Source organism: Rhinopithecus roxellana, chromosome 10, assembly GCF_007565055.1.
Source record: "Rhinopithecus roxellana isolate Shanxi Qingling chromosome 10, ASM756505v1, whole genome shotgun sequence".
In the NCBI taxonomy this organism is placed as follows: domain Eukaryota; kingdom Metazoa; phylum Chordata; class Mammalia; order Primates; family Cercopithecidae; genus Rhinopithecus; species Rhinopithecus roxellana.
The window spans coordinates 61083858-61142822 of record NC_044558.1 but is presented as its reverse complement, the minus strand read 5'-3'; the positions used below and the strand labels follow the sequence as shown (position 1 = coordinate 61142822).

General features: G+C 44.0%; 1 protein-coding gene across 4 annotated transcripts; it reads right to left on the bottom strand.

Moving 5' to 3' along the window:
• Positions 1 to 3329: 3329 nt before the first annotated feature.
• Positions 3330 to 39504, bottom strand: RACGAP1 (Rac GTPase activating protein 1). 4 transcript variants are annotated; one of them, XM_010385365.2, is made up of 17 exons: positions 39275 to 39504; positions 30902 to 30990; positions 20518 to 20720; positions 19358 to 19494; positions 18096 to 18165; positions 16414 to 16467; positions 15348 to 15428; positions 13764 to 13881; positions 13289 to 13419; positions 11191 to 11355; positions 8604 to 8699; positions 8321 to 8519; positions 6696 to 6801; positions 6390 to 6522; positions 6114 to 6249; positions 4842 to 4950; positions 3330 to 4509 (listed from the first exon to the last, which is right to left on the bottom strand). In XM_010385365.2, the coding sequence occupies exons 2-17, from the start codon at positions 30984 to 30986 to the stop codon at positions 4434 to 4436; spliced, it is 1899 nt and encodes a 632-aa protein (XP_010383667.1). In that variant the 5' UTR covers positions 30987 to 30990; positions 39275 to 39504; the 3' UTR covers positions 3330 to 4433. The 4 variants fall into 4 exon arrangements, with proteins under 4 accessions (XP_010383667.1, XP_030795530.1, XP_030795531.1 ...); XM_030939670.1 differs by having other exon boundaries at positions 39320 to 39504; XM_030939671.1 differs by having other exon boundaries at positions 30902 to 30986; positions 39345 to 39504.
• Between the last annotated feature and the right edge of the window lie 19461 nt (positions 39505 to 58965).

Below are 58965 nucleotides of genomic sequence, written 5' to 3'. Positions count from 1 at the left end.
GCCTCCTTCCCCATCCCACACAATTGCAGAGGACAAAGCTCCCACATGCTACAAGGTTATTCCTGGTGGCGTCAAGCTGTCTTCCACCTGACTTTGTGAACACAAACCATCAACAAATACAGCTCTGAGAACCAGTGTGTAATAAATTACTCAAGTTAGGGACCTCCTGGCCTGGCACCTTCACTTATTTACAAAATATCCCCACTACAGGGGGCATATAAACAAATTACCAAGTTCTTAGGTTAAGTGGCCATTCTCCAAACCCTGTTTACACTAAAAGCAGAACGGCTAACGTGTCCCCAACTCTGCATGCTTGAAAGCTTTTTCCATCAGTGGCTGAAACCTGAGTCATCACCCAGACTATCATCAAAGCACATTGATCAAGAACCTACTGTGTGAGCTGTGCCACCCTCACTTCTCACATCTCGGTGTCCACACCAGCTCTTGCCCTGCCCATGCTGAGAGCCTAAGAAAAGGTGATGCACGATTGAACTCCTTGGCCTGCCAGGCATAGCAGTGGGGCCTCTAAATGCTTTTCCAACAGGAAATCATGTGTAATGTACGTGTGTGTGTATGTATGTATCTATGTATTATTCCGTTCTCACACTGCTAATAAATACATACCCAAGACTGGGTAATTTATAAAGGAAAGAGGTTTAATTGACTCACAGTTCAGCATGGCTGGGGAGGTCTCAGGAAACTTACAATCATGGCAGAAGGGGAAGCAAACATGTCCTTCTTCACATGGCAGCAGCAAGAAGTACAGAGCAAAAGAGGGGAAGCTCCTTATAAAACCATCAGATCTCGTGAGAACTTGCTATCAAGAGAACACCACAAGGGTAAATGTCCCCATGATTCAGTTACCTCCCACTGGGTCCCTACCACGACATGTGGGGATTATGAGAACTACAATTCAAGATGAGATTTGGGTGGTGACACAAACAATATCAATCTATCTGAAGCTAGATAGGTGTCCAGGTAGACCCTACCATAACAAAACAAAAACAGCAAGCCTGATACCTTTGCTCCCTGTACTCACTCAGCTCTCTTTGTCATATTGTGCTGCCTAATAACTTAAGCATGCAAGAACTGGCTGGGCACAGTGGCTCATGCCTGTAATCCCAGCACTTTGTTGGGAGGCTGCAGCAGGAGGATCACTTAAGTCCAGGAATTTGAGACCAACCTGGGCAACATAGTGAGACCTTGTCTCTATAAAAAAATTAAAAATTAGCTGGGCATGGTGGGGCATGCCTGTTGTCCCAGCTACTTGGGAGGCATAAAATAAATAATAAAATAAAAAGAACACAAGACCACTTTCAATGCCACCGGTTCAGTTCATAACCAAAAATGAGTACTTTTTTCCCCTAGTAAATCAATTGTGCACCCTAAACGTCCTCTGAACAAAACTCACATTCCTTCTTCTATCTCTGCAACCAATGAATTCACCTTCTTAAGGAAGGCTAAGTTGTTAAACACCCAGTAATAAACTCAAATTGTTGCGGCTGAATCCAACCATGTAATGCTTGCCCAGTTAGATAAACATCAAACTCAGGAATCTTACATAGATCAGGGAGAATAGAGGTAAATGTCACAATTTAAAGATTCTGTTTATTAGCAAGTGTGACAGTAAAATTAAACTGCATTAAAAGAGAGGAACGTCAAAGGGTTAGGAGTAAGAGATGGAGTGATGCCTACTCCAAAGCACTGGACCCCCTTCCACAGCCCTCACACTGAGGAGGTATAATTTAATTAAGAAGACCCTGGAAAGTCAGACTGTTCCGCAGGAAGTACTGTTAAAGAAGTTGAAGGTGGGTATATATTTCCCTTTGCTATCATCAGAATTATTTTCATGGCTAAGGTCTCTTGGCCTAGCCCAAAAACTGAGCAAATGGTTGCCAACATTTGACACACAGGACCATTTCCTTTTTCGTTAATGGACCATTGGTTCCTGCATAGGGTAGCCTTGCCTTCACTAATGTTACACAATCCATTTACTTCCTCTACATTAGTGACTTGAAATGCACCTTGGGGAGATACTACAGAACAGCAAATATGGAACCAGGCCAACACTAGGATTGCAAAGACATAAGAGGTAGCATCTAGGGCAGAGTTTTAAAAAATAAGGCCTAGCCGGCATGTGTGAAAGGGGGTATGGGACCCATCCTCTGTCAATTTGCTGAGGCAGATGGGCCCTGCTATGAAGCTGCCCCCTCCTGGGAAAAAGCCAATAGGTTGCCTCCTCTCTCCACAGTTACATATTAAGCCTGCAACTGTTTACGTTCAATCTCAGATACATTCTGTTCACCAGCTTCAGAGTTCCAAGTGCAGGTGCCCTCAGTTAATCATTCCAGCTCACTCCAGAGTCACTTCCAGCAGTGAAGGATGTTCTAGGCAGTCAGCCAGCCAGAGGCAATTTTTTTTTTTATCTGCACCATTTTGGTCCCTAAAGACTTGTTTAAAAAGTTGTTGTTGTTATTTTTTAAGTACAGTCACACACTACATTACGTTTTGATTAACAATGCATCCCACATACAACAGTGGTCACATAAGATTATAATAACCATAGTTTTACTGTACCCTTTTTCTGTTTAGATACATAAATACTTACCATGCGTTACAACTGCCTATAGTGTTCAGAACAGTCACATGCTATACAGGTTTGTAGCCTAGGAGCAACAGGCTCTACCATATAGCCTAGGTGTGTAGTAGGTCACACCATCCAGGTTTGTGTAAGGACACTCAGGTTCACACAACAATGAAATCACCTAATGAAGCACCTCTCAGAATGTATCCCCGTCATTATGCAACTCATGACTGTGGGTTCTTTAAACAACACAACAGGCACAGGACAACTCTACAACTCCAGTTTGGACAAAGAAAGACTGATGAGAAATGAAGAAACAAACTCCCGGTGGTTGTAAGGCTAGGGTGCGTCCAGAGAGTGGGAAATGGGGAGTCAAGACACGTTGAAGGAAGTAATTTTTTCTTTTTTTTTTGAGACAGGGTCTCACACTCTGTCACCCAGGCTGGATGGAGTGCAGTGGCACGATCTCAGCTCACTGCAACCTCCACCTCCCAGGCTCAATTTTACCACATCAGCTTCCTGAGTAGCTGGGATCACAGGTGTGTGCCACCATGCCCGGCTAATTTTGTATTTTTTGTAGAGACAGGGTTTGGCCATATCTCAAACTCTTGACCTCAGGTGAGCCACCCATCTTGGCCTCCCAAAGTGCTAGGATTATAGGCATGAATCACCATGCCCAGCCCCAGAAATGATTTTCTAAAAGGCATTGAAAATTACCTTCCAAGACAAGAATACCAGCCTCATGTTCATTTTGAAAAAGCTATTTACTTTTTTTCCAAATATTATCCGAAATAGGTGTTTTACAGGTAAAGGTCAATATGAAATCAAACATTCTATAGAAAAAAATCATTTTTACAGATATTAAGAATAATTTTAACAGATGAAAAAGCTCACATCTATCTAGATGTGGCTATGTTCCATGGGAAAATTTCAGCATCCAAAGTGCAAAGAAAAAATGACTGTGGCTTTTCTTACCACATAAAATATTGACAATCTTCCCTTATAGCCTACTCTTTATTGTTAGCTAGGATGCCAAAGGACATATTGACCTTTAGAAGTTGGGCTCCACTGGACAAGGTTGGGGGTATGGGGGTCAAGCATCAGAATGAATTCAATTTTATAAGAAAAACTGGCTTTGACCCCAATGAACCCAAAGTTCAGCCAGTGGCACATTAGAGATAAATACAAGTTGTACTTTCACATTTACAAGGTGTGCCACTCAACACCATTAAAGATCTAATCATCCAAATTAAAGCTACACATATTCCCATCACTCGTTCTGTCCTCAATGTATCCCATTTTTATGAAAGCTCCATATTATAGCTCAGTTCATAATGCGGAATGAGAACTTCCGGTTCTTAGGAGGCATCCTAAATCCTCTCGTCTAATCCTTTATTGCCCTGCCCTCCCACTTCCCACCCTGAGACAAGCCAATCTTATCAGATAAGTAAGGTTTCTGTCATTGTCTCATGGAAATCAGTTCTAAACGAAACTAGAGAAAGATTGTTCATTCTATGAGCAGCATTTGGCTTTAAGCCAAAGGAACAATAACCCCCTTCCCCAAAAAGAATCATAACCAATTCCATACTAACCCTTCTACCCCTGGAAAGATGTCTCATCTAAAAGCTCCCAACAACGACCAGGACAAAGTGCTGGTATTATGTGACTTGAGGAGAAGGAAGGGAAGGTATACATATAGTTTTAATAAAATGATCAGGCACAATTAAACTTGAGTAAAAGCCTGGAGAATGCTAAAAGTAGTAATGAGTACAGGAGGCTGCAGAGCAGAGTACAGGTGTGTCCTTTCTTATAGTCAGTCAATGCTGGGAAGTAACAGGCAGATGTGACTTCACTTGAGCATTGGAGAAGCAAAAAAGTTGCCTTGTCGTCCTAGGTTAGTGGCAGACTTGCTTTTGCTCCCAAATCTACAATGAAAAGAGAATGAACTGGACAAGTATTCTATAAAAAATGGTTGAATAAACAACTATAATATTACTTGATATAACCCACTATAAGTAGGAAACCCTAGACAACTATTTTGCAAGGTACTCTTAGTCACCTACAATGAGAGCGGGGAAATAGTAAAGACTTTCAGAACCTTTTTAAAGAAGGAATCCTTATAGCTCCATGTTCCCTTTTATAAAGTCTAGTTGCTAGCTAAAATCTAATGCAATTTTTCTTTCAATAAGCTTCAATATAATAAGAAGTCTAAGAAAGCAGTTGTTTTTTATTTCCTAGGAAGGCCAATTCTGCATACCTGGGAGTGTTCTTGGTGAGGGTGGAACGGACTCTTTGTGACAGGGAACTAGACGAAGGAGTTTTGAGAAGCTGATGTTCAGGAGTGGTCACAGGTCCCAGTAAACTCACTTCAAAGTTCAGACATATTTTTAAGAGAGGTGGGAAAAAAGAAGGCATCTTTTTAGATGGCTAGTTTTAAGCTGATTACCCTCTGAAGCACTTAAGAGCTAAGGTTAGACATCTAGCAAAGTCCCAGAAATCATTTTTGTCATCATTCTGTAACACACTCGTGTATCTTTTGAACTCAACGAATAGCTGACACTTCCTGATTTAGGCCATTCTCTAACTCCACACTTCACAAATCTAACATCTAAACATCTGACTTTTAGCTATACTAGAAGAAACAATATGCTCCCTTAGAAGGAACTTGCAATAATGAAAGAATGGGTCTCCAATGACAGTGAGACTGGAGTGAAACCAGCCTATTCATATCAAATTGTTGGTTAGCAATAAAAATTGGAAAAGCCTATAAGAAATTTAAGAAATCAAGTTGGTAAAACATATCAAGATTCATAAAAATGTTTAAGCCATTTAATTCAGTGATTTCCACTCTTGGGAATTTATCATTAAGGGAAAAGAGGATACATACATATAATATTGACTATAGCATTACTTGTAATTATGAAAAATTATAAAATAATGTTAATACCTACTAGAACATTTAAGCAAATAAGATTATATATGAGAAAAAGTTCTCACAACATGCTAAGTGAAATAAGATTGGATTATATTTAAACTATTATTATATCTTTTTCTTTTGGAGATGGAGTCTCACTGTCACCAGGCTGGAGTGCAGTGGCACGATCTGAGCTCACTGCAAATTCCGCCCCCTGGGTTCTAGCGATTCTCGTGCCTCAGCAGCCCGGGTAACTGGGATTACAGGCACGTGCCACCACACCCAGCTAATTTTTGTATTTTTAGTAGAGATGGGGTTTCACCATGTTGGCCAGGATGGTCTCAATCCCTTGACCTTGTGATCCGCCTGCCTCGGCTTCCCAAAGTGCTGGGACTACAGGTGTGAGTCACCATGCCCAGCCTATTATATCTATATTTAAAAAACATATATCCATATGGATAAAGAAAGGAGAACATGGAAAAGCGATGGTAGAATTATACAAATTTTCCTTTAATGTTAGAATTTTCAAACAGCTCTAGCAAAGGCAGGAAGAGGGCACATGACTAAAACTAAAGAGGGAGCCAAGTCCCTGAAGAAGCACATCTTGGGCCTTACCTTTAATATCTGGTGTCTGTGGTGTTGAAAAGGCATTTGAGTTTTCAATGACATGTAGGGGGTCAATGTTCTCTTGCTCTACCATCATGAACTGACTCCAGTATTCCAGGGGCAAGGAAAGCAGGCGCTCAACCACCTAAAAGCCAGCAAATCTGTTAGCAAACTTCCAAAGCTCAGGGCTTCTCGACTTTCTTTTATGTTATCACATTACACAAGTTCACACACACACACACACACACACACACACACACACACACACACCCCGCACCTGCCTACCTTGGGTTGACGCTTGATGTCCTGTAACATTGTTACTGGGTCTGGATTGGGCACAGCATGGGCCACTATTGTAGGGCCAAAGACTTTAGCCAGATTGGCAACATCCATTTTAGTATGTGGACTCTGAGCCACTCTAAGCAAAAGAATATTAAATTAGAAGTCTTGCTCCTTGCTTAAATGCAGACCAAAATATAGATTCTATAAGAAAACAATTCATCCCTCATACTCCCAAACACTCAACTCACATTATCTTCCCCTTGGAAAAAAAATTCCCTAACTCCCAGAACAAGTTTCTGCGGTACTCACCTCTGCAAGTGAATCATGAGGAAAGCTAATGTGTCCCTGTTGGCCTGGGGCAGTTCACCAACAGCCTGGTACATGGCAGCTATGCTGTTGTCTTCATCTGTGATTTCTGTAATTGAAAAGAAAGCACCAAGAGGCCTAGACTTCTTTCCCTTGACAGTGGGCTTCCAAGTTATCGACCACAAAGTCTCATCTATACAGTAAGCTTCTGAAACTCCTGATTAGTTCATGACTACATCAGACTCTGGTTTCATTAACAAGCAGGATACTGGCCAACAGCTCAATATTAGAAGTCAGAACTTTTAAAAAATCTGCCTTTGAAGTTAGGGAAAGCAGTTGGCAACCGATGTGCTAGGAAGACAGGCATACAATTGCAGTGACTACAATTACCAAGAAGGTATTCATTCATAAAACATATTTAAGGGCCTACGATGTGCCAGGTACAAGTGCCGAGGATAAAGGAGAAGTAAAGCCCTTACCTTATGTAACCTACATTCTATTGGTGGAGTCAGTCAAAAAGCAAATACCTATCAGGTAGAGTGATACATAAATGAAGAAACAAGGCAGGCAAGAAGCTGGAAAGAAATGAGAGCCGTTAATCTAGACAAGGTTGTCAGAAAAGTGTTTCTGGGGACGAGGTATATGAAGAGAAATATGAAAGAAATAAAGGAGCAAACCATACAGTATCTAATGTAAGAGCATTCAGGTTGAGACAACAAATGTGAAGGCCTTACAGTAGGGAGTAAGGTTGGTATAGTCTAAGAACTGAAAAAGCTCCAGCCTAACTGGAGAGGAAGGAAAGAAAGGAAGAGCATTGTCCACAATAACATAATGAGAAAGGAAGAGGACAGGCAAAGGTGACACGCATACAGTTACCCATCCATCAAACTACTTGAGCACCTACTATGTTTCAGGCACTGTACTAGGCAGGAGCTAATAAAAAGAGTAAGGTGGCCAGGCGTGGTGGCTCATGACTGTAATCCCATCACTTTGGGAGACCGAGGTGGGTGGATCACCTGAGGTCAGGAGTTTGAAACCAGCCTGGCTAACATGGTGAAATCCCATTTCCACTAAAAATACAAAAAATTACCTGGGCGTGGTGGTGCATGCCTGTAATCTCAGCTACTCAGGAGGTTGAGGCAGGAGAATCTCTTGAACCCAGGAGGCGGAGGTTACAGTGAGCTGAGATAGTACCACTGCACTCCAGCCAGGGCAGCAGAGACACCGTCTTAAACAAACAAACAAACAAACAAAAGAGGCCCGGCATGGTGGCTCACGCCTGTAATCCCAGCACTTTGGGAGGCTGAGGCGGGCGAATCACGGGGTCAGGAGATTGAGACCATCCTGGCTAACAGGGTGAAACCCCGTCTCTACTAAAAAATACAAAAAATTAGCCGGGCGTGATACCACACGCCTGTAATCCCAGCTACTCAGGAGGCTGAGGCAGGAGAATCGCTTGAACCTGGGAGACAGAGGCTGCAGTGAGCCAAGATCACGCCCACTGACCTCAGCCTGAGCGACAAAGTGAGACTCTGTCTAAAAAAATAAAAAATAAATAAATAAATAAAAAGAGTAAGAAAACTACTGCCGTGAGGGAATTCATATTCAAATGTTACATCTGCCCTTACCTGCTGCTTCCATAAAGGCTTTGTTTAGGCGAAAGGTCAGAAGAGGTTCTTTGAGGTTTCGAAAAAAGTCTTTTAGAAGGCTACAGACAGCATGGATATCATCCACTTTGCTGAGGAGGGGTACAGTTTTCACTCTGAGGAATTTCTCTTTCAGCTCTTTTACTGTGCGGTCACAGCCGGAGATCCTATACAGGCCTGTCTATTATCAAGATGACATTTTTATTTAAAAACTTCCTAATTAACACAAATAACAAATTCACCATCTCCTACGGTTGACTCTTACCTCAGTCAGACCTCTTTGTTCAATCTCATTTACACAATGCACAACAATGGAGGGGATCATTGGAGAAGTCTGGGACACAAAGTCTGCCAGCATTCCCTGGAAAAAAAGAGTTTTAAATTATTATTTACACCATGTAGACCAACAGATGAAGACGACACACGAAGAACCACCTCCAATCTTATTCTCAGACTGGGACATCATGTCTACTTTTAAATTCCTATTCCCAAAGCATATATTAAAACAGAAACTATCAATTATTTTTCCTACCTCCATGCCAGGACTGATTTATTATCATACATAACACACTTTTTTTTTCTCTTTCATATATACCACACTTTTATGTGAACAAGGAATAAGACCACCAGCTATAACTAACTCCTTCTCATCCACTCAAGGACAGCAGAAAAAAGCAATAATGAAGTTACAGGTATAGCCTTTAATATGAAATAATTTATTACTCTAAACGGATTTTTTTTTCTAACAGAAGAAATCTGGAATAAGAGAAAAATAATCTTTTATACTTTCATTATTCTCAGTAAAAAAAATTACTTAACACATCTTATCACAGTTGATCATGACACAAACCTACCTGTAGGGGAGAACTCCATGGTTCTATATTAGAATACAGAACATGTGTAAAAAAAATGTACAGGTGGCCAGGTGCGGTAGCTCACACCTGTAATCCCAGCACTGTAGGAGGCCGAGGTGGGCAGATTACCTGAGGTCAGGAGTTTGAGACCAGCCTGACCAACATGGAGAAACCCTGTCTCTACTAAAAATACAAAATTAGCCAGGCGTGGTGGCACATGCCTGTAATCCCAGCTACTCAGGAGGCTGAGGCAGAAGAATCGCTTGAACCCAGGAGGTGGAGGTTGCGGTGAGCTGAGATTGCGCCATTGCACTCCAGCCTGGGCAACAAGAGTAAAACATCCTCTCAAAAAAAAAAAAAAAAGTACAGGCATGGATGAGAACTTGTAAGATTAGGGGAAAATAACATTTCATTTGCTGAAAAGTAGGTAGGAAGGTAGTCATTTTGATTCTTGCTAATGTTGCTTACATAATAAAATTTTTTTTTTTCGAGATAGGGTCTTGCTCTAATCCCGAGGCTGGAGTGCAGTGGTGTAATCACGGCTCACTGCAGTTTCAACCTCCCCACCTTAAGCAATAGTCCAACCTAGCTTCCTGAAGTAGCTACAAACACGGGCGCACACCACTAATCTGGCTAACTTATTTATTTATTCTTTGTAGAGATGGAATCTTGCTTTGTTGTCCAGGCTGGTCTCAAACTCTTGGGCTCAAGTGATTTTCCTGCCTCAGCCTCCCAAAGTGCTGAGATTACAGGCATGAGCTACCATGCTCAGCAATAACTAATTTCTTAATGGATTTAATCAGTTTGGATTAAACTGGTTAAATATTTGGAAATAAGCAACTTAATCTTGATACCCTATGATGAAGTATGTCTAACATAAAAGCAAGAATAAAAAGATAATTTTATCACAGACAAAATTATATGATAGCTGAGATTTGCTTCCAAGTAATTCATTGGACAGAGTTAGGAAGAGGCAACGATAGTATCGATAAATCAAGAACAGACATAAAGGCTGGGTGCCGTGGCTCACACCTAGAATCCCAACACTTTAGGAGGCCAAGGCAGGTGGATCACTTGAAGTCAGGAGTTCAAGACCAGCCTGGCCAACATGGCAAAACCCCATCTCTACTAAAAATACAAAAAAATTAGTTGAGCATGGTAGCACACGCCTGCAGTCCCAGCAACTTGGGAGGCTGAGGCATGAGAATCACTTGAGCCCAGGAGACAGAGGCTGCAGTGAGTCAAAGTTGCAATACTGCACTCCAGCCTGGGCAACATGGAAACTCTGTCTCAAAAAAAAGAGACATTAAAAAAAGAATGGACATGGCCGGGCACAGTGGCTCATGCCTGTAGTCCCAGCACTTTGAGAGGCTGAGGTGGGCGGATCACTTGAAGTCAGGAGCTTGAGACCAGCCTGGCCAACATGGTGAAACCCCGTCTCTACTAAAAATACAACCAAAAAAAAATTAGCCGGGCATGGTGGTGGTACATGCCTGTAATTCTAGCTACTTGGGAGGCTGAGGCAAGAGAATCACTTGAGCCCAGGGGGGCAGAGGTTGCAGTGAGCTGAGATCGTGCCAGTGCACTCCAGCCTAGGCAGCAGAGGAAAAAAAAAAAAAAAGAGAGAGAATGGACACAAGTTAGTAGTCATGGAAGTTAAGTGATAAGAACCAGGGGTTAGTTACACTAATCTCTTTAGTTTGATATATGTCTGAAATTTTCCAAAATGGGATGAAGGGGAGGAAGGAAGGGAGAAGAGGAGGAAAGGAGAAGCAGGGAAGAGGAAAAAGGAAAAAGGGGGAGGGCAAAGAAGTTTGGTTTAGAAAGGTATTAGACAAACCCAAATAGGACTCTTCAAGTAAATATCTTACAATTCTATTCATTATTTGTGGAAAGAAACATATTTGAGATCATTAATTTTAGAACAAAAACTGATACTAAGCCTTTGAAAGGCGAATCAAGAGGCTATAAAACAATGACGGCTCGTATAAGTCATACCTCTCCAATCTTGACAGGTGTTCCTATCAGGGTAGGAATGCAGGGAAGGGGACAGCGGTCCCGACATTCTGGATGAGATACCACACGACAGTCTCGGCACTTCAGAGATAATTTGCCAAATTTTATCCGCTTTCCACATGGAACACAGGATTCAGGTTTAATAACCTGGGATAAAACAGAGCAGAAGAAACAGAGTGATATGAATTAGAAAATTATCATCATAATCAACTTTTTTTTTTTTTTTGAGACTGAGTCTCACTCTGTCACCTGGGCTGGAGTGCAGTGGTGCAATCTCAGCTCACTGCAACCCCCGCCTCCCGGGTTCAAGTGATTCTCCTGTGTCAGCCATTCAAGTAACTGGGATTACAGGTGCCCACCACTACGCCCAGCTGATTTTTTGTATTTTTAGTAGAGACGGGGTTTCACCATGTTGGCCAGGCTGGTCTTGAACTCCTGACCTTGTGATTCACCCACCTCGGCCTCCCAAAGTGCTGGGATTACAGGTGTGAGCCACTGGGCCTGGCCTTTTTCTGTCTTTTTTTGAGATGGAGTTTCACTCTTGTTGCCCAGGCTAGAGTGCAATGGCGTGATGGAGGTTGGCTCACTGCAACCTCCACCTCCCGGGTTCAAGCGATTCTCCTGCCTCAGCCTCCTAGGCAGATGGGATTACAGGCATGCGCCACCACGCCCGGTTAATTTTTATATTGTTAGTAGAGACGTGGTTTCTCCACGTTGGTCAGGCTGGTCTTGAACTCCCGACCTCAGGTGATCCACTTGCCTCAGTCTCCCTAAGTGCTGGGATTACAGACGTGAGCCACTGCTCCCAGCCATAATCAACTAACATTTATTGAGCACTTAGTATGTGCCAAAAATTTTTCTAAGCCCTTTACACATATTTACATATGTAATTCTCACAGTAATCCCGTAAGATAGGTTTTGTTTTCTTCATTTTAAGATGAGGAAACAGAAGCAAAAAGAGTTTAAGTAACTCATTTAAGGTCATCCAGCTGGAAGGCAGCAGTGTGAGGTAGTGAAAAGAACTCGCTTAGAAAGAGCAGAAAACCTGGTTGTTGGATGTTGGCAAGGCATGGTAGCTCATGCCTATAATCCCAGCACTTTGGGAGGCTAAGGCGGGAGGATCACCTATGGTCAGGAGTTCCAGACCAGCCTGGCCAACATGGTGAAATCCCATCTCTACTAAAAGTACAAACATTTGGCCGGGCATGGTGGCGGGCGCCTGTAATCCCAGCTACTTGGGAGGCTGAGGCAGGAGGATCATTTTAACCCAGGAGGCAGAGGTTGCAGTGAGCCGAAATCACGTCACTGCACTCCAGCCTGGGCAACAGAGTGATACTCCATCTCAAATGAAAAAAAAGAAAAAAAGAAAACCTGGATGTTAAATGTGTCACTTACTATCATGTGGTTCAAAAATGTCAACTCCTCTGAACCTCAGTTAATTTGCTTGGATTTTTATAAGGAAATCAAATGGTACAAAAGCAAAACATTTTGAAAATCTTAGGTGATATATTCAAGAAAAAATGTAAACGTGTCACTAAAAAGTACTAACAATGGGCCAGGCACGGTAGCTCATGCCTCTAATCCCAGCACTTGGGGAGCTGAGGCAGGGGGAGCACTTGAGCCCAGGAGTTCGAGACAAGCCTAGGCAACATAGCAAGACCAGGTCTCTACAAAAAATTTAAAAATTAGTCGGGCATGGTGGCACACATCTGTATCCCAACTACTCAGGAGGCTGAGGCAGGAGGACTGCTTGAGATTGGGAGGTTAAGGCTACAGTGAGCTATGATCATACCACTGCACTCCAGCCTGGGTGATAGAGTAAGACTCTATCTCAAAAAAAAAAGTACTAACAATTGCTTCAGAAAAGGTTGGTCTCTTTAATTTAGTATTACTCACAGAATGGAAAGTAACTTACCTCTGTAACCAATGTTACTTCTGGAGAGTAAAATTGGAATGAGGAAGAAAATTTGACATTTAACTTTATAACACTAAAGTATTTAACTTTATTCCTGGTATTTATTACTTTCACAATTAAAAAATTAAAACATGCCTAAAACAAAATGAACAATCACAGACTTACCGTCTTAGAAACAAAGTCATGCAGGCGCATCCCTCCATTACTCTGTGGCGTGCCCACACTGTCTGTCTCAGTTCTTGGCTCCAGCTGCCTGCTGTTCAGGGTGGAGTCACTGTTCCAAGGTTGTAAAGTACCTAGAAAACAAGCAACTTTTAAGCTTTGCTTCTTAAGTATTTTGTTGCTTCTAAATTTTAGCTCCAATTTTAATTGGGAGATAAACAGTAATCTGTCATCATAGCCAAAAGTGAGTACTAATGGCTATGTAAAAAAATAGTTTCAAGAAAAACTAAAGTTATGCAAGTGGGCTAGCAATTCAAAGGTAAAGCATGACACAAGCAGTTATCTGGTCCTCGGTATGCAGCAGTAAGAAACTACCCAATACATCCAATCCCTGCCTCAGGAGGGTTCTAAGAAATCAACGCTCCAAAATTTTACTAGTTGTTTTACACAGGCCAGTTTAGTCACAAATTCAATGGACCTGTTTTCCTTCGGCTCCTGGTCCAATATGGCACAGTCTCAATAGTGGACACAGCTTCGATGGGCCCACCATCATTGGGAACAGTCACTGTAGTTTTTGCAACTATGGATTCATTCCCCTGCAACAAAAGTAGTAATGAGAGAAAGACAAACAAAGCATCTAACTTACCTTCTACTATAGGGTATTTTGGAGCAGGTTAAAAATTCCTTAGTCTTAGTCAAGACTTAAGACCCCAGTCTGAAACTTTTTTTTTTTTTTTTTTTTTTTTTTTTAGAGTTTTTCACTCTGTTGCCCAGGCTGGAGCACAGTGGCATGATCTCGGCTCACTGCAACCTCCACCTCCCAGGTTCAAGGGATTCTCCTGCCTCAGCCTCCTGAGTAGCTGGGATTACAAGCCTGTGCCACCACACCTGACTGATTTCTTTTTTTTTGAGACGGAGTCTCGCTCTATCACCCAGGCTGGAGTATAGTGGCCCAATATCAGCTCACTGCAAGCTCCGCCTCCTGGCTTCATGCCATCCTCCTGCCTCAGCCTCCCGAGTAGCTGGGACTACTCCTGGGACGTCCACCACCACGTCCAGTTAATTTTTTGTAGTTTTAGTAGAGACGGGGTTTCACCGTCTTAGCCAGGATGGTCCCGATCTCCTGACCTCGTGATCCGCCTCTTGGCCTCCGTGCTGGGATTACAGGCGTGAGCCACCGTGCCTCGCTGACTGATTTTTGTATTTTTAGTAGAGATGGGGGTTTCACCATGTTGACCAGGCTGGTCTCGAACTCCTGACCTCAGGTGATCATCCACCTGCCTAGGCCTCCCAAAGTGCAGGGATTACAGGTGTTAGCCACCACGCCTGACCTGAAACATTCTTATGTTGAAATCTCATGTTTGGCTGGGTGCAGTGGCTCATGCCTGTAATCCCAGCATTTTGGGAGGCTGAGGTAGGAACATCATGTGAGCCCAGCAGTTCGAGACCATCCTGGGCAGCAAGGAGAGACTCCCCCTCTACTTTAAAAAGTAAAAATAAAGAAATCTCATACTTAAGAAGATAAACATAGGTGATGGGGCATATATTCAAGCAACTAAGACTCACTCTGACAGTTGTTTACTTAATCAGAGTAATTCGATTCACATGGATAAGGATTCTACTGCATAGAAAAACTTTAACCAAAGCCAGGTGCGGAGGCTCATGCCTGTAATCCCAGCACTTTGGGAGGCTGAGGCGGGCGGATCACCTGAGGTCAGGAGCTCAAGCCCAGCCTGACCAATATGATGAAACCCCTTCTCTACTAAAAACACAAAAATTAGCCAGGTGTGGTGGCATGCGCCTGTTATCCCAGCTACCTGGGAGGCTGAGACAAGAGAATCACTTGAACCTGGGAGGCCAAGGTTACAGTGAGCCAAGATCATGCCATTGCACTCCAGCCTGGGCAATAAGAACAAAACTCTCTCTCAAAAAACAAACAAAAACTGTAACCAAACATCATCTCTCTCAAAACAATGCTGCAATGCTGACTCAGAGGAGTTTTAATGCTCGGGGCCTGTAATCTCTGTTATCTTGGCCTGACTACCTGGCCAAGTAGACTTACCTGGTCTACTGTGGAGCCAATGGAACGAGTTTTCTTTATAGGTCCAGGGGGACCATCAACAAACTGTCGGCTACTAGAGCGCTAAAAAGGAGACAAAGACCCGTAACTTTAGTGCCAAGCAGAACTGAAGCACAGAAGATAAAATTATTCCATCAGACAACTTGGATACAGGTCCTAGGGATTAGAGCTACAGTAAATAACAATGTGCTCTCTCTCTCTCTCTTTGCCTATTTCCACATGAAGAATAAGCTGTTCCAAAAGAATATGTTGTACAAAAATGCTCTCAGTGCCCTAGAAAAAATGAGCAAGCTGTGGAGAAATTTAGATGACACTACCAGAAAAAGTACAGCTGTAATCCTAACTAAGGACATGAAGTCTTGGAAACACATTAAGTACCCTAAACAAGCATACACAGATAGATCTCTATATATCCCATTATACACGCATTTCATCTGAAGCTTATATTACAGCACAAAAGTTCTGTGTAAAAATTCATATGACAATTCAAAACAAACAAGTTTATCCTTTTCCACTGTACGAATGAATTGAAATGCAGCCTAAACAGTGAAATGGACAGGATCCTGTCCTAAGTTACTACTTCAAAGAGTACCAATACTGGTTGGGAGCAGTGGCTCACGCCTATAATCCCAGCACTTTGGGAGGCCAAGGCAGGTGGATCACCTGAGGTCAGGAGTTCGAGACCAGCCTGGCCAACACGGTGAAACCCCGTTTCTACTAAAAATACAAAAATTAGCTGGGCGTGGTGGCGGGCACCTGCAATCCCAGCTGCTTGGGAGGCCAAGGCAAGAGAATTGCTTGAACCCAGGAGGCGAAGGTTGCAGTCAGCCAAGATTGCGCCATTGCACTTCAGCCTGGGCAACAAGAGCAAAACTCCATCTCAAAAAAAAGAGAATATCAATACTGACCCCACAGCATAAATTCATTTGTACTATGTGCTTAACAATGGCTAGAACAACATGTCAGGAATGCAGTATTATGGCAAAATTTGCAAAAATAACTCTATTATTACTATGTTTACAAAAAAGACTAAACAAACCATACATACCCTCTTTTCTCTCTTCTTCAGTTTGAAAGTCTTCACCAGAGAAGAGTCCCAATCCTGTTGACAATTACACTGTATTAATTTCTTTTTTTGGTTAGGCCTTCCCTAAACCCTGCACAAATAAATTTATAGAGAACTTTAAAGGCTTCGTCAGTCAGGCTACCTAATGTACAATTTGGGGAGAGTTAAAGAAGGGAAGGTCTCAAGTGTTTGAGCTATACAGCTATAGTAAGTTAATGTGCTTTCTTTCAAAAATTGAAGCTATTATTATAAAATCAGGAATCAATACCACAGAGGCAAGAAAAGGTAAAAGAATCAACTTCTGCCGTGATTATTTCCGGTGGCTGATCCTTTATTTCTGATTATTTTTGTAATTAGTTTTAAAACTTACAGAATGTTAGGCACTATACTGATCGTGTTAGATGTTATTCTTGCCCCCAAGGGACTGCCATTGTCTAATCAGATGCTCTGCATAATGTGGCCACTTAAAAAGTTCTACAGTTTAGGAACTTGGGACCTAAAACATGTTCACCACTAAAGAACTATTTGTCTTTTATTGTGGTCACATTTCAATTCACCTATTTTAACTATTTGCATTCATTTTAGTAGTTACCTGTGATTTCCTTACTCCTGATTATCCCTGAAAACAGTATCTAGAAATAGTGGTATACAGCAAATAATAGCTTAGCTAAATAAATTTAACTTCCCCAATTCATGGTCCAGTAATTTAGTTACTGGTTGTTTGATTCAGCTTCAGTTACAACAAATATCATATCATACATAGGTCTAGCTCAAAAATCAACTGATAATATGATCTAGTTTTATTATATATTCGAGACCTCCACTATATCATTCCCTATTTGAAAAAGATGATGCCTAATATTTTTATCTATAAAATGACCATATATTCCCTGGTCAAACACTGAATTTGAACAGAAAACTCCTAGCCATGTAACAAGTAGTTGTCACTTGTTTTGCTATATCAGAAAACCAGTCACCAAAAACTTCCTGATTTGTTTTGTTTGCTAGTTTTCAGCTAGCAACAGAAAAGATGCACAAATCAATGAACTATATCAAAGACTGTATCAGGAGATGACCTTTTATGCAGAAGCATCACTATAAATAAAAAGAAGTGTGCCGGCCCATAAAAGCAGGGCAACAAATAGTTTAACATGTTAACCATTGTTGATGAAAGCATTATATAGTGCCTAGAAACTCTAATCACACTTTTCTGGGTGAAAGCCCAGGACCTTGGTTTCCTTCTAATTGTGAAGTACGACTATGCTTTCCCCAAGAACCAAACTAATTCAGAAATAAGGCACAAATCTATTTAAGAGCAGCAAATAAACGCTGCCGACATACAGTCTTGCTAATATTTTTATTACTAGCTGGGCTTTAATAAGTCAAAATATAATCAATTAGTACAAGTGGCACACAGAGAACTATTAAATGAACTCAACTCACGCCAAATTCTGAATTCTATATTCTCACTTCAGAAACTAATACAAAAGCCAGTCTCTTATAGCTCATGTGGATTTACATTTTAAATTGCTAGTTCAGAATCTGTAACACATCAACTAATAAAATAGTAATGTAAGATGTTCAGAAGAGAGGACAGGAGAGATATTCCTGGGGAAGCAGAGGTAAGAAAAGTAGGTAATTCTCAGAGATCAAATGTTTATTACCAGTGATTCATCAGTCTTGTCAAAGCTGATATCTGATAAAATGGAACCAGATTCATCAATGGTTGATAGTCTAGATCAGTGAAACAATACAGTGTTAGACATAGTAGACCGTGGAATGTAAAATTCACCAACATTCAGAACAAGTCGTACTGGTCAGGTAATCAGTTAATTTCATAGCAAAATCTTCACTATGGAGACAACTACAATCTCAAACCCTGTGGTAGGCTACTTTGTATGGTTTCCACGGAGGAGTGTGTGTGCATGAGCACAGGTGCAGCACAGTTGCTTTTTCAGCAAAGACCTTATAACAGCAGTTGAAAGTTAGTCAGGGTTATGGGTGCTATTCTCTACTGAGTTTGTATTACAGGTTACTCAAAATTCACAAAATCAAGGGAATGAAGTTTAATTAGATCCCAACTGTGCTAGTTTCTACAAACGAGAGTATTACCCAACACTGACTTTTTAAGAAATTAAGCCTGTACGTCTTCTTAGTTATAAAGATTCCCCATAAAACAACCAAGCAACAAAACAAATAGCTGACCTTTCCCTGTGTATTGTACTGGGGATGTTAAATTCAAAGCCTGGTTGAGACTATTTTAAACAGTGGTGCAGTGGAACCAAAATTATTGTCTCGTCTTGGCTCACAGAGGCCTTTCTAAACCAGAAGAGCTATAAGAGCTCTCTGGAGAGTAAACACTGAAAGTATTGCTGAACTGCCACTTTCACCTTTGGGTTTCTTAGCAATGCGCAAGATTAGTTATTGATGCACAATTTAGCACCAATATCAAAATTTTATCCATGGCGAAACAACATCCTTAGGGAAGATTTAAAAATAAAATAAAATCCATCCTGGCTAATACGGTGAAACCCCGTCTCTACTAAAAAATACAAAAAACTACCCGGGCGAAGTGGCGGGCACCTGTAGTCCCAGCTACTCGGGAGGCTGAGGCAGGAGAATGGCGTAAACCCAGGAGGCGGAGCTTGCAGTGAGCTGAGATCCGGCCACTGCACTCCAGCCTAGGCGACAGAGCGAGACTCCCTCTCAAAAAAATAAATAAATAAATAAATAAATAAAATAAAATAAAATAAAATAAATAGGGACGTCCCTGTGCCTTTATTCCCCACCTACTCTTCCCCTCAAAATCTTTTTCTGCCTTTTTAAGCACACATTCTAGAAGCAGTATATTTAAGAATTCAGATAACAAGAATATCTGACAGCTGTGTTGCTTGTGATCGGATAACAAGAGATGCGGTTCCTCCACCTTTTGTTCCCAGCATTGCTGCTGGATGGTTGGCCTCTGTTGAGAAAAGCCAGAGCTGATTTTTGCTCCTCGCTTAGTTGAATGCTGCCAGATGTGTCACACATGAGCATCTCTCGAATCAGCTGAATCTGTCGTTCCTACAGACCAAAGCAGAGTAAAGCATCATAACTAGCCAGGGGAGAAAGCTTCACCTCAAATTTATGGGACAGGCAGACCAGAAGACATTAAAATACGAGCATTATGCAAATGGGCCTTCAGGAAGGCTGCTACACCAATAGCATATTAATTCACATCAAACCCAGATTATGTCTCTGATTTCTGAATGGCAAAATGAACTACATCTAGAATAGCAAAGTTTCTGCTACAAGACTTTTGGATTAACCTGCTAATCCAAGAGGAGAATAATGCAAAATGAGAGTCCCAAAATAGCAAAAACACTTTAGTGTCATTTTATCAGAACAAATATTGGCTTCTACGGATCAAAGCAGCCACCCACCTAAGTAGTGGAGCAAAATGCATTAAAATGGATACAAAGCTATAAAGCACTGGAACCAGACAATTTGAGTTTACTGAGGCATCTAACACTGTATACCAAGATGGATTGGTCCCTCCCAGTAAAGGCTTTCCTTTGCACTATGACCCATTCTGACACATAAAAATGGTAGTGTTCTGTGTCAGTCACATTGCTCAACTGGTTGAATACATCTAACCTTTTACTCTGAATTAGAGAGTGGTGATGAAAAGAGTCACAATTGTTTTGTCTGTATGAATGACAAAGTACCAGCTACTCATATAAGGATGGATATTCCGGGTAGCACTTAAAATAAACAATGGATGGCTAATATCTTGTGACAGATCAAGTACGTTAGGATCTCCCTCCCTCCCTTTTCCTCTAATTCTTTAAGTTCTCATTTGAAATCTGTCTGTTAAGTAATAGTTTCAAGTCTAAATGACAAAAACATATAAATTTCAAATTACGAAGAACAAGATTCCTAGTCTGCAATTTCAGCTCTAATCATGGGCAAGCTGTTAAAGAACAGGTCACTTTCAGTTCTTTAATGTGGAAGAAGAAACTAGGTATATCTGGCAAGTGGAAACTGTCAGACAATGCTTTCCCCCTCCCGCATCATCACTGTTCTAGCATGGAAAACAATACACACCAGCTTTTCGCAGTCAGCCTCAGCTCTCTGTCTCCGTTTGATCTCTACATCCACCTGATTACGTGCATGCTTCAGCTTAACGTCCAGAGCACTTCGCTCAGTCTCTGCTTTCATCAAAAGATCCTTGTATTTCCCCAGCTCATGGTCAGTCCTCTGCCACTTTTTACGGAAATCCTCAAAGTCCTTCGCCAACTGGATAAATTCTGAGGAAAAGGGGCATCTTTAATAATTCAAGCACCAAACAGTATAATTGCTCTAATAAATGAGTCCTACAGTTAGCTTTATTTGAAATTCATAATGAAGGAACCAGCTGAACTATGGGCAAATCCAGCTGAAAATAACCGGGTGCAGATCTTGGATATATTTGTCACTCTGATGAGAACTTTGTGGGTAGCAATTCCTATTTCGATAGGCCACTTACTTTTGGCTTAGCCAGTGGCATCTGCTATGGAATATGTAACTCATTAGTCACCTGGCTCCAGATGTAACACTAACACTGAAAGCTCCTGAACAGAAGGCAATCAAAGGGGGATACCTTTGAGGCAGCTGTCACGCACCAGGACAGTTATAGCTATAAAACAAAAACAGCTTCCTTTACAGTCACGCATTGCTGCACCAGAGAGATGTTAAACAGCAAATTCAAATGTAACTGCTGTAATATGCTCCAGTAGATGTAGATTAATATTACAGATGTCTAGACCTACAATTCCGTTTGGCTATATAATTATACAAATATTGATTTGAAAGTAAAAAGCCAATTTGCTTTTGCTCTTTAACACTGCCCTGAAGGGTATGTAAACATTCCAGTTGAAAAAAAAAAAGAGGAAGAGAAGATCATACTAGCTTTTGGTACATCCCTGATAGCACAATGTGAAGTCTCTTCAAATGTCTGCAAAGAGAGCATCACTTCCAAGGCAGCATCTCAAAGGAAGAAGATAACCCTGGTGGCATTCATTCTTATCTCCTGCTATTGGCAAAGCTGTTCTTCTGCAATGTATTTGCAAAAGTGCCTTACAATTTTCTAGTTAACCTCCATCTATCTCTAAGGATCACTCTCCACCAACATCAAGGAAGAAGGTCTCAACGTGTACATCTGCTGCTAGTCAAACTAACCCAGTTTACAGCGAAACTAGGCCAAATTCACACACAGTTAGCAGATTCTTAGGTAGTAAGGGCACTTTTCCCATATGAATTTAACCTAAGAGCACAGAAACAATATATAGTCCTTTTTAAACAATTTTAATAATTTGACCAAATATCAAACTTACAAATTAGGATACCAATTTGTTCCAGAGAAACCAAGTCATTAAGGAAACTTTCGTTTTTAGCAAACAACAAATTTCAGCAAAATAGGTTATTATGACCTAGTTATCTTAAACAATGCAAATATCAACAATAAAAAAAAAAGTATGGCTGGGCACGGTGACTCACACCTGTAATCCCAGCACTTTGGGAGGCTGAGGCGGGCGGATCACGAGGTCAGGAGATCAAGACCATCCTGGCTAACATGGTGAAACCCCGTCTCTACTAAAAATACAAAAAAATTAGCCGGGCATAGTGGCGGGCGCCTGTAGTCCCAGCTACTCGGGAGGCTGAGGCAGGAGAATGGTGTGAACCTGGGAAGCGGAGCTTGCAGAGAGCTGAGATCGTGCCACTGCACTCCAGCCTGGGCAACAGAGACTCCGTCTCAAAAATAAATAAATAAAGTATTACGATTCAAATAGTTTTAAGAAATAATACGTTGGGTTAGTCTGGAACATGCTACTTTTTTGTGGGTTTTTTTTTTTTTAGCTTAAAGAAAAAAACCTATCTGTTTGCAAACTAAATACCGTACGCATACACACTCAAAATATTTACCAAACCGAAAAACAATTTTGAAAATAAAAAGATTTTCATCTGACCTAATTTTCCTGGTTTGTTTGTTCTTTAGGATACTCCTTTTACTAAATTACTGCTTCAGCTTAGTTTAAGTCAGACCCAAAGCAGAACATTTACATACCTGATTAATATATTACTTTTTGTGTTTGCAGGTGAGAAATGTGAAAAAAAGTACTGTCTTTTTTCTTTTTTTTGAGACAGAGTTTCACTTTTGTTGCCCAGGCAGAAGTGCAATGGCACAATCTTGGATCACCGCAATCTCCGCCTCCTGGGTTCAAGCAATTCTCCTGCCTCAGCCTCATGAGTAGCTGGGATTACAGGTGTGGGCCACCATGCCCAGCTGATTTTTGTATTTTTTGTAGAGATGGGGTTTCACTATGTTGGCCAGGCTGGTCTCAAACTCCTAACCTCAGGTGATCCACCGGCCTTGGCCTCCAAAAGTGCTAGGATTACAGGTGTGAGGCACTGTGCCCGGCATACTTTTTACTTGAGACAGTCTTCCTCTGTCACCCAGACTGGAGTGCAGTAGCACAATCTCAGCTCACTGCAACCTCTGCCTCCCAGGTTCAAGCAACTCTCTTGCCTCAGCCTCTTGAGTAACTGGGACTACAGGCATACGCCACCACGCCCAGCTAATTTTTGTATTTTAACTACAGATGGAGTTTTACCATGTTGGCTAGGCTGGTCTCAAACTCCTGACCTCAAGTGATTCCCCCGCCTCAGCCTCCCAAAGTGCTAGGATTATATGCATAAGCCACCACGCCCGGCCGAAAGACACTACTTTTATGTACAATTCTGCTATGAGCAAAGTTTGCTAGGATCGGGTCAGAAGGCATTTCGGACTACAGATCAGAAACAATTTTGATGTTGAAGACCAACAATCGGCCGGGCGCGGTGGCTCAAGCCTGTAATCCCAGCACTTTGGGAGGCCGAGACGGGCGGATCACGAGGTCAGGAGATCGAGACCATCCTGGCTAACATGGTGAAACCCCGTCTCTACTAAAAATACAAAAAACTAGCCGGGCGAGGTGGCGGGCGCCTGTAGTCCCAGCTACTCGGGAGGCTGAGGCAGGAGAATGGCGTGAACCCGGGAGGCAGAGCTTGCAGTGAGCCGAGATTGCGCCACTGCACTCCAGTCTGGGCGACAGAGTGAGACTCCGCCTAAAAAAAAAAAAAAAAAAAAAAAAGTAGACCAACAATCATGGCACTGTTTTGGTCAGTTGGTGAATCACAATTCAGCTTGGAACTTGCCTTTCATGAAGTGCACATTAAAAGATTTATAAAATTCAGGTCGGGCATGGTGGCTCTCGCCTGTAATCCCAGCACTTCGGGAGGCTGAGGCGGGCAGATCACTTGAGGCCAGTAGTTCAAGACCAGTCTGGCCAACATGGTGAAACCCTGTCTCTACTTAGACACAAAAATTAGCTGGGCTTAGTGGTATCCGCCTGTAATCCCAGCTACTCCAGGAGGCAGAGGTTGCAGTGAGCTGAGATTGTGCCACTGCACTCCAGCCTGGGCAACAGAGTGAGATACTATCTCAAAAAAAAAAAGACTTATAAAATTCAAATGACAGTACCTCCTTTAAAAAGTTATATACACCCTAAACTATGAAGTGCACCTATGAAAAAGGAGGAAAGAGGCCGGGCGTGGTGGCTCAAGCCTGTAATCCCAGCACTTTGGGAGGCCGAGACAGGCAGATCACGAGGTCAGAAGATCGAGACCATCCTGGCTAACATGGTGAAACCCCGTCTCTACTAAAAAATACAAAAACCTAGCCGGGCGAGGTGGCAGGCGCCTGTAGTCCCAGCTACTCGGGAGCCTGAAGCAGAATGGCGTAAACCCAGGAGGCGGAGCTTGCAGTGAGCTGAGATCCGGTCACTTCACTCTAGCCTGGGCGATAGAGAGAGACTCCGTCTCAAAAAAAAAAAAGAAAAAAAAGAAAGAAAAGAAAAAGAAAAAGGAGGAAAGAGAAGGGAAATTTCCAAATTGAGGGTTATCTTTGACTTATTTAAAATTTAAAAATCAGGATTTGGTTCATAGCTCAGCAAGCAGATTTAAGTGGGTCCAGAAATCTTGATTTTTTTTTTCCATTTACTCCCCAAGGCCTTTGAACAGGCTCTTCCATTTGTCTTCCCCACTACCCTCTCTAAGTTTCTTAAGGACAAAGACCCTATGTCTCCTTTGCTCTTTTATCTCCAGTGTTGTAACCTGCCTAACACACAGTAGACACTTGAAATATCTGTTGAACAAATGAATGAATGAAAAGCCACTGTTCAAATTAAATTTACCAGCATCCAAGACCACCCTACCAGTTTAAGCAAACTTACCTCCCACCACTATGCAATACACATCTAGCTAAACCGGTCTGCCCCTGCCCACAGAAGAGGCCTTCTCACTTGTGACCAAGCTGTGCACTCCAAATGGAATGCCCTACCTACTCTTCTTAACATACCCATTTACCAAGTCCCATCTGGTCTGTGAATCTTTTCCTAATCAGTTTGCAACACATTAAATTTTTCTAGATTACCCAAAAGCATGTATTTTGATACTTGTACTATCTTCTGTTTCATGAGAAAAAAAATCCTGTCTCTGAAACTAAAATACTATAATCTTCTTCAAGACAGGCAATATATCATATATACTTCAGTATTTGATACTGTGCATAGTGTAGTACAAACCTAGTATATCACTGGTACACAATAAGCACCTGATAAATGTTAAATTATACTTATTCCTAATTTATACACCAATGATATTTTTTTAAAAAGCTCAGGCAGCTTATGACAAATTAAAAATAGAACATAAAAAACTGTGTGGACTGGAGAAAACAAGATAACAAAATACGCTATTAAAGTCATCTTTTTTAAAATATTAACTTTCATTCTGATCTTCCTGTAACTTGGACTTAGCTCGCTCCTTTTTTTTTTTTAGAGACGGAGTCTCACTCTGTTGCCCAGACTATAGTGTAATGACATGATCTTGGCTGACTGCAACCTCCACCTCCCGGGTTCAAGTGATTCTCATCTCTCAGTCTCCCAAGTAACAGGGATTACAGGTAAACACTACCATGCCTGGCTAACTTTTTGTATTTTTAGTAGAGAAGGGGTTTCACCATGTTGGTCAGGCTGGTCTTGAACTCCTGACCAAGTGATCTGCCCGCCTTGGCCTCCCAAAGTGCTGGGATTACAGGTGTGAGCCACTTTGCCCAGCCCGGACTTAAGCTTTTTAAAAAACAATACATGCCGAGCATGGTGGCTCACGCTTGTAATCCCAGCACTTTGAGTGGCCAGGGCAGGTGGATCAACTGAGGTCGGGAGTTAGAGACCAGCCTGACCAACATGGAGAAACCCCATCTCTACTAAAAATACAGAATTAGCCAGGCATGGTGGCACATGCCTGTAATTCAGCTACTCGGGAGGCTGAGGCAGGAGAATCACTTGAACCCAGGAGGTGGAGGTTGCGGTGAGCTGAGATTGCACCACCGCACTCCAGCCTGGGCAACAAAGAGTGAAAAACTGTCTCAAAAAAAAAAAAAAAAAAAATCAATACAAAAAAGAGAAAGAGGAATGAAGTTAATGATGAAAGGCAAGAGTGAGGAGTTAAGGGATACTTAGGCATGCGGGGAATTCCTAAGGATCTAAGAAGAGTAGAGGCCGGGCACAGTGGCTCACGACTGTAATCCCAGCACTTTGCGGGGCCAAGGCAGGTGGATCACTTGATGTCAGGAGTTCAAGACCAGCCTGGACAACATGGTGAAACATCGCTACTAAAAATACAAAAACTAGCCAGGCTTGGTGGCATGCACCTGTAATTCCAGCTACTTGGGAGGCTGAGGCAGGAGGATCACTTGAACCCAGGAGACGGAGGTTGTAGTGAGCTGAGATCATACCACTGTACCCCAGCCTGGGCGACAGAATGAGACTGTCTCAAAAAAAAAAAAAAAAGAAAAGAAAAAGAAAAAAAGAGGACAGACACTGGGGTGGATGCACAAAGTTGATTGTAGTGTCTAAAAAACATAGGGCCACTTTAGTTCCTCAAAAACCAACATTTGCCAGGCGCACTGGCTCACACCTATAATCCCAGCACTTTGGGAGGCTAAGGTAGGAGGATCACCTGAGCCCAGGAGTTCAACGCCGCAAGACCTTGTCTCTACAAAAAATAGAATTAAAACAAAAGTAGTGCTTACGGTAGTTTGGGAGAAAAAGTAAATAATAAAAATTCAAAATAAAATAATAAAAATAAATATAGGCCGGGCGCGGTGGCTCACGCCTGTAATCCCAGCACTTTGGGAGGCCGAGGCGGGCGGATCACAAGGTCAGGAGATCAAGACCACGGTGAAACCCCGTGTCTACTAAAAATACAAAAAATTAGCCAGGCGTGGTGGCAGGCGCCTATAGTCCCAGTCACACAGGAGAATGGCGTGAACCCGTGAGGCGGAGCTTGCTGTGAGCCAAGATTGTGCTACTGCACTCCAGCCTGGGCAACAGAGTGAGTTTCCGTCTGAAAAAAAAAAAAAAATGAGCCGGTGCGGTGGCATGAACCTATAGTTCCAGCTACTCAGGAGGCTGAGGTAGGAGGATTGCTTGAGCCCAGGAGTTCAACGCCGCAGTAAGCTATGATTGCACCACTGTACTCCAGCCTGGGCAACAGAGCAAGACCTTGTCTCCAAAAAACAAAAACTAGGCCGGGCATGGTGGTTCACGCCTGTAATCCCAGCACTTTGGGAGCCAAGGCGGGTGGATCACCTGAGGTCAGGAGTTCAATACCAGCCTGGCCAACGTGATGAAACCCTTTCTCTACTAAAAACACAAAAATTAGCCAGGCATGGTGGCAGACACCTGTAATCCTAGCTACTCAGGAGGCTGAAGCAGGAAAATTGCTTGAACCTGGGAGGCAGAAGTTGTAGTGAGCTGAGATCCTGCCACTGCACTCCAATCTGGGCAACAGAGTGAGACACTGTTTCAAAAAAATAAAAAATAAATGAGAGCCGGGTGTGGTGGCTCATGCCTGTAATCCCAGCACTTTGGGAGGCCAAGGCAGACGGATCACCTGAGGTCAACAGTTCAAGACCAGCCTGACCAACATGGAGAAACCCCGTCTCTACCAAAAATACAAAATTAGCCAGGCGTGGTGGCGCATGCCTGTAATCCCAGCTACTCGGGAGGCTGAGGCAGGAGAATCTCTTGAACCTAGGAGGCAGAGGTTGCGGTGAGCCGAGATCGCACCATTGCACTCCAGCCTGGGTAAGAGTGAAACTCTTGTTTCAAAAAATAAAAATAAAAAATAAAAAAAGCCAACATTCCAAATTAGAGATTTGGAGAAGGAGGTAAAATGTACCTCTATAAGAGAAATAAATGGGAAGGTAAAAATTTGCTTATATAATAAAATCAGGATTTCTGTAAAAATAAATATTTTGGGGGGGAGATTTCTGGCATAATCATTTCCCAAAGTATTTTCACAACATCTCAATTTATGCCCAAATCCTCATAGCACTCCCACAAAGAAAACAGAGATGTTTAAATTCCTATTTTATAGGTGGAGAAACAGACACAGAAATAACAGGTAAAAGCTAGCACTAGTTATCAACACTCTAAACCACAGAGTCTTCCCTCTGCCCCCATATTTTATCAGTTGCCTCCTTCTATAGGTCTTATTATCACAATCTCTTCTACCCATTTCTCCCTACTTCCATCTTCACAACCACCATGCCAGTTAGGCCTGTTATTGCCTCTTTCCTGAGCTATGACAACCATGTCATTCCTAGTCAGTCTCCCAGCATCCACCTCTAATGCAGCCTACACCTCTGCCAGGGTAATCTTCCCAAAGCACAGTTCTGATTATGTCACTCCCCCTTACTCCTATTTCCCTCAAGTCCCACACCCTCTTGCCTCCGCTCAGGCTGTCGCCTGATCTAAAATACCCCCTTTCATCTCTGCCTGTTGGGATTCTACCTACAGCTAAAGCTCAGCTCAAACCCTTTCCACCATAACATCATTTAGTCATCCCTTTCCCTCAATTCAAAAATGCTAAAAGCCCTGATAGGTTCTCACAAAATATTTGCTGAATGAACCTGAATATTAAGATCTCTTATTCCACACTCTAGTCCCCACCACACTCTAAAGTAATCCATCTTCTGAGATGATGTGACCTCAAAGAGAAGCCTAATTAGTATGCCATTGTGGTTACTGAGCTGGTACCAGATGATAGGGTCATGCAGCAGCTATTAGAGAGAGAAAATAGAATATTGTTTTGAAAGGCCTGTAAGTGGATAAGAGCTATTAAAAACATCAATCAATTCAAAGAAAATATTGAATGGCATAAGCAAGACACCACAGTAAGTACTATAGAAATAAAAAAAAGTTCAAGACACAGTTCTTACATTACTTTAACACCAGTAAGGCTGACTTGAGAACAACATTTACTAAATTAGGTATTAATGAAAGTCTGAAATAGGAGAGGATGGTAATACAAAGAGAAGCTGGTGTAGAATAATTCCCTTAGATCACATGTCAGTACCATCAGCCCCATTTTTCTTTCTTGCTAATTTATTTCCCAGATGGTTCCTCTATTAGCACCTCCTTTTTCTCCCCAGTTCGCCACCCCATCTCAATCCTTTATTCTTTCCCCCGGGGAGATGGAGTCCCACTCTGTCACCCAGGCTGGAGTGCAGTGGCACAATCATAGTTCACTGTAGCCTCAAACTCCTGGGCTGAAGCGATCCTTCAGCCTCCTGAGTATCTGGGACCACAGGCGTGTGTCACCACACCCAGCTAATTCTTTTGTTTTTGAAATAGAGTCTCGCTCTGTCCTAGGTTGGAGTGCACGAGTGTGATCTCAGCTCACTGCAACCTCCGCCTTCCCAGTGATCCTCCCACCTCAGCCTCCGAGGTAGCTGGGATCACAGGAGCATGCCACCACACCGGCTTTTTCTTTTTCTTTTTTTTTTCTGTAGAGATGGGGTTTTTGTGGCCAGGCGCTCACACCTGTAATCCCAGCACTTTGGGAGGCTGTGGTGGGTGGATCATTTGAGGTCAGGAGTTCAAGACCAGCCCGGCCAACATGACAAAACCCCATCTCTACTAAAAATACAAAAATTAGCTGAGTGTGGTGGCGGACGCTTATAATCCCAGCTACCTGGGAGGCTGAGGCAGGACAATTGCTTGAGCCCAGAAGGTGGAGGTTGCAGTGAGCTGAGATCACGCCACTGCACTCCAACCTGGGTGACAGAGTGATATTCCATCTCAAAAAAAAAATAAAACCAGAGATGGGGTTTTGCCATGTTGCCTAGGTTGGTCTCAAACTCCTGGACTCAATTGATCCACTCATCTCAGCCATACAAAGTGCTAAGATTATAGGCATGAGCCACTATGCCCAGCTGCTAATGTTTTCAGAGACAGTCTTGCTATGTTGCCCAAGCTGGTCTCAAACTCCTGGCATCAAGTGATTCTCCTGCCTCAGCCTCCTGAGTAGCTGGGATTACAGGTGCAAGCCACCAAACTTGGCTCTCAATCATTAATTACTCAGCATCAAATATATGAATTAGGTGAAAGCAGATGCCTAGTATCTCCTTCAAAAAGAAATTGTGGACTGGGCCTGGTGGCTCATGCCTATAATCCCAGCACGTTGGGAGGCAGAAGTGAGAGGACTGCTTGAGGCCAGGAGGTGGACACCAGCCTGGGTAAAATAGGGAGACCTTATCTCTACAAAAAATTTTGAAAAAGTAGCAGGGCATGGTGGCACAACCTGGGAGACAGAGTGACATTCTTAAAAAAGAAAAAAAAGAAAAAAGAAGAAATTATGACTTTTTCTCACTTCAACTGAAAATGCTTTTATAGAACACAAAGAAAATCCAAGATAAAAAGTATACCCAACTACTACTCTAAAGAAAAAAGCAATATCCTAGTAAATTTTTCCCAGTTCATGGCACAGAAAATAGTGCCAACTATTCAGCGGAAAAAGAATCTTGATAATAAAATAGCGGCCGGGCACAGTGGCTCATGCCTGTAATCCCAGCACTTTGGGAGGCCGAGGCAGGCGGATCACCTGAGGTCAGGAGTTTGAGAACAGCCTGGTTAACATGCAAAACCCTGTCTCTACTAAAAATACAAAAAATTAGCCAGGCGTGGTGGCATGTGCCTGTAATCCCTGCTACTCGAGAGGCTGAGACAGGGAATCGCTTGAACCTGGGGAGCAGGGGTTGCAGTGAGCCGCGATGTCGCCACTGCGCTCCAGCCTGGGTGACAGAGAGAGACTCCATCTCAAAAAAATAAATAAAGATAATAAAAAAGCCTGGCTAAAACCTGTTAAGAGCAGCTATAGAAAAGAATTTTAGTGACCATTTAGAATGAGTGCCTGTTAGGCTTTGACCACGTAAGTGACCACTGCTTTATTTTTAGGTAACCCAAATGAAAAACAACTTTAAGACTGGAAAATACTTCAGCTTTGTAAAAATCCCAAATTTGAAATCTGTTTTTCCTTTTGGACAGGCCAGCTCAGAATGACTTACGGAGTTCATTTCCTTCACTGAGAATCTCTGCCCGGCGCACAAGCTGCTCAAACAGATTCCGCATATTCAGCATCATAGTATCCATCTTTCTGCCAAGAAATCAAATATACATTAGGGGTCCTGCCTTCTCACCCACGACAGAAGATTCTATAGCAATCCAGCCATCAGTGACCAACATCTGGACTCTTCCATTTATAACTACCATTATAAGAATCTCAAGCTAACAACAGATGTTTTGTGTGATTCTTATTATAAAAACAAACTTGGAATATTTAAGACTCATCTGAAAATTAGAAAACCATTTCAGACCTTTGAATATAACAGCCCCTCCAATCACTTTGTAGCAGAAAACAAACAGGGAAGAGCATGTCAGTTGATTACTAAGTGACTGACCAACAACAAAATGTGGTTCTTCAAGTCAAGCCTATTGATTAATATAATACTTTTGCCAGTTTATTCCTTGTGGGCCTTGAAGACCTACAATGTAACTTAAAATATCTGTTTTTAATTTCATTTTTAGCTAATGCCCCTGTTGCAACTGCCTTTTAAAATGCAGGACATGGTCAGCACATTTCCTACCAACAGCACAGATGATGTCACACGAATGATTAAGTGGGAAAATCGCCAGCTCAGCAGCACAAGAATTATTTCTGTAATGCAGGGCTCTCTGCTGGGCTGCGTGCAGGAACTACGTCTAACAAATTTATACTAAGTAGAGGCAAAGGATTATGTTGTACCACATTCTGGCATCAGAGAGACAATACACCACCTTCACAGTTCGAAGGGCAAAGCAAAAATCATTTGCTACTGTGTTCTGTATAGTGAATTTCAGGCTTCATATTTCCCCCCAAAGGCCTGCTGATACTATAGAAAAAACAGTGTCGTTACAGGCAGTTATATTCCAAATAGACTTTAACTGGGAACACTTTGAGGAAATAAGATCTTCACTTAACAGTCAAGAAAGAAAGACATTAACTGGATGTTATGAAAACTATCAAGGAAATGAAATAAAAAGTCAAATTTCATTAGAAATATAATGTCCTCAGAAATACTATTAAAGGATTCTTATGTTTCTCTTAACCAATGCTTCAACATTCTAGTCCAGGTCCTTATTTCCTAAAAAAAATTTTAAGAACTCTTATGAAGGGTTAGTGATTTTGCAATGTTTATAAGATTGTACCACAAGCTATGAGAGCAAGAAAAAATATATTAAAAAGCACAAAGAACAAAGAATATATGAACATAGGCTGGGCACGGTGGCTCACATCTATAATCCCAGCACTTTGGGAGGCCAAGGTGGGTGGATCACTTGAGGTCAGGAGTTCAAGACCAGCCTGGGCCAACGTGGTGAAACCCTGTCTCTAGTAAAAACACAAAAATTAGCTGGGCACAGTGATGTGTGCCTGTAATCCCAGCTACTTGGGAGGCTGAGGCAGGAAGATTGCTTGAACCTGAGAGGCAGAGGTTGAGCTGAGACGGTGCCACTGTACTCCAGTCTGGGTGCCAGAGCAAAAAAAAAAAAAAAAAAAGAATATATAAACATAAGATATTTTCTATTAAGTGCTGCAGAATTATTCATTTATACTCATATGATAATTGCTGTAATAGAAAAAAAGTTTTCAGTTCCAAGCCTGGATGCAATATATACCTGAATCAGGGCCGGAAACCAAGATTTTCAAATGGCAAGTATCTGTTCCAAGCTACATAATCACAGTAAGCTGCTAAGCAACCAGACCAACAAATGTATTACAAAGATCTTTCTCTAAACTAAGAACAAAACTAAAAGGATAGCATTAAAACCAGCAGGAAGAGCTGTGGAATTCATGGAGACTCCACGGATTTAACAATATAACGAAATAAGCAACATACCCCAAGTGCTACAGGACAGAAACAGGGGCAGGACATTGGGTAGTCAATTCAAATGTTGATTTCCTTTGGCTCTCATGAGGTAAAAATGGAAGACTCTACTCAATAGTTTTAATATAAGGTATTGCTTTCTATCATCTCGGCACTCACTCACATATTGTGAGACTATAAGACAGTGAGCTCAATACCACAGCAAAACTTCTAATCTGTCCAAGAATTCAAAAAGGAAAATTTCATGGTGCTAGGATGTTGAAAACTGGTTGTTTAAAAAAAATCTTTTTTTTTTTTGGAGGGGGGTGGTTAAGTCTTAAATTACAATATAACCTGTTCTTTTGTACTTTTTTTTTTTTTTTTTTTTAATTTTTTGAGACAGAGTCTTGCTCTGTCCTCCAGGCCAGAGTACACTGGCGCCACCTCAGCTCACTGCAACCTCTGCCTCCCAGGTTCAAGTGATTCTCTGGCCTCAGCCTCCTTACATTGTTCTACCCTTCCTGTTTATGTACATCAACTATCCTACTCACTGACCTACCCTATCCCACACCCTACTGACTTCCAATTTTGATTTCCCTATTTTTATCATTCTCTCAGTCGCTCAGTTCCAAACTTCAGAATCACCTCTGGTTCCTCCCTTTCCCACAGCATAATCACTAAACCTTGTGTACTCTTCTCTCATGTATCTACCATACCCACCCCCTCATCACTTGCAGGTTGTCACCACTCACTTCAATTGTACTCCCTGCCTCCAGTCTTTCCCCCACTGCTTCAGGCAGTTGCCACTCAGATACAAACTCTTTGCACTTGAATTAAATTTTACCATATGATTCTGTCCTGTGTCCCAAGTAGACTGTAAATTTGAGGGAGAAACCCTTACATGTAGCACTTCTATATTACACACACAAGCATGCAAGCATGTAGTATTTAATACGATGCTCACAAAAAAAATTGATATATATTAATTCAGAGAGGAAACACACACAGATATCTGTGATGCTATGGTCAAAAGAATTTCCATTCTCCCTCAACATCAACGTGTAATATAGCTTAAAGCAAAAAGAAGAGTTAAAACGGGGAGAGGGAGCAGAAGTCCTGGGACAAGCTGGGTGTGGTGGTGCATGCCTGTAGTCCCAGCTACTCAGGAGGCTGAGGCAGGAGGATCACTTGAGTCTAGGAGTTTGAGACCACCCTGATCATCACAAGACTCCCTTCTCTTAAAATAAATAAATAAATAAATAAATAAAGGTCCTGGGACAAACCTTTAGCTCTTCTATCTACCAGTAGTATAATCTTCAGTAAATCACTTAAATTCCAAGACTCATCTATGAAGTGAAAACAATAACACTTGCTTTATTTACCTCATAGAATATTATAAAAATTTTTAAATGTATAAGTTGAGAATCTTACTACCAAAATATAAGATATCTTTTAGTTGGTATCAAGTGAGTTTCTTTTGTTTAGGTTTGGTTTTGGTCTGACAGTTGTTACTTCCATCCTAAAACAGTGATTCTCAAATCTAGATGTTTTTTCCCCCTAGGCTGTCTCCAAATAAGGATATCACTAAATTCAGAATTTTAGACCACTTTTTAAAATAGTGCTATACAATTAGAAAGAAAAGAATCCAGTATTTACTAGGTGCTTTGAAATGATTCGGGCACTAAACTAGACACTTCACATATACGTTTTCTTTAAGTGAATTTGACTTCTTTTTGAGACGGAGTCTTGCTCCATCACCCAGGCTGGACTGCAGTGGTGCCACCTTGGTTCACTGCAACTTCCGTTTTCAGGGTTCAAGTGATTCTCCTGCCTCAGCCTCCTGAGTAGCTGGGATTATAGGTGCCCACCACTATGCCCGGCTAATTTTTTTTGTATTTTTAGTAGAGACGGAGTTTCACCATGTTGGCTGGGCTGGTCTCGAACTCCTGACCTCTAGCAATCTGCTTGCCTCTGCCTCTCAAAGTGCTGGGATTACAGGCATGAGCCACCATGCCTGGCCTCACTAACTTAATTATGTCCATTTTACAGACAATGGGCAACTAAGGCCAGAGACCTTAAATTGACAAATGTCGAGCTCCTACTGAAACCCAGGTCTGAGTCCAAAATCTGTATTCTCTCCAACCCAACACATGGAAGAGATGATATGTTACAAAAATATCAATTAGATCATATATGTTGCAGACCTACTCAGAGACCTCCCCCACATCATGTCATACAAACAGCAACACATATAAAACATAAATTATAGCTGGAATCCAGACCAAGAAGAATCAAGGAAACAGCAAAATTCGACCAGGTCTGGGCTTTTAAACAAGCTATTCTAGATGAGGGTTGCTGTTGCTGAAGAGTTATTTTTTCCTCTAACATAGATTTACTTAGGGTAATCCAAAAATTGCACTAGCAGAATATAATCCTCTTCTCTTTATATGCTAGGGGACCATATATTTTTATTAACATTCTGCAGAAGTGACTCTCAGGAATTATTTATAGATGACAAAAATATCTTTCTATATCAGTACTAACTCTGATATCTCAGCCAAATTGTAACTCAAAAAGCTAAAATTTACTCACCCTATTCAACGTCAATTGAAAATAGTTGTAATTTTCCTGCTGGGTCACATTTTCACCCTCATGAATACTTGTTTATTTCCCCCCATGTATTATTTAGTCCATAGCTAGGAGATACACTAATGTGAAAGGAAACAAAAACAAAGTCATATTGTAGTACATTGCTTTTGCAGCTGTAAAACAGCTGTCACTTTCCACAACAGAGACTGCTGCCTTTCGGGAAAGCTGAAACTATCCCTGTGTGCAGCAAGAAAATCAGTTTGTGGAGCACTTTAAACCAAAAGGTGCTAGAGAATCTCATCTGTTATTGATGGGGAGCCCCAGAGGTGGAGAAGTCACTATGTTACAGATTCCCAATCTGTGAGTATCCCTAAGGGGGCAATTTGGCAACACCATCAAAGAGTCTCAGCTGGATGTGATTGCTTTGAGCCCCCAATTTAATTTCAATCACCCAGCCAAGAGACAGATATCGTCCTTCAGAATAACAGACTATTACAGATCTTACTGCAGGGTATCCTGGGAAAAGTCTCTATCCTCTTCTTCCTCCTCCTTCAAACAACATTATTAAGAGACCTATATATCAGGTTTTTTAGATGCATCAAGGGTGTTAAATACTTTAAGACAAAGCAATGAAAGGCTGCTGGAGTTTTTCAGGAAAGTGTTTTAATGAAAAACTTTTCCACAAACATTGCTAAATCTGGAGATTTCCAAGAAATCAACAATATAGATTCCTTGCTGTCAAGGAAAACCATTCTCAAAGATAATCTCAGTACTTTAAGATCCTGTCACAGGAACATATTTGAGGACAATGTGAAGACAATTTTTTTCCTGAAATGTCCAGCTTCTGCTTCACTGTATCAAAAGTCTCTAATACAACTGGTGGGCAGAAGGATTATCTTGAAACCAAATGTTCTTTATAAGCAAATCACTTGCAGAGAGTAAACAAAATATTCTCAATCCAACATGAATGAAGACTAAGGAAGGGAAGATTTGAATTGTGATTTTTCAGAAAATTACTATCAGTTCAGCATACTAAATACCTCTTTTTTTCCCTGTGAATTCTTCCTATTCTGGTCTTCCATCCTTCAAGGTCTAGAATAAGTCTCACCAATTCACTGAAGCCTTCCCTAACCATTTCAGTCCAAAATGATTTCCTTTATTATCTATAACATTCATTTAGCAGATACAAAAATACTGTTTATTATTAATCTTCTATGTTCAAAAAAATTAACAGTAAAACAGGCCAGATGCAGTGGCTCACACCTGTAATCCCAGCACTTTGGGAGGCCAAGGCAGGTGGTTCACCTGAGGTTGGAAGTTCGAGACCAGCCTGACCAAAATGGAGAAACCCCATCTCTACTAAAAATACAAAATTTGCCAGGCGTGGTGGCGCATGCCTGTAATCCCAGCTACTCGGGAGGCTGAGGCGGGAGAATCGCTTGAACCCGGGAGGTGGAGGTTGCAGTGACCCAAGATCACATCATTGCACTCCAGCCTGGGCAACAAGAGTGAAACTCTGTCTACCAAAAAAAAAAAAAAAATTAATAGCAAAACAAAAATCTCACTACCCTAAACAACTATATGTACCACCTGATTTAATCTTTGTCCATTATACACTCATATTTCATGGTGTTACAATCATACATTACATATAATTTTGTGTTTTGCTTCTTTCTATCATGTTTCCATTAAGTTCTAAAGAGTTGATAAACAACTGTTTAACTATTCTCTTCTTTGGACGTTTAGGTCATTTCCAGTTTTTCACTTACCTCTGCCTGGAATCTCTTGCATGGTCATTCTCTCACCTCAAATATCTTTACTCAAATGCCACTTTCTCAGTAAGGTCTTTCCAATCATCCTATTGTAAATGGCAAGCTTTCTCTAACATTACCCGGCTTTACTTTGTTCCAAAGCACTTCTCTCCATCTAACATATTTACATATTTATTCAGTTTATTGTCTGTTTCCCCTCTAGCTTAAGTTCCAAGAAAGCAGAGATTTGTGTGTTTTCTTCCCTGATGCCTAGAACAGTACCTGACATTTGGTAAATGACTAATAAATATTTGGGGAATAAATGAATTGAGCATTCCTATGGACAATATTTTTCTTCAGGTGACTGTGTTCCTTAGAATAGATTTCCAAGACTAGGATTGCTATATTAGGGTGTAGGAACCATTATATGGCTCTTAATAGTGCCAAAATGTTTTCTAAAAGGGATGTACTAATGTACAGTACTCTCAACAATGTATATATAGGCTTACCAGACTCACCAGTTATCTAAAGATCTATTACCCCAAATTAACTGCACATTCTTTAAGACCAAATAAGACTGTCTTCCACTTACACTTTGCACGTAAGAAATACCCAATGAAAGTAAGCAGACTGGGTACGGTAGCTGACGCCTCTAAACCCAGCACTTTGGCAGGCCAAGGCAGGCTGATCACATGAGGTCAGGAGTTCAAGACCAGCCTGGCCAACATGGTGAAACCGTATCCCTATTAGAAACAAAAAATTAGCCGGGCATGGTGGTGCACACCTGCAATTCCAGCTACTCCGGAGGCTGAGGCAGGAGAATCACTTGAACCCGGGAGGCAGAGTTTGCAGTGAGCCGAGATCGCACCACTGCATTTCAGCCTGGGCCACAGAGCAAGACTCAGTCTCAAAAAAGAAAAAAGAAAGTAAGCTAATACAACCTTTATGGAAAACAGTAGTGGAGATTTCTCAAAGAACTAAAAATAGAACTATCATTAGATCCAGCAATCCCACTAATGGGTATAAGGGTAAGAAATCAGTATATCAAAAAGACCCCTGCACTCACATGTTTATCGCAGCAGAATTTACAATAGCAAAGATACGGTATCAACCTAAGTGTTCATCAACGGAGGATGGATAAAGAAAATGTGATACATAAATAGACAGACATACACCACAGAATACTACTCAGCCATAAAAAAGAATGAAATCACATCTTTTGCAGCAACATGGATAGAAATGGAGGTCATTATCCTCAGTGAAATAACTCAGAATGTCAAATACCGCATGTTCTCACTTATAAGTGGAAGCTAATCAATGGGTACACAGACATACAGAGTGGAATAATACACACTGGAGACTACAAAAGATGGGAAGGTGGAAGCGGGAGCTGAGGGCTGAAAAACTAAGTATTGGGTACAATGTTCACTATTTGAGTGATGGGGACACTAAGAACCCAGACCTCACCACGACGCAATATATGCATGTAAGAAATCTGCACCTGTACCCCCTAAATATACAAAAAAATTTTAAAAATCCCCTCCAAAAAATAAATACGTATTGAATGATTAAGCTACAGCAAAGGCGCCTTCTCTAAACACCTACAATAACTCGGAAAGCTTATTTACCCGACACATTCGAGAGAAAGATAATGCTTTAAAAAAAAAAAAGGCTTATCTACCCACCTACCCCCACTTTTCCTACATACACCTTTCGGCCTACGAATGAAATCCTGTGAAGAGAAATATACGTGAAAGTGCACAAGTAAGGCCTCGTTGTTACTGAGGCTAAGAATTAGGAGAAGGACAAGATGTCATTGCCTCGACCTGCATCCCTAGACACACGCGACCCACTGAGGAGAGGGGCTCCACTGCAGGCCGCCCGGGTCTCTCAAACACTTTTCAAAGCTTTTTCGAGCTTCCCTTCGAAAAAGATGGGGTGTCATTCCAACCACTCTTAAACTCGTATTTGACTGAGAGACTCTTCTTTGGGATGGCTCCTGCCCTGCTCCAGCCATCACCTCAAAAAGACGCCCCCGGCTTTCCACAAAACCCGGCGCCAAGACAGAAGCCCCCTACCCTCCCAGGCTGCGTCCATTCGGCCTGCCCCGACCCCCGCCCCAGAAAAGCCCGAGTGGAGAGGCTGTGGCTGCCGGCCTGTCCCGCTGTCCCGAACCCCCGCAGCGTCCACGGCTCACCACACGAACGCTCTGCTTCCTACCACAATCCAGCGCCAGACGCACCTGGTCTGGCACCCCCACTACTCACTTCAGTCAGCCTGGCCCCACCTGGACCGCCCTTCACTTCGCTCCTCGCCTCACCCAACGGCAGAGCAGCGCCGCGCCGCCAGCTCCCGTTTGAAATCCTTCACCAACCAATCACAGAGAAATTTATTCCTCCCGCGCCGTCCCTCTACGGTGTGACGTACGCGTCAGGGACACGCAGAGGTGACGGGAAAGGGAATGGGCATGCGCATTCTGACAAAGCGAAGCCAAAGATGGCCATTTTGACTAATGTCAACGGGTTGGGTTTTTTTTGCGGTGCCCTTTCCTGAAGTCATTCAGGATGCCATATTGCCTAAGGGCAAGTGGTACTTCTTAAGTGCAAATTATTCTTGGTCTCACTGTCTGCGGGACTAGGGCCCTTGGAAACGATTAACTGAACAATGTTAAGTCTCAGTAGAATCGGAAGAATACCAGGAGTTAGAACAGCAGTTATTTTCAAGCACATTCACTGAGCTATATTATCCCTTCCATTGATGTATCCATTCAGACTTTTATTTGACACATATTAAGTGAGCCCACATCATCACAAGCACTCCACTGGGAATCGGAAAAATAAAGATGGTATGGTCTCTGCTGTCCAGTAGCTACGAATGGAGGCGATAGCTCGAGGAAACAAAAATAAATACAAAATGAAAATAAAATACTATAATTCCATTTAATAAACGTTATTTAGAACTTGGCATTGTGCTAGCACAGGAGCTTTCATGCTTTTTAAAAAATCTGGACCCACAGTGTGAAATACACTTTACATTACAACGGGGTAATGAAAACTCTGCTCATCCTTACTACATGCAGTGTACTCAGAACTCACTACCCAACAACGCATGGCTACCCGCAATTTGGAAAAATACTGGCTGGAGCATACAAGAAGCGCTGTGGTTTAAAGGAAAGAGCACTTACTGTCACATTGGTCTTTAAGCTAAAAAAAAAAAAAAAGAAAAGAAAGAAAGATCACAGATTTGGGGGAGGGAGATTAGGGAGATATTGGTCAAGAGATATAAAATTTCGGTTAGAGGAAAATTTAGATCTATTGTACAATACGGTGACTGTAGTTAATAACAATGTATAACACATTTGAAAAATTGCTAAGAGTAGATCTTAAATGCTCTGATCACACACCCAAAAAAAGTATATGAGGTAATGAGTATGTTAATTTGCTTGATTTAGTCATTCCACAGTGTATACGTATATCAAAACATCACCATAAATATATAAAATTGTATTTTATCAAAAAATACATCACAAATTTTGTAACCCGAAAACCTGACTCCACTTTTATTTTAGAGACAGGGTCTTAGTCTGTCACCCAGGCCGGAGTGCAGTGGCACAATCATAGCTCACTGCAAATACGAACTCCTAGGCTCAAGGGATCCTCCCTCATACCTAGGACTACAGGCACATGCTCAAGGTAATTCTGTTTGCTTGTTTATCTTTTGTAGAGATATGTTGTCACTATGTTGTCTAGACTAGTCTTGAGCTCCTGGCCTCAGGTGATCCTTCCACCTGAGCCTCCCAAAGCACTGGGATTACAGGCACTAGCACTCCACCTGGCCTTGAACAATAACAGGCATTCCACTGATGCTTCTGTACTTCACTACCTCCAAGTATAAAATAGAAATAATAATCCCATCTCTATCTCACAGGTTTATTCCCAGATCAACTGAAACACATTGTAGTACATTATCGAAGTTTATACTTGGTAAATTGTAATACAGATTATTATTAATATTATTACAAAAGGGATGAAGAAAGAAAATATGAACTGTAATTTATTATCCCATTTAATCCTCCTAAGATCCTTTCAAGGTCAGGAGCATTCATTGATTGCATTAGCCTGTGCCTCCTTAGATACCTATAATACAATGAAATAAGTACTAGGACAAAGACATGTATAAAGTGCTTTAGGAATACAGACAAGGAAGCAATTAATCCCATCTGGGGAGTGGGAGTGTTAAAAAAGCCTATGGAGACTTGATATCTGAGCTGGGTTTTGAAGTGTGAATAGGAATTTACAGGAGAGAAGGGAGTGGGAAATTACTAGCAATAGGAAGATCATGTGACCTCTGAAGAATGAGGCAAGCATATATTTAATAAATACACAAGGCCAGGCGCAGTGGCTCATGCCTGTAATCCTGGCACTTTGGGAGGCCGAGGCGCGTGGATCGCGAGGTCAGGAGTTTGAGACCAGCCTGGCCAACATAGTGAAACCCCGTCTCTACTAAAAATACAAAAATTAGCCAGGTGTGGTGGCAGATGCCTGTAATCCCAGCTACTTGGGAGGCTGAGGCAGGAAAATCGTTTGAACCCGGGAGGCAGAGGTTGCAGTGAGCTGAGATCGTGCCATTGCACTTCAGCCAGGGCAACAGGGCGTGACTCTGTCTCAAATCAATCAATCAATCAATCAATTCACAAGAAAGCATTTATGAAGGTTTAGGCTGTGAAGGAACATTTACCTCAACTTTCAGGTGATATTGGGGGTTCAGTGAGTATGATGCTTCTTGAGTAGCTTTGGCCTGATAATGAAAAGGAGAGACTGGCAAAGTAGGATGAGACCACACTAGGAAGGGATTGGACTTGATCCTGTAATAGACTCAGTGACAAGACAATGGGACTTAGACTGACTTGACTGATTTGTCTTTGGATAGAACATACACTAAAATGGCAAGCAGGATTGTCTGGAAAGGGAAAAATGTAAAGGTAGACTATTTAGGCCAGTGGCAGTGGGGATGACAAGGAGGGGACAGGTGGGAAAGATATTTATTAAATCAATCAATGAAATGAAATGGATGTATTAAATGATTGGACCTCAGGGGTGAGAGAGAGAAGCATGGGAGTGTAGAATGCCTCAGCTTTCCCTCTTTCCCTTACACCTCAATTACTGAGCGAAACTCCTAAGTACTGATCTCTTGTGTGTGTCCACTTTTCTCCTTCCCCCTGTCACCACCCTTGTCTGATTCGGTAGTCCAACCCCAATGAAACTGTTCGCCCTCCCTTGCATTCTTTACTCTTCAAGTGATCTTTTAAAAATGCAATTATGGGCCGGGCGCGGTGGCTCACGCCTGTAATCCCAGCACTTTGGGAGGCCGAGGCGGGCAGATCACGAGGTCAGGAGATCGAGACCATCCTGGCTAACACTGTGAAACCCCGTCTCTACTAAAACTTCAAAAAATGAGCCAGGAGTGGGGGCGGGCGCCTGTAGTCACAGCTACTCGGGAGGCTGAGGCAGGAGAATGGTGTGAACCCAGGAGGCGGAGCTTGCAGTGAGCCGAGATTGCATCACTGCACTCCAGCCTGGGCAACAGAGCGAAACTCTGACTCAAAAAAAAAAAAAAAAAAATGCAATTTTGGCTGGGCGAGGTGGCTCATGCCTATAATCCCAGCACTTTGGGAGGCCGAGGCCTGTGGATCTCCTGTGGTCAAGAGTTCGAGACCAGCCTGGCCAACATGGTGAAAACCTGTCTCTACTAAAAATACAAAAAAATTAGCCAGGCGTGCTGGCGGGCGCCTGTAATCCCAGCTACTTGGGAAGCTGAGGCAGGAGAATTGGTTGAACCTGGGAGGCAGAGGTCGCAGTGAGCTGAGATCGTGCCATTGCACCCCAGCCTGGATGACAGAGCAAGACTCTGTCTCAAAAAATAAAAATAAAAATGCAATTATGGCTGGGCACAGTGGCTCACACTTGTAATCTCAGCACTTTGGGAGGCCAGGACAGGCAGATCACCTGAGGTCAGGAGTTCAAGACCAGCCTGGCCAACATGGCAAAACCCTGTCTCTACTAACAACACAAAAGTTAGGCCGGACACAGTGGCTCATGCTTGTATTCCCAGCACTTTGGGAGGCCGAGGTGGGTGGATCACGAGGTCAAGAGATTGAGACCATCCTGGCCAACATGGTAAAACCCTGTCTGTACTAAAATACAAAAAATTATCCAGGCGTAGCGGCATGCGCCTGTAGTCCCAGCTACTCGTGAGGCTGAGGCAGAAGAACTGCTTGAACCCAGGAGGCAAAGGTTGCAGTAACCCGAGATCGTGCCACTGCACTCTCCAGGGCGACAGAGTGAGACTCCATCTCAAAAAAAAAAATTGGGCCGGGCGCGGTGGCTCAAGCCTGTAATCCCAGCACTTTGGGAGGCCGAGACGGGCGGATCACAAGGTCAGGAGATCGAGACCATCCTGGCTAACATGGTGAAACCCCATCTCTACTAAAAAATACAAAAAAACTAGCCGGGCGAGGTGGCGGGCGCCTGTAGTCCCAGCTACTCGAGAGGCTGAGGCAGGAGAATGGCGTGAACCTGGGAGGCGGAGCTTGCAATGAGCTGAGATCCGGCCACTGCACTCCAGCCCGGGCGACAGAGCGAGACTCTGTCTCAAAAAAAAAAAAAAATTGGCTGGGTGTGGTGGTTCATGCCTGTAATCCTAGCACTTTGTGAGGCCAAGGTGGGCAGATCACCTGAGGTCAGGAGTTCGAGACCAGCCTGGCCAACATGGTGAAACCCCGTCTCTACTAAAAATACAAAACAGCCAGGTATGGTGGTGCGTGCTTGTAATCCCAGCTAGTCAGGAGGCTAAGGCAGGAGAATCGCTTGAACCTGGTAAGCGGAGGTTGCAATGAGCTGAGACTATGCCACTACACTCCAGCCTGGACAACAGAGTGAGACTCCGTCTCAAAAAAAAAAAAAAAATTGGCCGGGCGCGGTGGCTCAAGCCTGTAATCCCAGCACTTTGGGAGGCCGAGGCGGGCGGATCACAAGGTCAGGAGATCGAGACCATCCTGGCTAACACGGTGAAACCCCATCTCTACTAAAAAATAGCCGGGCGAGGTGGCGGGCCCCTGTAGTCCCAGCTACTCGGGAGGCTGAGGCAGGAGAATGGCATGAACCCGGGAGGCGGAGCTTGCAGTGAGCTGGGATCTGGCCACTGCACTCCAGCCTGGGTGACAGAGCGAGACTCCGTCTCAATAAAAAAAAAAAAAAAAAAAAAAAAAAAAAATTAAAAATTAAAGTGCAATTCTACCACAGAAATGATAACTATGTGAAGTAATGCATAGCTTAATTAATGAGCTAGATTTGGCCAGACATGCTGTGGCTCACGCCTGTAATCCCAGTGCTTTGGGAGGCTGAGATGACAGGATCACTAGAGGCCAGGAGTTCAACACCATCCTGGGCAATATATTGAGACCTCCTCACTACAAAAAACTGAAAAATTAGGCTCCTGTGCCTATGGAGTAGCCATTCATTTATTCCTTTACTTTCTTAATAAACTTGCTTTCATTTAAAACAAACAAACTAGCTGAATGTAGTGGGCTTGCCTGTAGTCCAGCTACTTAGAAGCCTGAGGCAGGAAGATCATTTGAGTCCAGGGGTTCAAGGCTGCAGTGAGCTATGATTGTACCACTGCACTTCAGCCTAAGTGACAGAGCAAGATCTTGTCTCAACAAAAAAAAAAAAAAAAAAAGAAAAGAAAAGAAAGAAAGAAAGAAAGAAAAGGAAAATAAAAAGAAGCTATATTTAATCATTCCATAATATATATACAGCCCGGGCACACACAGTAGCTCATGCCTGTAATCACTTTGGGAGGTTGAGGAAGGTGGATCACTTAAGGCCAGGAGTTTGAGAACAGCCTGGCCAACATGGTGAAGCCCTGTCTCTACTAAAAATACAAAAATTAGTCAGGCGTGGTGGCAAATGCCTATAACCCCAGCTACTCGGGAGGATGAGGCAGGAGAATTGCTTAAACTCGGAAGGCAGAGGTTGCAGTAACCCCCGATCGCGCCACTGCACTCCAGACTGGGCGACAGAGTGACTCTGTCTCAGAAACAAAACAAAACAAAAACCATAATATATACACATTATACTTCAAAACATCATGTTGTACATGATAAATACATACATGTTTATGTCAATTTTTTTTTTTGAGATGGAGTTTTGCTCTTTCGCCCAGGCTGGAGTGCAATGGTGTGATCTCGGCTCACTGCAACCTCCGCCTCCCAGGTTCAAGAGATTCTCCTGCCCCAGCCTCCAGAGTAGCCGGGATTACAGGCACCCGCCACCACACCTGGCTACTTTTTCTATTTTTAGTAGAGCCGGGCTTTCACCACGTTGGCCAGGCTGGTCTCAAAATTGGTGACCTCAGGTGATCTATCTGCCTTGACCTTCCAAAGTGCTAGGATTACAGACGCCACTGCGCCCGGCCAATTTTTAAAAATAAACTTGAAAAAAAAATGTTTAAAGTAAAAATGTTATTCTAATCATATATCTCCCTTACTTAAAATCCTTAATGACTTCAACTTGCCTTCTAATAAAGACCAAAATTCTGCCGTGCGCAGTGGCTCATGCCTGTGATCCCAACACTTTGGGAGGCTGAGGCGGGCGGATCACTTGAGGTCAGGAGTTCAAGACCAGCCTGGCCAACATGGTGAAACCCATCTCTACTAAAACTACAAAAAAATTAGCCGGGCATTGTGGTGTGTGCCTGTAATCCCAGCTACTCAGGAGGCTGAGAGAGGAGAACTGCTTGAACCTGGGAGGTGGCGGTTGCAGTGAGCCGAGATTGCGCCACCGCACTCCAGCCTGGGCAACAGAGCAAGACTCCATCTAAAAAAAAAAAAAAAAAAAAATCCTTCACAAGGCCCTCCTGGGCTGCTTTTGCTCGCCCCTCTAGCTGCACTGCCCAACCCTCGTTTGCAGTTCCTCCGCACACCTGGCTACCATTTCCACCTGGGGCCTTTACCCTTCCCTGTGACCCAGCACTCTCCCGAACTTCCAGTGCCTCTTCACCAGGATAAGTTCTACTCACCCTCTAGACAGCTTAAACTTAAACGCTGATGCCTAGATCCGTGCCTTTACTATAAACTCCCGCAGCACTGTGTTCTCTCCCTTTCATACTCCTGATTCATTTAGTCTTCCTGGTTCTTCCAGTCACTGTTACATAGCCTTCCACAAGTCAGCTGTGGCTTGACTCGCTCATCTATAAATGGAAATAATAATAACAACACTGTACTTTGGGAGGCCAAGGAGGGTGGATCACAAGGTCAGGAGTTCAAGACCAGCCTAGCCAACATGATGAAATCCTATCTCTACTAAAAATACAAAAATTAGCTGGGCGTGGTGGCATGTGCCTGTAGTCCCAGCTACTTGGGAGGCTGAGGCAGGAGAATTGCTTAACCTGGAAGGCAGAGGTTGCAGTGAGCCAAGATCATGTCACAGCACTCCAGCCTGGGTGACAGAGTGAGACTCCGTCTCAAAAATAAATAATAACAATAATAATACCTATTTCCTGGGGTTGTCAAGAGAAATAAATGAGTTATCCTTATAAAACATTTAGCACAGTTCCTGGCCTACCCTAAGCACTCTGCAATGCCTATTTTCCCTACTAGACTATGAACTTCCAGAGAAGACGGGATGGTACTCCTTCCATGTACTAGTCTTGCTTTTGCAGCTCCAACAAATAGCTGTGTAATGGAGGTGAGTTAAGTTCAGTAGGACGGTGTCCCAAATAATGGATGGGGGTTGGAGACGTTTTCTCTTACACCTCCCTCTACCCCAAATACCACCCACCCTTCCAATACCTCTCAATCTCCTTCCCCGCTGCACCTGCCCCAGGGAGAAGGCAGCAAAGGAAAAGGTGCAGGGGGGCGGTGGGGGGCGTCTGGGGGCGGGGTCGCGGGTTCCTAACTCCCTTTCTTCCCAAACTGTAGCTCCCAGGGTAGGGAGGGATCCTGGGGCTGCACTTGTAACCGGAGAAGCTTGAGAGCTTTGAGAGCTGGTGCCAGAAAGCTTGGGTTCGACTCCTGGCTCTGCCACTTAGGAGAGATGCACTCTCCGGTTATTTAATCTCTCGCATCTGGCGAGACCCGCGGTCTGGGTGCTTCCGAGGTGCGGGAGAGGTCAGGCTGGAACGCGCCTGTTATCCCGCGCGGGGGCAGCAAGCGGGGGCGCCCCCCTCCCACCTGCTCCCCGGCGCCCTGGCACCAATGATGGGGTTGGTGCTAATAGGTGTTTGCGGGTGACCTCCCGAGGGCGCCAGTGCCCCATCGGCCCCCACCTCCCCAGGGGCGGCCGCCTGAATCGATGTCCCGACTGTCATCGTTGATCCCTGGACACGGGCGTCCTGGGGCAGGGAGGCTCGGTTTGGTCCCTGGCTGCCACCCGTCTGGCCACAGCCCGATGCGTGTCTTCATTCTCTCGCCTTCGCTGGGTTCCGCCTCCCATGGCCTTCTCACTTGCCTTCTGGAGGTTTGGCTCCCTACCTCCCATCCGGGATTATCGTTCCCCCTGTGAATTACACCAAGAAGCTTTGAGCCCTTCTGCTTTCTAGGCTGTGCGCTAAGCCCAGGGGCGGAAAGGGGGCGACGCGGGGTGCAAGGCCAGGGCCTGCAGCACAGAGTGCGGAAGTTGGGACTGTGTTCTGGGGGTCTAGGGAGGGAGGGCCCACCTCTGGCTGGGACTCAAGACTGTCAAAGAAGAGACCTCTGAGTTGAGCTTTGAAGGATGAATAGGACCCCAACAGGCAGGAAGCTGGGGACTGAAGTTGGCAGGAAGTGCTGAGAGAAATGGGGAAGTCAGTCCAGCCTGACTGGAGTGAGAGGATCTTTTGGTTGGGGGGCAGGTAAGGCTGGAAGGATTCTTTTTTTTTTTTTTTTTTTTTTTTTTTTTGAGACAGAGTCTTGCTCTGTTGCCCAGCCTGGAGTACAGTGGTGAGATCTCAGTTTTCTGGAACCTCCACCTCCCAGGTTCAAGCAATTTTCCCACCTCAGCCTCCTGAGTAGTTGAGATTACAGGCGCGCACCATCACGCCCAGCTAATTTTTGTATTTTTAGTAGAAATGGACTTTCACCATGTTGACCAGGCTGGTCTCAAACTCCTGACCTCAGGTGATCCTCCCACCTCGGCCTCCCAAAGTGCTGGGATTACAGGCCTGAGCCACCACAGCCCACCAGCTGGAAGGACTTTTGAGAGCAGAGCTGAGGTACCTTGAATGCCAGGCCAGATGAATTCAGTGTAATTCCTGAGGCGCTAGTGAGCCATTGAAGGTTTTCTTCCTATTTCTCTAAGAGAAGCGGTAAGCATAGCGGGTAAACACACAGGTCTGGAGTTATTTTGGCCCTGGGTGAAGGTCTAATTCCACCACTTATGACCTGTGTAGTGGGCAACTTAACTTCTCTGTCCCTCCATTTCCACATCTATTAAATGGGGATGATAATAATAGTGTAAAGCACTGTTGGGAGCAATAAATGAGAGAGTGTTTGTAAAACTCTTAGCATAGTGCCTGCCACATCGTAACTCCATGAGTATTACTTATAATTATTTTGCATCCCTCTGTCTTCCTCTCTGTAGAAAGTAAAAAGTTCCTCTTCAAAGTTTCCCTTCTTGTTAAAAAAATAAATCATAAGTGTTAGAAATAATAGTTTCTTTTAAAGACTAACTTCCTTTAAGCCTCCTTACTTTATGGTAATAACTCTTTGTTGGGCCCTATGCTATCCGATGTAGCTGTTAAACATGCTCACAGGCATATAGTACATTCTATGTCCTTGTACTTTAACCAAAATTTTGTGCTGGATGTGCTCACAGGCAGGTACCAGCTCGTAGCCTATGCTCCTTCCCTATTTGGCATAAGCAACTTCCTCTTTTCCTTTATCCTTCCATTACTTTTACCTATTTAGAAAAGTTTTAAACTGTTAGCCAATCAGGTTTTAAATTGTGCAATCTGGCTCCAGCCAATGGAGACAGGACACAGTAGCAGGAAAAAACTGCATAAGGAATAAAAATTGCTTCCCTCCTTTGTTCAAATGTGCTCTCGCCATTGTTCCACCTGTGATGAGCACCCTTTCTGCAGAAAGTAAAAATGGCTTTGCTAAGAGACTTCAATTTATGTTTAAGTGCTATTTCTTTGTGGCACCAGGGAACAAGGATTTTATTTCTAAATAAGCATTTACATATAACACTCTCTGTTTCTTTCCTCTTTCTTTTGATGTTCTCTCTTTCTCTTATAAAAAAAAAAAAATCAAAAACAATGTTTCCCTGCCCCATGCCTAGGAATCACCCTCTCACACTAAATAAAGTATTGAACTAAATCAAACTGTAATAGACAAAGCAAGACTCTGTTTCAAAAAATACAAAACAAACCACTGACAAAACAACAATAACAACAAAACTCTAATAGGAACAAATAGAAACAAGTCCCCCTTTAGAAACACACCTGTGTCTCTCCTGGGTGTCCAGGCTCTGGGGAGCCCTGCTTGGAGGAGGGGGTGTAGTTACTGACATGCTGAACTCATCTCTGCTAAAGTCCAACCTCTTTAAGAACAGAGACCGCCGGGAGCGATGGCTTATGTGTGTAATCCCAACAATTTATGAGGCCGAGGCAGGTGGATCACCTGAGGTCGGGAGTTTGAGACCAGCCTGACCAACATGGAGAAACCCTGTCTCTACTAAAAATATAAAATTAGCTGGGGGTGGTGGTGAATGCCTGTAATCCCAGCTACTCAGGAGGCAGGAGAATCGCTTGCACCCAGGAGGCAGAGGTTGCGGTGAGCCGAGATTGCGTCATTGCACTCCAGCCTGAGCAACAAGAGCAAAACTCCATCTCAAAAAGTAAAATAACAAAAATAGAGACCATAGGCCAGGCACGGTGGCTCACACCTGTTATCTCAGCACTTTGGGAGGCCGAGGTGGGCAGATTACCTGAGGTCAGGAGCTCGAGACCAGCCTGGCCAACATGGCGAAACTCCGTCTCTACTAAAAACACAAAAATTAGCTGGGCATGGTGGCATAAGCCTGTAATCCTAGCTACTCGGGAGGCTGAGGCAGAAGAATCGCTTGGACCCGGGGGCCAGAGGTTGCAGTGAGCCGAGATCCCCCACTGAACTTCAGCCTGGATGACAGACAAGACTCCGTCTCAAAACAAAACAAAACAAAACAAAACAAAACAAAACAGAGACGGTAGCTTATTCACTCCAGCCTGTCCCCTGCCTAACAATGTGTCTGATTCAGAGTCCCTGTTCTACACCAGTGCTTCTCAAACCTTAGCGTGCATCAGAATCCCCTGGAGAGCTTGGTAACATACAGATTGCTGGGGCCCATCATGGAGTTCCTCATTCCATCTGTCTTCCATGGGCCTCTAGGAATTTCAAACGCATTCCTAGATGATGCTGATGCTGCAGATCTGGGAACCACATTTGGAACCACCGTTCTATAACAACATGTTGAATGGCTGTATCTAAGACGGTAAAGTAGCCTCACCGACCCCTTCCCAAACTCAGCTGGTCATCAGCATTGAAAATACAGGTCCAAAGCTGAGAATCACAAGGTGTAGCCTAAGGGATTTTCCAAAAATCATCTTCCCAGGTGTTATGTGCAAATAGGTTTGGCATTCTACTGCCACACACAGTCCTGTACTCTGCCCACCTCAGCTAACTCCTGCCTCAAGCAAAGGCCACTGCCTGTCTGCACTTTATTCAGGACACACTTTGCTGCTCTGGGTTCAAGATGGCTGGAACTATAGAGGAATGGGCAGCCAAGAGTGAGAGGAAAGTAGCTGGTTCTAAAAAGCAGACCAGAGATTTATATAAATTGTAACAAGTGCCACTTCTAACTGTTAACTCTGAAAGACAAGCTAGGAGTTAGTTCTCCCGAGTCTGACCTGGAGTCAAATTCAGCTCTCTTCCTATTCAACTTCCCTCCGTTTCTGTTACACTCTGCTTCTCTTACCTCCAGTGTGAAATGAAAATAACATAACCTACTTCACAGGGTTGAGCTGAAGATTAAATAAGAGGTTATGGGCCAGGCACGGTGGCTCACGCCTATAATCCCGGCACTTTGGGAGGCCGAGGCAGGCAGATCACCTGAGGTCGGGGGTTCGAGACCAGCCTGACCACCATGGAGAACTCCTGTCTCGACTAAAAATACAAAATTAACCAGGCATGGTAGCGCATGCCTGTAATCCCAGCTACTCAGGAGACTGAGGCAGGAGAATCACTTGAACCCATGAGGCAGAGGTTGCGGTGAGCTGAGATCACGGCACTGCACTCAGGAGAATTGCTTGAGCCTGGGAGGCAGAAGTTCCAGTAAGCTGAGATTGCGCCACTGCCCTCCAGCTTGGGCGACAGAGCGAGACTCCACCTCAAATAAATAAATAAATAAACAAACAAATAAAAAATAGCAAAGTGACTGGGGAAAGGAACTTGGCATCCATAATCTTTTTTTTCTTTTCTTTTTTTTTTTTTTTTTTGAGATGGAGTCTTGCTCCATCACCCAGGCTGTGGTGCGATCTCAGCTCACCTCAACCTCCGCCTCCCGGGTTCAAGCGATTCTCCGGCCTCAGCCTACCAAGTAGCTAGGATTACAGGCATACACCACCACGCCCAGCTAATTTTTGTATTTTTAGTAGAGACGGGGTTTCATGATGTTGGCCAGGCTGGTCTCAAACTCCTGACCTCGTGATTCGCCTGCCTCGGCCTCCCAAAGTGCTGGGATTACAGGCATGAGCCACCACACCCAGCCGTCACTTTGCTATTTACCAAAACTTCCATACATATTTAATTGGGTTTTCACAACAGTCATGAGGAGTAAGAAAGACATTATGATTCACTCTCATTTTGCCATTGAGAAAGCTGAGTCTCAGACAGGTTAAGTGACTTGCCTAGATGGGTGGATCATCTGAGGTCAGGAGTTCGAGACCAGCCTGACCAACATGGTGACACTCCATCACTACTAAAAATACAAAATTAGCTGCGCATGAAGGCGGGCACCTGTAACCCCAGCTACTTGGGAGGCTGAGGCAAGAGAATCGCTTGAAACTGGGAGGCAGAGGTTGCAGTGAGTCAAGGTCCTGACACTGCACTCCAGAGCAAGACTCTGTCTCAAAAAAAAAAAAAAAAAATTACTTGCCTAGAGGTCAAATGACTCTTTTTTTTTTTTTTGGACAGAGTCTCACTCTGTTGCTCAGGCTGGAGTGCAGTGGCGCAATCTCAGCTCACTGCAATCTCCGCCTCCTAGGTTCAAGTGATTTTCCTGCCTCAGCCCCCTGAGTAACTGGGATTACAGGCGCCCACCACTACGCCCAGCTAATTTTTTGTATTTTTAGTAAAGATGGGGTTTCACCATGTTGGCCAGGCTTGTCTCAAACTCCTAACCTTGTGATTCGCCCGCCTCAGCCTCCCAAAGTGCTGGCGTTACAGGCGTGAGCCACTGCGCCCAGCCGAGGTTAAATAACTCTTAACCTAGAGGTTAAATGACCTGCACAGTCTGGGTATGTAGGGGAAGGGGCTTTAAGCAGAGCTGGTTGCTCCTCTCCACTCATCCCTGTATTTGTTCTTTTGACATCTCCTTCCCATAGGTCATTTTTTTATGGGCATATCTTACCTGAATCTAAATGGTAAGGAAATAAGGTGAGGGTTCCCTGCCCGTATTGGAGACAGCCCTGTTCTGCTGCCCCCTCCTCCGAGCCCTGTCTGCTTCCTCCCTATTTAAGCCCCTGTGGTCCCTTTGACAAACATCTATCTTGAATTCAAATTCTGGCGCAACATCTGTAGCTGTGTGAATTTTATTAGGTCTCTTCCTCTTTCTAGGCCTCATCTGTGACATAAGAAGAATATAGATCTGTGGTTCCCAAACTGTAGTAACCTTGGAGTGAACATGAGAGACTCAACCCCTGGCCTCCACAAAGACTGAGTAGCTCATCTGTGTGTAACTGACTGTGTAACTGTGTGATTGCTGGGAGATGAGATCCAAATGAGCTTTCATGATGCGATCCAGAACTCAATCATTCTGTATTTTCTCAGTTAAAAGATAACAAAAGTACAACTATTGCCATATGGTCATGGTCAGGGAAATTTTTTTGGAAATAGAAAGGTTAGGCTGGGTTCTGTAAGTTACCTAGAATAATTAAAAATGAAAAATAAACAAAAAATTTAAAAGGTTGCGCCAGGCATGGTGGCTCACGCCTGTAATCCCAGCGCTTTCAGAGGCTGAGGCAGGAGGATTGCTTGAGGCCAGGTGTTCCATGGCAACACAGTGAGACCCCATCACTGCAAAAAAAAAAATTAAAATTATTATTATGAATTATTATTATTGAGACAGATTCTTGCTCTGTCACCCAGGTTGAAGTGCAATGGCGGTATCTCAGCTCACTGCAACCCCTGCCTCCCGGGTTCAAGCGATTCTCCTGCCTCAGCCTCCTGAGGAGCTGGGATTACAGGCGAGTGCTACCATGCCCAGCAAATTTTGTGTTTTTAGTAGAGATGGATTTCACCATGTTGACCAAGCTGGTCTGGAACTCCTCAGCTCAAGCGATCCGCCCGCCTCAGCCTCCCAAAGTGCTGGGATTACAGGAGTGAGCCACTGCTCCCCACTTAAGTTAAAAAAATAAAAGAATAAAAAGGTTGGAAGCCTCTGGTGTAGATACTCTCTAAAGGCCTTATCAGCCACATGGGAGAAAGGGCTTTGGGCCACCAGGGGGCGCTGCAGCCCTTGTGCAACGTGGAAGCTGAGGCCCATGGTAAGCAGGCTGCCTAAACGGAAAGAGGGGTGGGGTCAAGGTTCATGGCCCAGGCTGTATAGACCACAGTTGAGACCTGTTAGACCTAAGCACTCTGTAAGAGAGGTGTCTCTCCAGAGCTGGAGGAGGTAAGGGGCCCCGGGTGGGGTGACCTGTCCTAGGTCCGAAGCACTGGACTCCCACCTGCATGGGGGCCCCTGTGGCAGCCGGTGGTCATTCCTGTCTGGTTGAACCTTGGAGGCATAGAAACAGAGAATTTCTCAAATTCCACTTCAGCTATCCTCAGACAAGAAGGGACTGAGAGGAGGAAAGGTTCCTAACAGGGCAGGATGGCCATCCCAAGTGGCTTCCCATGAACTTCGCGAGTGCAGGGAATGGATGGAGACCTATGGAGTCAGGGAAGCTGTTCTGAAGGTGGAGCTGGGGACAGTCAGAGGAGAGAAGGAAGATCGTGCCAGGCAGGAAGGTCTGTCTAGAAAGGTAATAATTCTGAGATCTTTGCTGACATGCAGGGCCTGCGTTGCCCAACAGTAGAAGGCAGCAGCTTCTACTGCTCCAGAAGGGAGGACTGGAACACCAGAACCCTCCTTCCATTCCCTTCCCTCCCCTGCTGAACCCTGGGCAGAGCTCCACCAAGCTCTGCTGCTCCAGCCAGGGCTTTCTCCCTGGGAGGGGCCAGAGAGCCTCAAAGGGAGAAGGCATCTCACACCTACCCACTGCCAGAGGCTGAGGCCTTCTCCATTCATAAACCATCAGGATCCAGAAAACTTTCTGACCCAACCCAAAGATACACTCAGACAGAGGGATGCCCACCATGATGGGGCACAGGGACTCTACCCTCCCCTGGGAGAGACAGACAGACACACACACACACAAACACACACACACACATACACACGCTCAGGGCTGATTTTACAAGAACAAATGAAGTAGGATCCAGGGCCTCTGGCCTCCCAGCTTCTCAGGCCAGAGCACTGGATTCTGCCTGCCTCACTCCTACTCTAGAGGTGCCACCTTTCCCCTTCCCAGCCAAGCTCCACTCATCTGCTCTTCCCTTCTCATGGACCCCAGCTGGCTCTGAGCTGCTAATTCTTTCCCACAACCCCTCTGCCCTATCTGCCCCTCCCCGCCTTGCCTGGGCTCTGGGCACCATCCCTGTCCCTCAGGCTGAGTGCCTCCCAGGACTCTTCCTCCCACCCTCCCACACCTCTGATTCTCCTACAATGCCTGTCTGAGGTTTGCCAAGTGAGTGCTTCTCAGCAGAGAAGGCCAGAAGGAGAGGCAGGCAAAAGAGCAGGGCCATTCATGTTGGCAAGGCTTCCTGGGTGGCAGAGGACAGCAGGACAGGCAGGCAGGCCAGCCACTCTGGAGAGGGTGCACACATACAACCTACCCCCTTCTCAATAGGACAGTCCCCCAAGCTTGGAATTTTGGCTCCAGCATCCACCCCCACACACCCACACACACCCAGCCTCCTCTGTTTCTCCGGGGCCCCAGGGCCTGCTTCCTTACTGCCTACCAAGCTTTTCCCATCTGCTTTCCCTGGGAAACCCTCAGTCAGGGAACGCAGAGGAACTGACTTCCTCCAAATTTGAAGTATCTTCCAGCCTTCTAGAGACAGGCCGTATGAAACCTGGTGCGGCTGCCCCATTTACAGCCCGAGTCCTGCTCCTCCCTCCTATCTCATTCCTCCTGCTCCCCCGTGCCTCCCTCCTGCCTCTGTGAAGCCTTCAAGGCTGGGAGGGAGGTCAGAATGGAGCCCATCCTGGCAAAATGAGAAAAGATTAGAGCAATACATTTGCTGTCAATGGCAATAAGCCTGCCTGAGCAGGGGAGGAGGAATATTTGATTTCAGACTCTCTGGGGGTCTTGATGGAAGAGCACTGGCAGCCTGCAGCCCCAGGCCTGACAGAGTGAGGAGGGCTGGTCCCAGGCCCTGCCACCTGGGGACCCTGGTGTCTCAACCCTTCCATTTCTATATCGACCCCATCCTCTGCAGTCACCAGCAGGACCCAAGCTCCCTCCTCCTCCCCTCCCCTCCTTTCTCCCTCTTGACTGCCACACTTGTTTCCCCGCAGCAGTTTTTCTACCCAGTGCGGGGTGATGGAGCAGAAGGAACACTGCTCTGGGGGCTGGAGAGAAGGCCTGGGTTCTAACCCCCCTACCGCTTCCGAGTGCAGGGATTTCGTGCAAGTCACTGAGCCTCTCTAAGCTTTGGGTCAGTGGGGGCGAGGGACAGAACAAGGGCATTCGGCATCCCTAGACCCTAGCGGATGCTCAGCCACTCGCTGCTTCACTGGTCTTGGGCAACATCATTTAACCTCTCCGAGCTCTGGTGTATTCATCTATAAAATGTGGGTGACTCAAATATAAGGCCTGTGTCCTAAGGTGATAGTGAGTATCAACAAAACCGGAGATAGGAAAGTTGTAAACGATTGTGCCGATAGCATTGTCCTGTTACAAGACAATGGGATTCCTGGTGTGTTCCCTGGCTGAAGGCTGGGCCTGGACATGGCTCCACAGGGTTCCTTCTTGTCTTAGGATCCCAGTTCTGGGCCCTGCCCTCCAGAAGTGGGGTGAGGGCACAGTCTGTCTAGGAAAGGAGATAAGGCAATTTCTTGGACAAACAAAATCCTGAACTGAGAGGAGTATCTGTCAATTCTCCTCAGACCAATGCGGAACGACATTCTGGAAGGGGAGGTTTGAGAGGCAGTTGGTCAATAGTATCTCCCTCCTAACTCCTCCTACCCTCATGTCCCCCTGTGAATGGTGCCCCCCGGAGTGGTGCAGGGTGGCAGGCCTGCCTGGATGCAGAACGAGACAACTTCCACCCAGCCTCCAGTGAGTGGACATCTCCATCAGGGAGAGGAGACAGTGGAGGGAGGCTAGGGGATGGATTAATATTTATTACCAGGCTGCCATGTGCCAAGCACCATGCAGATATAGGAAGTGTTTTTCATATATCCAGCCCATACTACAGCCTGAGAGGTAGGTATAGTTGATGTGGCCATTGAATAATTGCCCGTTGTTACCAGCTGGAAGGAACTGAGACACAGGTTGGATGGATCCCATCACTCCACATTGCCTCCTATTGGAGCAGAGGGTTGGAGGCCTCAGCCCCAGGCCTGTCTCCCCATGCCTGAGCTAGAAACTGGACAGATCTTTAAATTGCTCTAAACCATAGTTTTCTCATCTGTTAAAGAGGATGGCACAGAGAATGCTCTGGAAAGTATAGAGTCATGCACAAACTTACAATGCATTATACCTTCATATGCTTCTTTTCTGGTTCCAACCTCATCTCTCACTGCTCTCCTGCTTGGCCTTCCCTTTGGCTAGATCTCCTCACTTCATTTTTCACATGAACCATCAGGCTGACTCATGTCTTCCCCTTCCTCGTCTGCCTATCCAGATCTGTTTGATTTCCTGGATTTGAGGTCCCTTCCTCCATGAAGCCTTCCCTCCCACTCTGACCCACAGTGGCAGTAAGCACAGGCTTTCTTGACTTACCATTCACTTTTTTTTTTTGAGACAGATCTCGCTCTGTTGCCCAGGCTGGAGTGCAGTGGCATGATCTCGGCTCACTGCAGCCTCCGCCTCCTGGTTTCAAGTGATTTTCCTGTCTCAGCCTTCCAAGTAGCTGGGATTACAGGCACCTGCCACCATGCCCAGCTAATTTTTTTGTATTTTTAGTAGACACGGGTTTTCACCACGTTGTCCAGGCTGGTCTCAAACTCCTGACCTTAAGTGATCTGCCTGCCTTGGCCTCCTAAAGTGCTGGGATCATAGGCATGAGCCACTTTTTATGAATGTGTTTTAATCTCTTTTTTTTTTTTTTTTTTTTTTTTTTTTTTTTTTTTTTTTTTTTTTTTTTTTGAGACGGAGTCTCGCTCTGTCACCCAGGCTGGAGTGCAGTGGCTAGATCTCAGCTCACTGCAAGCTCCGCCTCCCGGGTTCACGCCATTCTCCTGCCTCAGCCTCCCGAGTAGCTGGGACTACAGGCGCCGCCACCTCGCCCGGCTAGTTTTTTTTTTGTATTTTTAGTAGAGACGGGGTTTCACCGTGTTAGCCAGGATGGTCTCGATCTCCTGACCTTGTGATCCGCCCGTCTCGGCCTCCCAAAGTGCTGGGATTACAGGCTTGAGCCACCGCGCCCGGCCTAATGTGTTTTAATCTCTTAACTAGAGTCCCTAGCTGATTCTCTGAGGGCACAGACTATGTCTTTTGCCTCTTCATAACCTTGGGGCTTACATAACTGGCACAAATTAGATACTAGGATGAAGTTTGCAGCTAGTGATGATGATTGTGGTCATGATGCTCATGATAGAATCCATATTTGAGTATGAAGTAGTGGTGGTGATGGCTGTGATGGCAGTTTTGTTGGTGAGTTTGAGAGCATGGTAGTGTTGGGAGTGGTGATGGTGATACTGATGATATGAACTGGAAGATGGCCGTGGTGATGGTGGCTGTATCAGTTACCTATTGCTGCATAACAAATTACCCCCAAAACTTAGGAGCTCAAAACAGCATATATTTATTGCTTCACAGTTTACATAGGTTAGAAATTGGTGCATGGCTTAGGGCTGGGTGCCTCTGGCTCAGGGGCTCTCACAAAGCTGCTATCAAGGTGTCAGCAGGGGCTGCAGCCTCATCTGTTGTCTCAACTGGAAGCAGCCTTCTTCCAAGTTCACACACATGATTATTGGCAGGATTCAGTTCATTTGAGGCTCTTGGACCTTGATGAGTGTTGGCCTGGGGTCTTCCTCAGTTCCTTGCCATGTGGGCTTCTCCATGGGGTAGCTGACAACATGGCAGCTGACTTTCCTCAGTGCAAGTGAGAGAGTAACCAAGATGGAAGCCACAGTGTTTTTGTAGCCTAATAATGAAGTGACATCCCATCACCTCTGCTGAAGTCTATTCACTAGAAGTGAGTCATTAAATACAACCCACACTCAAAGGGATAGGATTGCATGAATGCAACGCAATGAAGGGCATGAATGCCAGGAGGCAGGGGTCACTGGGAGCCATCTTAGAGGCTGCCTACCACAATGGCGATGGTGGTGATGACGACGGTAGAGAAGTTGGAGAGTGGTGATTAGATCAGGGATGCTA

Bases quoted from the DNA above. Each gene is read 5' to 3' on its own strand.
- RACGAP1 (XM_010385365.2), bottom strand. From the start codon at position 30,986: ATGGATACTATGATGCTGAATATGCGGAATCTGTTTGAGCAGCTTGTG. The intron at 20,721-30,901 runs GTAAGTCATTCT...CCTTTTCCTCAG, and splicing joins CAGTGAAGGAAATGAACTCC to AATTTATCCAGTTGGCGAAG. The intron at 4,951-6,113 runs GTAAGGCCCAAG...TGAACTTTGAAG, and splicing joins ACAGACACCAGATATTAAAG to TGAGTTTACTGGGACCTGTG.